The sequence below is a fragment of the Eurosta solidaginis genome, chromosome 3 (genome assembly GCF_040869045.1).
Source record: "Eurosta solidaginis isolate ZX-2024a chromosome 3, ASM4086904v1, whole genome shotgun sequence".
Lineage (NCBI taxonomy): Eukaryota > Metazoa > Arthropoda > Insecta > Diptera > Tephritidae > Eurosta > Eurosta solidaginis.
In genome coordinates, this window is record NC_090321.1 from 107,106,389 (window position 1) to 107,178,477 (window position 72,089).

Below are 72,089 nucleotides of genomic sequence, written 5' to 3' on the forward strand. Positions count from 1 at the left end.
GACTAATGAAGACACATATTTGATTGCAAGCCGATTGGTTACTTCTGACCAGGTTCCTGACGAAGCAAATTACTTATTTTGGTCAAATGATGAATCTGCCAACTTTAATGCCCGTAAACTCAGTCAAATTCCTTCTACAGCAATTTTTTTGACGGCGAAAGATGTGGTTAAAGGAATAGCCGTTAGTGGTAAAAATGCAAATATCTTAGAATGGACAGACTAGCCAAAACTTCGGAAACACAGGGTCTTACGTATAGCTTAACGCTTAAAAACCACAGTCAAATATATGATGACAATGAATATAAACACAGGTGACGATTAATGGTGCAACTGGACAACATGCAGATAGATTAAAATTCATCGGTTCCATTAGCACTGTGGATAAAATTTTTCGTTTGATGGCTAGATTGAAAAATACCCATCGCAACGAACCTTCGTGGGCACCCATCGAGAAGAATGTTAGGGCCTTTCAATATATGAGAAATGAGCGTATAACAATTGCAAGAACCCAGATTCCAATTGTTCGTGCTGAGGGAATAACCATACAAAAAAGTCAGGGTGTTACTTATAATAAAGTGGTTGTTCACACCCGACCTAGAATGCCTATATCACCTTTATATGCCTGCATGCGAGCTACTAGTGCTGATGGTCTGTTTATGTTAGACAATTTCAGTCCGCCAAATCCTTTTTGTGAATCTGATCCTGTTTTTAGACGGTTGACTGATTTGGCCACAACAAAAGCTTTCAAATTATATTTCATAATGATCAGAGTCTTCGTGCCCACCTAAGTGATATAAATAATAATGCTATCCTCAGATATCCGGTGCTTTGTCGGGACATGGAGCTATCCATCTGACCACTTTGAAATTCCTGGGCTTATTTCACTAAATGCTTTACGGATAGACAGCACCGAAACGGAAAACAGAAATAAGCGAGGCGTTTTAATTTATGTGAGACCTAATATTACTTCCGCAGTCGAACTATGTAATTTGAAAACAATTTGCTCTGGTCGCAAGGTTTTAGATATCGTTGTATTCAAATGCAAAAATTATTACAAATTGAAATTTTTACAAAAAATTTGATATCTTTACAGTAAGGTAAGTGTACCTATTTACGTACTATTAAGACATACCCACGTTTAAAGTGATATCTTGGCCCAGCAAAAAGCAGTTGAAATCCATTCTTTATTTCTGCGGGTTCAGAGATCTGTTGCGGACTTTACGATGTTTATTAAAAAAAAATTTTTTTTCAACTTTACGCTTTATACGCATATTTCGACAAACGAATTTTGTTCCCAAATCAGTGCGAAAATTTGGGCCGGTTCCTAACTGCGTGCAAAAGCGTTCCTATTTCCGTTATAAATTTAAAAAAGTGGATTTGCGGTTATATTTTAAATATTTTTGGAAAAAGACAATCCATTTGGGTACAAAGTACATTCCTATGTACTTTATTTATTTATTCAAAACATAAAAACAAATTTTATCGATACAGCAAAAAAAAAAACAGAAAAATTCATTAGTTTCTAGTGTTGACTAGAGAAAAGGTAATTTAAAAAGTAAAATCATTGCTAACTACGTATTATTTAGATTACGTACTTAAGATTTCATATATGTACTTAGTAAATTAACATATTTTGAATAATTTGAACATTTTTAGAAGTTGTGTATCGTTAAAGTCATGAAAGCAAAAGTAATTAAAACTTACTTTCAGTATTCAAATCGTTTTACTATAATTATATAAAAAAATTAAAAGTTGTATATTGAAATTACAAATTATATGATAAAACTGAACATTGTACATGCAAAAATTTGTTTAAAATAAGTTATGTGAATTAATTTAAGTCGTTTATTGAAAATATTCCTCTTTTATTTTTTGGCTGAGGCGGATAAATTTTTTTTAATATTTCGTCTACTTCATAATCAAGAATATCGTCGTTTTGTGGCCAACGCCAATTAAATCCGCTCATAGACATAGTTTTTATTTTAAATTTTAAAGGATCTCCACTGATAACTTTTAAAACTTTTCCGGTAAACTTTTCTCCTTCATACTGGATAACAACAAAGTCTCCTTCATTATAGTATTTTTCAGGAAGTAAAGATTTTTCCAGATTTACTTTTTCATGTGGCTCCTTTTCTTTTGATGCTTTTTTCAGGGCTGTTTTCCGAAGTTTTTCCTTTGATTTCTTTTCTTTTGTTTCTTTCTTTAAAGCCATTTCCTGAAGTTTTCCTGTTTTTCCTCAACCAAACGTCGTTGATATTCCATATAGTCTGAAGCTATTACCACAGTTGGAGTGAGCTTCTTCTTCACTTGTTTCTTCTTCTGATCGGTTGAAGAAGGTTCAGGCCAGAAAAGAGCGTTTTTGAAGCGTGGTGGAAATTCCTCCTTTTTGGAGGTTAAGCTATCCACAAGCAAATCGTTATTAAGTGGCACGAGGTTATCAATCAACCTGTTATTGTAATTTTGATTGTCCTTTAAAGCATCATTAGCACCATTTTCAACGGCTAAATTAGAAGCGTTTATTTCTTTGTGCACATAAGATTGAGTATCCATTACGTTGCAAGTTGGAGTTGAACATCTCATAGGGACATTTTGAGTAGAATCTAAGTCAATTACTTTCCCACATAAATCAAGGAAGTCAATGCTCATGTCATCGATATAGTGAAGCCACACCCGCCCGCCAATAGAATAGTAAACCCGCTTGAAGGCGCAATCCCATTGCCTTCGGGACTCAGTTCCTTCTTCAAATTTTTCCAAAAGTAGTACAAATTTTCGTCTTTAATATCAACAGTCCATATTCCATCGCACTCATTAAATAACTTTATTTTCTCATCTTCTAATCGCTCTTCAAATAATTTCATCAGGTCACATTGATGTGGTTGTTGTTCTTCACTATTAATCACATCTTCAACATTCTCGGCAATAATGGGATTTTGCATGCCCGTTTTTTAAATTTTATGGTAAGCAACTGCATCTGTATTGAATGGATACAAATCACAAGCTCTGAAACCACTCTGTATCACATCAGTAGTAATCGACGATGTTATACATTTATCTATAGCTGGACCGAAATCTTCACGTTTCATTCGCTGTCCATTATTTGTAATTCTCCGATCTTGTACTTCCTTTTTCCAAACGCTTTTCAAACAGTGAAAAATTCCAACATCCATGGGCTGTAACAAATGCGTTGAATTTGGAAGAAGTGCAATTATGATAATGCCATGTTTCTTGCAAAATTCGCTGAGAGGTAGAGATATATGGGATACGTGCACATCCAAAAATAAAACGGCTTGACCTTTGGGCACAGGAAAAATGCTGACAGTTAAAGATCCTTGATGGATCTTCCAGTACATCTAGACAGTTATTGTCTTTCATATAAGTCTCGACTCTCTCGAACCAATTACTTATGGAAGATTCCGTTACTGAAGCTCGGGAAGCTGTTAAGCATTGAGACATTCGTTGGCTCAAGGACGAGTTTCTTTTTAAAAAACCTTTGAACCATTTTCTTCCTGGAATACCATTTGTAAAAGTGTTTGGCCGTTTGAGTTCCTTAACCAAATTTCCCACGGAGTTTGTAAGCTGATCTTTAGTTATAGGAAAGCCCAACTCCGCCAAATGATGAATCCATTTAACGATAATATTTTCTTCTTCTGTCGACAGAACTGGAAGGGGACCTGAGGTTGGCTTTTTGGTATACTTCTTCTTGATTTTGTCCAATAACGTCTGTCTGGGAATTCCATATATTTTTGATGCTTTGTAGCAGGTCATATGGCCCTTTTCCACAGCCTCAATAGCTACTGTAAACAAGTAGGTGAATATTTCGGCATATTATGATACTAGTTGCGTCCTGTTCTATTATTATATCACTAAAAATATGCGGTGCTGTGAAAAAATGTTACGAAAGAACAACCCATTAATATTTCCTAATTACTCCTATAGTATAACGTAATTAGGAACATGCACAAAATTAATGAGCCTAATTCCGGGCTATGCGTTTTCTCTTCAGCAGGTACCAAAAAGAAATTTTTTCTAAATTATTATATTGAGACAATATTTTATATGATTATAATCCGTATATATGCATACAAAAAAGGATATTTAGACAAAATTTTTAATATTTTCTTTATTAACTTTTTGTATAATTTTCCCAAATATTAGCTGTTCGACCATAACTTTCGGCTTTGTAAACTCCCGTAGTTTTGAAAAAATAGTTGCATGGAAATAGGCCATGATAATGTGTATGAAATTAGTTACTTATTATAATTTGCAAATCTTATAAAAATATACATCTTATTATAAAAAATTAACAAAACCATAAGATCTAAATGTTCCTAATTCCGTTCTAAGCACGTAAATAGGTGCACCTCAAAAAAATAATGGTCCTAATTACGTGCTATTTTAAAATTAATATTCTTAATAACTTTTTTATTATACGCGGGCTTTAATACATGAATTCATATCGAAAACACTTAAAACTTTTAATTTCTGAAGGAAATTATATATTAATACTTACCAATTAAAGGTAAAACTCTTAAGAATTTGTCACAACACTCTTAGCAGTTCCACTAACGATATACACTGACGCATGCCTTCTGTACAAAAGTTTATAGTCAACTGATAATTGAACGCAAATCTTATTTAAAAAATGTATCTTTGAGACTGACAAGTACGAATTTTCAAATGTTAACAGTTTTGATCTATTCTTAAATTTTTTTTATTAGAAAAATTGTTTCATTTCCTTATTTTTCTGCTTCAAACTTTTTTACCAAAAATAGCACGGAGTTTGGGGGCTAGCACGGGAATGGGTGCACTTACCTTATATAAGTAAATTATGTCAACATTCAACTCCAGTAATGATATGATGCAACAAAATACAAAAACAAAAAAAAAATTAAAAATGGGCGTGGCTCCGCCCTTTTTCATTTGATTTGTCTAGGATACATTTAATGCCATAAGTCGAACAAATATTTACCAATCCTTGTGAAATTTGGTAAGCGCTTAGATTCTAGGACGGTAACTGTTTTTTGGGCAAAAAGGGCGAAATCGGTTGAAGCCACGCCCAGTTGTTATAGACAGTATATCGTCTGTCCTTCCGCTCGGCCATTAACACGATAACTTGAGCAAAAATCGATATATCTTTACTAAACTCAGTCCACATAATTATCTGAACACACTTTGTATTGGTATAAAAAATGGCCGAACTCCGACTATGATCACGCCCACTTTTTCGATTTCGAAAATTACGAAAAATGAAAAAAATTCCATAATTCTATACCAAATACGAAAAAAGGGATGAAACATGGAATTTGATTGGTTTATTGACGCAAAATATAACTTTAGAAAAAAACTTTGTAAAATGGGTGTGACACCTACCATTATTAAGTAGAAGAAAACGAAAAAGTTCTGCAGGGCGAAATCGAAGCCCTTGGAATCATGGCAGGAATACTGTTCGTGGTATTACATATATAAATAAATTAGAGGTACCCGACAGATGATGTTCTAGGTCACCCTGGTCCACATTTTGGTCGAAATCTCGAAAACGCCTTCACACATACAACTACCACCACTCCCTTTTAAAATTGTTATTAATACCTTTAATTTGACACCCACATTGTACAAACACATTATAGAGTCACCCCTGGTCCACCTTTATGGCGATATATTGAAAAGGCGTCCACCTATAGAACTTAGGCCCACTCCCTTTTAAAATACTCATTATCGCCTTTCGTTTGATACTCATAATGTACAAACGCATTCTAGAGTCAACCCTGGTCCACCTTTATAACGATATCCCGAAAAGGCGTCCACCTATAGAACTAAGGCCCAGTCCCTCTTAAAATACTCATTAACACCTTTCGTTTGATACCCATATTGTATAAACGCATTCTAGAGTCATCCCTGGTCCACCTTTATGGCGATATCTCGAAAAGGCGTCCACCTATAAAACTAAGGCCCACTCCCTTTTAAAATACTCATTAACACCTTTCATTTGATACCCATATCGTACAAACAAATTCTAGAGTCACCCCTGGTCCACCTTTATATCGATGTTTCCAAAAGGCGTCCACCCATAGAACTAAGGCCCACTCCCTTTTAAAATACTCATTTACACCTTTCGTTTGATACCCATATTGTATAAACGCATTCTAGAGTCATCCCTGGTCCACCTTTATGGCGATATCTCGAAAAGGCGTCCACCTATAAAACTAAGGCCCACTCCCTTTTAAAATACTCATTAACACCTTCATTTGATACCCATATCGTACAAACAAATTCTAGAGTCACTACTGGTCCACCTTTATAACGATATTTCGAAAAGGCGTCCACCCATAGAACTAAGGTCCACTCCCTTTTAAAATACTCATTAACACCTTTCGTTTGATACCCATATTGTATAAACGCATTTTAGAGTCATCCCTGGTCCACCTCTATGGCGATATCTCGAAAAGTCGTCCACCTATAGAACTAAGGCCCACTCCCTTTTAAAATACTCATTAACATCTTTCATTTGATACCCATATCGTACAAACAAATTCTAGGGTCACCCCTGGTCCACCTTTATATCGATATTTCGAAAAGGCGTCCACCCATAGAACTAAGGCCCACTCCCTTTTAAAATATGCATTAACACCTTTCATTTGATACCCATATCGTAAACAAATTCTAAAGTCACCCCTGGTCCACCTTTATGGCGAAAGCTCGAAAAGGCGTCAACCTATAGAACTAAGGCCCACTCCCTTTTCAAATACTCATTAACACCTTTCATTTGATACCCATATCGTACAAACAAATTCTAGACTCGCCCCTGGTCCACCTTTATATCGATATTTCGAAAAGGCCTCTCCCTTTTAAAATACTCATTAACACCTTTCGTTTGATACCCATATTATATAAACGCATTCTAGAGTCATCCCTGGTCCACCTTTATGGCGATATCTCGAAAAGGCGTCCACCTATAAAACTAAGGCCCACTCCCTTTTAAAATACTCATTAACACCTTTCATTTGATACCCATATCGTACAAACAAATTCTAGAGTCACCCCTGGTCCACCTTTATGGCGATATCTCGAAAAGGCGTCCACCCATAGAACTAAGGTCCACTCCCTTTTAAAATACTCATTACCACCTTTCATTTGATACCCATATCGTACAAACAATTTCTAGAGTCACCCCTGGTCCACCTTTATGGCAATATCTCGAAAAGGCCTCCACCCATAGAACTAAGACCCACTCCCTTTTAAAACACTCATTAACACCTTTCGTTTGACACCCATATTGTACAAACACATTCTAGAGTCACCCCTGGTCCACCTTTATAACGATATCCCGAAAAGGCGTCCACCTATAGAGCTAAGGCCCACTCCCTTTTAAAATACTCATTAACACCTTTCATTTGATACCCATGTCGCACAAACAAATTCTACAGTCACCCGTGGTCCACCTTTATGGCGATATCTCGAAAATGCGTCCACCTATAGAACTAAGGCCCACGCCCTTTTAAAATATTCATTAACACCTTTCATTTGATACCCATATCGTACAAACAACACATTCCAGGGTTACCCTAGGTTCAGTTTCCTCTCCATAGCTCTCAACTGAGTATGTAATGTTCGGTTACACCCGAACTTAGCCTTCCTTACTTGTTTTTTGTATCACTTAATTGAATAATATGAATATATATTATAAAATATTATTTTTATAAATAATTCGACATATATTTACCTCATTTTGGCTAGTTTATTTTGTCAAATATTACTTCCTACTACGTAGCAAAAACAATTTTGTTTACCACGTTCAATGAGTCACATGTGACCATAAGAAATCATTTAAATTTTCGAATCACAATCACGGTAAATTTATATATATAAATTTCAAAAGCGTGTATTATTTTTTGTTTAATTGAAGTTAGAAGTATATACATACAAGAATCGAAGATAATGAGAAATGGGAATCAGAAAAAAATTTCGAAATTTTCTTTCATTTTCCTAAAGTTTAGGTCTTTTGATATACGCTCACATAGAATTCACAAATATATAACGACACGTTCATACCAAGAAAGCGTCTTTAATTTGTATAAAAAAAATTAGTCACAGGTGACCCATGAACTTATTTCAATACGCTGTTGTGAGTCACATATGACTCATTGGACAGGGAAGTTGTTAATCTAGAAAACCCATGTTTCTCGCATGGTCAATTGCCAGTTCCCGTGTTGGAAAACCATCTGCTGTGTTTCTTTACGCCCCAGGTAATAATAAAAAAAAAAATATCGTGTACCATAAAGTACTACAATGAAAATGAAACTTAATTTAGAATAAGTAAAAATAAAATAAAATATAATAAGTGTTTAGGCCACCAGCCTAAATATTCGCTACCACCCTAATGCACATTCTTGGCAATTTTATTATTTACCGGTAACGGCCAACCCCTGCCGAGCGCTAACTTCAAAGGGGAAAAACTCGACGAAAGTTAGCTATCGGCAGGTGGTGCGGACCTTTTTCGTTTTTTAAACTTTCTTTTTCTATTTGGAACGTCTAAGAGTCAGCAGCGAGCCCCAGGTGAGTAAGATAAAAACCAACCATTTTATACAGTGCGAGTGTCAGTGAATTAAGATATGCAAATAATTATTCTCATTTGTTTTGTGCGAATAACTATTTAAACTTTGATTTGCCAAGTGCAAATTTTTTATATTTTCACAATCCAGTGCAAATAACTATTGAAACTTTGAATTGCCAAGTGCAAACCTTTTATATTTTCACAATCTAGTGCAAATAACTATTTTAAACCTTGAATTGCCAAGTGCCATTTTTGTATATTTTCACAATTTGCAATTGCAACAATTTTGCAATATATCTGGTTGTTTGCATTACCATTTATTCCGGGCACGAATGTGTCATTAAACATTTTTTATAATAGTGAATCTCCACTTGGTGTGTAAAATAATTCCTCTATTTATAATAGACATAGCAACAAATTTATATTGTTGATGAACTGAATAAATATTGTTAGTTACTCGGTATTAATTCTTCTCCTTTTTTATTTCTTTATTTGCGTGCGATCGCGCCCTACGACACGGGTGCCACATTCCCCCCGCAACATTTGGTCCTTACGCGCCGAGAAAATCAAAAATTTGAAGACAACATAGGTGATTTACCCCAGAATCAGCGCAGCGGAATAATTGGAAATTATTAGCCAAGCAAGAAAAATTATTTATAAAAGTGTTAAATTGGAAAAAGTAATCAGCGAAACAAAACTAACTAGCACAACATTTGGCATCTCGCTATCACACAGCACACATACTGCCATAAAATCATCACATTATACAGGCGATTCATCACCTCTAAATCATCACATCAACAGTAGCATACATCATACAGTCCATCATCACATCATACAATCCATTATATCATACAGTCCATTAGCTTCATCACACAACATCACAATCAAATCAATATAATATATCGCATCCATTAGAATCACATCACGTCAGCGCACAACATCAAACAGTCCACTAATCAACATCACATACAGTCTATTAGCATCGGCATCACATCGAAAACACAAGGTACGTGGTTGCTTGGTATTGCACATATTTTTTTTAAATTTAATTTACGTGTTTTACGTAAAAGTGCGCTGTGTGATAGTTACAAAAAGAGGCAAAGCAAGTGAAATTGCTAGATTTCGTGTTTTTAAGCACACAATCGCCTTTTGACGATCGGGTAATTCCCCCCACCAGTGGTAAGGGTTACTCGACACCGCTCAAGGCAGACAGTCAGTGAATTTTTTTAGTTTTTTTTCACGTTCATCACTGCACTGTATTGTACCCCTCGTCGTCACAGGCGTTGTCAAAACTTCCTAGTCAGGAACCATATTTTCACTTGGTTGATAGCCTTAGCTTGTCTATCACAGAATTCACTTTAGTAATCAGTTTACGAGCTGAAATATTACCAAAAGCCAAAAAAGTATCACTACGTTGGGTGGCTAGTGGCTTGATCACACAATTTATACTGAGTCTTATATTATATAGCTGTATTTTTATCGCTTTTTTCTTAATAAATACTTTAAATTGTATGTTTTCCACGTCAAGTTGAATATACAAAAATTATTTCTTTTGTTGGGAAAGATACCCTGGTTGGCTACTCGGCGATACTCATCAACGTTCACATAACACCTTTTTGTATACACATTAAATCCTCGTCAGGATTTCTATTTGTGTTTCACTTTCACTTGTATGCACATTAAATCCTCAAGGGGATTTCTATCTGTGGTTCAAATTTCTAGAATTACACACATTAAATTCACAGGATTTCGATTTGTGACATATCCACATTGGGATTACATCTGCGTTTTTTAAAACCTTTTTTTTAGACACGCTAAGTTATCAAAATATTTCTATCTGTGTCCAACACACCCTTTAGACACATTAAATATTTGCAGACGAATTCTCTTCTCTGCATTGCACATCACTGTAGACACATTAAATCCTCGTCAGGATTTCTATCTGTGTTTGCTGTCACTTTGTACACACTAGAACCTTTCAGGATTTCTACCTGTGCTGCATATCACTATATTTATATCACTATAGACACTAAATCCTCGTCAGGATTTCTATCTGTGTTTATTTCCATATCACTGTATACACATTAAATCCTCGTCAGGATTTCTATCTGTGGCTTACACAATCCTCGTGAGGATCTCTATAAGTGGTTCATATCACTGGCCACATTACATTCACGGCAAAATTTACATTTGATTAAATTTTTTTGCTTATCACTATTCACATAAGATTGCTATCTGCGTTAACACATTAAATCAGACCAGAATTCGTGCGTTCTTAAAGCTTTTACTTATACAGCGCAATCACAGCAGGATTGATAGCTGGACTACGTTAAAAAAAAAAAAAAAAAAACGAAAACACTCTTATAATTTTTTTTGTGGTTGCATTTACACCAAAGCCACTAAGCCGTTTACCTCCGAGCTCGACACCTTCAAAGAAACAAAATATTCAAATTAATAAAATCGATGGAGACTTATATTAGATTGGCTGATTCCATAGTAGAGTTTGAACAAGACTTCAACTTCACCCCGGCCGAATCCCGGAACAAGCACACCCTTGCACTACTGCAAGAGGAGCTAAGGGCACTATGGAAGAAGACCAAGTCCACATATGAAAGTCTTCTCAGCAATTCTGAACTGTCCAAAGACGAGCTCAGCTCATTAAGAAAGAAGAATAAAAGTTGCTTTGCATGCTACCTGCAATGCATGTCTGCTGTGGCGGATGAAGCCGAAGCCATCACTCCACAGCCGGCCAAGGATGAAGCAAAGGATGAAGATTCTTCGCGCCGGGGACATAAAATGCGGTTGCCGCCTTGTGACACCGATGTATTTAAAGGCGACTACCTTTCCTGGCCAGCCTTTAGAGATATGTTCACGGCGATATACATCCACAATACTGATCTGAAAGATGTCGAGAAATTATATTATCTAAAACAAAAAACTCAAGGGGATGCAAAAGAAATAGTGGGCAGGTGCTCATTAACAAACGAGGGTTTTGCAACCGCCTGGAAGAATCTAAGCGACAGGTACGAAAATATACGTATCCTCGTCAACACACAATTAAAACTTTTATTTAATCTGACGGCAGTCGAGCAGGAGTGTGGAACATCAATTAAAAAATTGCAACGTGAGATCAACAATTGCATTTCTGCGCTACAATGTCATAATATTGACATCACAAATTGGGACGCAATCATAACTTACTTATGCTCCACAAAACTCCCTAAATCTACATTGGCTCTTTGGGAACAGACCGTAGAACGGAAGACAGATATCCCGAAATGGGAGGATATGGACAAATTCCTGTCCAATCGCTTCCAGACATTGGAGACGGTTTCCGATCTTAGGGGTAATAAAACAACAAAAACACCCAAAAGTCAGAGTTCGAATTCTAGGGAAAATTCTACGAAACTTGGGGTTTACCAAGCAAGCGTACCAAAGTCGGCATGTAAGATGTGCAACAGTACGGAGCACAAATTACGAAATTGCCAAAAATTCCGTAGGTTGTCCACGTCAGGAAAAATCGAATTTATCAAAAACAATAGTTATTGTCTGAATTGTCTGTCGGGTGGACACACCGTGACACGATGCACTAGCCAATTCAATTGCAGCACGTGCCACGCAAGGCACAACACCTTGCTCCATCTTCCGACAGCACAACCAAAGACAACTCCTCAAAGGTGGACTCAAAACGCCACCGACAATTCACCTTCAACCTCATAGCAGGCTAGGGCAAGGATGGAGTTTGAAAAAAGACAAGATAATACTAATAACGTCTCTTCGTGTCATGCTAACACCACTAAAGGGGTGTTATTAGGAACAGCGCGGGTTCATATAATCTACAACGGGGTGAAATTTTCCGCCAGAGCGCTGATAGACTCTGGGTCCGAATGCTCTTTCATAACTGAAAGACTAAAGAAGCGAATAAACCTTCCGTCCAAACGTTTGCATGTGCAGGTGTCAGGAATAAATAATACACCATCTGCACAGGTAAAGGAATCATGCTCAATTAACTTAGGTTCGCTTACAGACCCCTTAGTAAGCATCCATACAGTGGCCCTAGTCCTGTCTCAATTAACAGGGGACCTTCCGACTTGCCAAGTGAGCGCAATGACTCGGCAAGCATTCCCTGATCTGATTCTGGCGGATAAGAGGTTCTTCATTAATGAACCAGTCGACCTCATACTTGGAGGCGATATTTATCCCCAAATCATACTAAACGGTATACGGAAGAACGTCCTAAATACGCTTCTCGCCCAAGAAACCGTCTTCGGTTGGATTTTAACCGGTCGTGCAGATGCACCTCACCCAACCAATACGCGGGTATCCTTTTTCAATGAAATTAGCCTAGACAAACAGTTAGCCGCTTTCTGGGAACTTGAAAACGTACCTACAAAAAAGGCCCTGACCGAAGATAATGCCTATTGCGAGGCACTATATAAAAACACAACGGAAAGGAATTCAGATGGAAGATATACTGTCGCCCTTCCATTCAAACAAAGCTTCCCAAAAACCGTCTGTTTGGGCCCATCTCTCAAGAGCGTCTGCTCTCAGTTCTATCGGAACGAGACGCGCCTAGCCAAGACCCCGGCCCTACAGATGGAATACAATAGGGTACTGACAGAATATGTCACGTTAGGGCACATGACTAAGGTGCACACCATAATCAACTGATTGCTATTTCTTACCGCATCATGCGGTGATCAAAGAAGAAAGCACAACGACTAAAGTAAGGGTCGTATTCAATGCGTCGTGCCCGACATCCAATGGCATAAGCCTGAACGATGTTCTGCACACCGGCCCAGTACTTCAATCCGACTTAACAATACTGCTCCTCCGATGGAGATTCTACAAGTACGTCTTCAATAGCGGCATTGAAAAGATGTACAGACAAATTTGGGTAAAGGAAAATCAAACCCAATACCAAAGAATAGTTTTTCGACTCAAAGCAGAGGACCCTGTCAGCGTGTTTGAGCTCAACACGGTAACCTTTGGGGTAAACTGTGCCCCCTATCTAGCGATCAGAACCCTACATCAACTTGCTGATGACGTCGAGGCGTCTCTGCCAACCGCAGCGCACATCTTGCGAAACATTATGTACGTTGATGACGTCCTTGCAGGGGGACATAGCATCGAGGCAGCAATCGCGGCCCGCGATGAAATCACAGCTGCATTAAAGTCAGCAGGATTCCCTCTGAGAAAGTGGACATCTAACTGCAGTAGGATACTACAGGGCATACCCAAACCTCACAGGCTTACGGAAGACTTTCTGGAATTCGAGGACGCGAGCATGGTAAAAACCCTAGGCTTACGTTGGAACACGCATTCCGACTATTTCTATTTCACAGCGAAACCAATCGAAAACCAGGACATCTTAACAAAAAGGGCGATCCTATCTGCCATCGCCAAACTGTTCGACCCTTTAGGCTGGCTTGCTCCAGTTATCATCGTAGCTAAGATATTAATGCAGAACATTTGGCTGGAAGGGACGGATTGGGATGAACCGGTATCCACAATCACTCTACATCGGTGCCAAACCTTTATGCAGGAGTACCCCGCCATTAACCGGATTCGTATACCTCGGTGGGTGCACTTCACCCCAACCAACGATATAGAGATTCACGGCTTCTGTGACGCGTCCGAAAAAGCCTACGCGGCTACGGTTTACGTGCGAGCTAAGATCAACGACAGGACATACGTTAGTCTACTCATGGCAAAAACGAGGGTGGCACCAGTAAAAACAATTTCATTACCACGATTGGAGTTATGCGGTGCCGTCTTGCTGGCAGAAACTTTGGAAGCTGTGATGGAGAACCTGAACTTAGGCACGTTCAACATGCACCTATGGACAGACTCGACAATCGTCCTAGCATGGATTCGAAAACCCCGTGTTCCTGGTCAACATTTGTAGCTCACAGGGTGACAAAAATCGTGGAGAAGGTAGGAACGAAAGCATGGCATCATGTCGAGTCCGCATCAAATCCAGCGGATTTAGCCATCAGAGGACTTCCAGCCACGGACCTAGTCGACAACTGTTTGTGGTGGCAGGGACCCTCTTGGCTGCAAGAAGGCAAAGCGAGATGGCCATCTCAAGGCGAACAGGAGTACCACACAGACATCGAAGAAAAACGAGTACAAGTGCATGTAGCAACGAACATCAACCATAGCGAGGATATTCCTGATCGGTTTTCCGATCTATCAAGAGCGTTGCGGGTAATCTCCTACGTTATAAGATTCGCCAATAGAACCCATCCAAAATTAAAACGTCCTTTAAAGCAGAGTCGCACCAGATTTCGCCTGGCGAAATCAAGGCTACGACTAGCCGCCTCATCAGGATATCCCAAACCAACCACTATGCCGAAGAAATAAGCTCTCTGAGAACTAGGAAACCCATCGCGACCAAAAGCGAGATTCTCTCTCTAGACCCCTTTATCGACGAAGATAATGTCCTTCGGGTGGGGGGTCGTCTCAACGCATCCAGAGACGTTCCCGTCGACGAACGTCAGCCGATAATCCTCCCTTACGCCTGCCGACTCCCCCGTCTCCTAGTCCAGTTTGTCCACACCATTTCCATACATGGTGGAAACCAACTAATGCTGCGGCTCCTACGCACGCAGTATTGGATACCTCGGGTCAAAAACATGATCCGATCCATCATCCACAACTGCAAGGCCTGTACGCTATTCCGCAAACGTTCCCCAACGCAACTCATGGGAACCCTCCCTACGGAACGCACTACCTTTAGCAGGGCATTTACCAACACCGGGGAGGATTTCGCAGGACCGTTTGACATCAAGTCTTACAGCGGACGAGGATGCCGCATGTCAAAGGGTTACGTCTGCCTATTCGTCTGTTTTGCAACTAAGGCGATCCACTTAGAGGCGACTAGCGACCTCAGCACCGCCGCGTTTCTAGCAGCGTTTAGTCGGTTTGTCGCCAGACGAGGATGCCCGAAAAACCTCTACTACGACAACGGGACGAACTTTGTCGGTGCGTCGAGGGCTCTCCGCTCGGAGTTCAAGGCATTCCTCGTTGATGCGCGCGACCAAACCCTCTCGAAGTACGCCCACCAAACCCTGACATGGCATTTCATACCAGCCGCTGCTCCTCACATGGGCGGGCTGTGGGAAGCGGGAGTCAAGAGTTTCAAAACTCATTTCAAAAAGATCGCATCGGATCATAAATTTACTCTAGAGGAGTTTAGCACCCTCCTGTGCAGGATTGAATCCTGTCTCAACTCCCGACCCCTAAGCCCGTCTTCAAATGACCCGTCCAACCTGGAGCCACTTACCCCCGGGCACTTCCTAGTCGGGGGCCACCTACTAGCGCCACCCGAGATTGACGTCAGCGAGAATCGCGCTTCGCTCGTCAATCGATGGGAAAAACTTAAGGCGTTGCATCAAACCTTCTGCAAGCGGTGGAAAACGGAGTATCTCACCGAACTGCAGAAGCGCGTTAAGTGGAAGCATCCACAATCGAATCTCAAACAGGGGGACTTAGTCGTCATTAAAGAGGACAATCTGCCCCCCAACGAATGGAGACTAGGTCGGATAGCCAACCTCCATTATGGCCCCGATAACCGAGTTCGAGTCGTCGAACTTGATACGGCAAGGGGACAAACCACCAGACCAATCACGAAATTGGTCCTACTGCCAACCTCCAGTGAGGGTGAGGGAGACTTGTGACTCCCAACCGCTCTAACAAACCCCGTAACCCAGCTCTCGTTCACCCCGAACGAGGCCAACAAATCCCCTAACCCAGCTCTCGTTCACCACGAACGAGGCCAACAGAACCCTACCGCAGATCAGCTATCTGCCACAGAATACCAGTGAATCAATAATCATGATTTTGTTTAAAACATCTACATACCAATTCTAAATATTCTCGCGGAATTTTGTTCTTACGGATTTTTTATTCCCGCGGAAAAATTCCTCCAATTTTTTTTTTCTCCTAGGGAGAAGAAAAATTGGGGAATAGGAATTTCGAATTTTCGAAGTCAGCTGTTTTGTCAATTGAAATTTCATTGCACATTTCTTATTTTGTTTAAAAAATTGTAAGGTTTATTATTGTTGCTAATTTGTTTGGAATTAAGAAGTAAGGTGTAAACAATGCACATTATTGCATTTCATGTGGTATTCACTGAAATGAGTAATGAATTGGTGCCACAGCAATATCAACAGAGGAGCATAAGAAGAAGACGGCGGGATAACACAAATCCGCCGGAGTTGCCTGCTTTCATTCTGCAAAGCAATTTTCTGGCGGCCGCGTCGAGTTGAGTTCGCCTTTCGCCATATGCCAAAATCTCACTAAGCCTTCTTAAAAAATCCTTGCGCAATTTCTGGATGGCTACATCAAATATTCAAAGAGCTCTTCCGTTGCTTATGATATACTTTTCGACTTAAAATAAAGAATATTGTGGTTGTTGTTGCTGTTGTATTAACAGTGAGAATATTGTGGTACAATGTAAATACGTATTTTAGCACAAATTTGTACAATTAAGTGTTCTTTCTTAAAAGAACTAGTTTCCCTTAACTATTTTTGATGCATTCCCTTTAATTTAACTAGGGAAAAAACTCCTATGAAATGGCAAAGAAATCTCCCTCTCCCTCACATTCATAATACCTACTTTTCTCCCATAACCGGTTTCCTCTCTTTCGAACATTGTTCAGAATAGGAGGGAAGGGAGAAGTGGAAAAACTCACAAGGAATTTTTATTTAAAATACGAGGAATGGGAGAAGGGAAAAAACTCGCACGGAATTTTCGTTTAGAATTGGGCTGCTAATATTTTATTACCGTAAGGGAATATAGTTTAACATCATACCTTTTAAATCCGTTTGCGTATCAATCTCCGTTATGTTGTGCGCAGGTTCTGCATGTTCCTGTGGTTTGGCTGTAGTAGCATGTGAGGCAGTTGTTTTGTTCAACGTTGTTCCACCTTTTAAATTAACTGATTTGAAATTAAGGTGATTTTAGCTATCGTCACTACCTACTTACCAGCTAAGGAATTCAGTAACACGCCTGTGATAGTTCATCTCATCGTGACAACAAATATTTACAGATTTACCACATCTCTTCATTTGGTACGTCAGTAAACGCAATATGTCCTCAGCTTTGAAATTGTTTAACCCTAATACTAATTTCACACAAACGGCTTATTGAAGAATAAAGGCAATTTTCTACATTAAGACGCATTAAAATTCGAATCTATTATTATTTCATTAGTAGCTAATCGAATGCCTAATGAAGTCAAAAGCACAATGCAACTCTGTTGGCAGCGTTCCGCTTCCGTTTCGTTTCTTAGTTTTCAAAGCAAATGTCATTGTCTGCATGGCGGAACGATACAAGGTGGCCGCATCGAACAGCTGATTATAACCTTTTTTATTTGATTTGATACATCAACTACCGGCGCAGTACGATTTTGACATTTGTCCATCGAATTTACAAGTACATGGAATTTTTTTTGTTTGTAGGTATGTCACCATGCTCCCACCTTGTATCGTTCCGCCATGATTGTCTGTCTCATCCTTCATACTAATCGAGCAGTTACTTCTGTGTGAAAGCAAAAAATTTACGATTTCATTAGCAGGTGAAATGAGATCATTAAGTTTCTGTGTGAAAACAGTATAAGAGTAATTGAATTCAATTGCTCAAATTCATTGCGATCTATTTGCATTTTCCCTTAAGTTGCTTCTTCTCCACCAACTCACGTCAGTCTCATTTTCCGCTTCTGTCAGGTCTTCATCTTCCCTAGCTTGCCATGCGTAGCTGAGAAGATGGTCCAAGGCTTCTTGACAAGTTTCAGGTCTAATAAATATAATATTTGTTATAGAATCTAAACATTCATTACCGTGCGCAATTGTGCGGTTGAATACTTCAGCGAACCATGCTTTCCCAATATGCGGTGGAGGATTTCTCGTCCAAATCGCGCACAATGTCACTTAATGTAGCACGTTCGATTGTCCCTTCCAAGGTTTTCGTTTTAATTGCTAGCATATTCGATTGCGCAGCCACATCGGCTGTGGATTTGCGTGCACATGTCCACCTCTACCCAACACATAAATACATAGAATTTAATTTATAAATTTTTAATTACTGAAGGCTTTGCTTCAGCGGCATTCGGCACTGGTGGACATAGCTCTCGACAAACTTCATATTTATCAAAATCACGTAAATTAGACTTATATGTAGCATCGGCATTAGCAAATAAGACCCTCATTACTTTGCGCAACCTTTGCTGCGTTTTAGGCAAAAGCTTGGTATCTTCAGCACCCACCAATTCCCTGGCGATTAGTGACTGCTGCAGCCGTCGTACAAGCTCAGTGGAGAATAAGTCATTAACCTACCGGAAATGCACTTTAGCAAACGGCTTGACATGCCTGTGGCAATATACTAACACCGGCTCGATTTCATCGGGTGGATATTCCAGCCACTTCAGGAATATATAATCAGAATCAAAAGATATTTGTACTGTACTTAGAGCAGGTATTCCGAAAACCAATTCTAAATGATATGGACGGACACGTTGAATACCTGGTATGTAATGTATTATATTTGGTTTTAAACTGTATTCCGCACCATTTTTAGTTTGCACACTCAATTTCAACGGATGCATATAGGAAGGTACAAACCACGGTATATTTTCTTGCAGAATGATAGGCAATGTCGAATACTGGGTATTTGTAATTTGTGTTACTATTTGACCTCGTTCCTGTCCATGCCCAAGTATGTAACGATGCGCATAAAGTGGACGAAGTTGTGCTAATAATACTGTTGACTTGATTTTCTCTCGGCTTATCCAAGCGATATTAAATAGTCTATCAGTATCAACTAAATTTTGTATATCGTATACGTTGTGAATTGATTTACTACCACCACGCAAAGAGGAATATTATATGCTGGTGCTGGTGTTAAATCCTAAGGTTGATCATCGAGATGATCCAAACTGCAATACCCATTCAAACCTTGTCCAAACAGACGTCGTAGCGAAAAATCACCATTTGAGCCAAGTCGTTTTCGACCATAGACTAAATTTGCCGTTTCAGTAAACTCTAAAATGCAATCGCTATTATAACTTTTACACATTGTACGCATTTTTATACCCAACGAGTGGTAATTTGTATTGTGAACATAGCCTGAATTCATTAAGGACGCGAATCCTAGTTTGCTATTGCATGGCAACATTTTTTTTCCATGGTGTTAAATCTTCTGTGCAAACGATTTCTCGAGGCAAGCTGGCATAACGTTATAAATTGTGGTATTTTTTCTTTACTACCAGTTACAAATTGTGGGCGAAACTAAATTTGGGCTCCACACTATTTGTTTTGTCAATAAAATTTAAGGAGGCGCATAGTAGTCCGGAGAAGGTGCTTGCAAGTTTCATCCACTGATCATCGACTATGGTTGATGTCAGTTTTTTCCCGCAAACCATGCTCTTACCGCTGCGCCCGGTGCTGAGTCCACTATTGGATATCCTAAAGTTTCATATCGCCAAAGTACGTGAGTCAAGCCGATATGTAACTCTTTAACCTCGCATAAGAGCAAGGTTTCTGCAATGGGACGTGGTATGATTTGTGTGTAATGAAAATTATCTTTATCGCCATAATGCCAATGGGTTGTAAACGGAAAATACATATTAACATGTCCATTTGGCAGGGGCAGAATACAAAGTTCTTCATGAACTTGCACAGCTTCAATAGACCAGATCAAAAGGATGATCAGATGAATATTTTCGAATATTCGTAGCCTTCAAAATCGTCCTTAGAAATTGACACAGACAAATTAATGCCAATAAAACAAATCCGTATCAGAAAGCGGAAGCTGTTCCGCTTAATACGCTTTAAGAAGCTATTACCAGCTGATGTCTAGAGGTGAGGTTGTGCTGATAATACTGTACGCTTAATCCAAATTTATGCCGAACACCTTCTACAATCCGGCGATCCCAATGGTAACAATCTGAAACGAAAAGAAAAAAAACTTGGAAAAAATCCACGTTTCTTGGAAATTCATTCTAAAATGTGTGTATACTCACTGCCATGAATGAATGACATTGTGAATGAACAAAACAAGGTTGCCACTCGATGAAATTTTCTTTTGTATTTTCTTACGCCGTAAACACATTGCGCGCGATCCAAAGAGTATCACAACTCCGATCCGCGGGATCCAACAAACTCGAGTGTTAGTAACCGAACAAAAATCAACTAACGAAAACCCTGAAGATACAGCCTGGTTTCACTGAAAACACACGCGCCAGGTTGTATTTCGATAGTTTTTTGTGACATTCGGCCGTCCTTTTTTCTTCTTTCTTTCTTTTTGAGAAAAGTTTGTAGTTTGCATAAAAACACAATCAAAATCAGCCTGCTTGAAAAAAAAAAGGGGGTGAACCACTCGAGACCGAAATAATTTTCGCGGTTTATCTGTGCAAAATTAAAATGTAAAACATAAACAAAAACATGGCACACTCCATGGTGGTCTCGCTTTCATGACAGAAATTGTTTTTTTGTGTATTGAAGTTCCGACAAACTTTCGTCAGTCCCTTTTAGCTTGAAATCCCAGCAGGAATCAAGTAGTGTCATCTATGCGTTCGATACTACAAACAAGGGAGAAATTAAACTTTTTAGAACAAACTATAAATTTAATGTCGCGTCAGGACTCAGTCGCGAGCTGTCCCTAAATATTTTCACGACATGACCATTATGTATCATTACACTGCAATGGGCAGCACCGCACAGCTGTCTCATTCCAACGATTGGAAGAATAAACTACTGACAGCTCTACAAATTGCCAAACTCGTTAGTGTAGGCTATTCCCGCAGAGTTGTGTTGAAATCAACAAACACACCACAATTTGTGATTCTCACACAACATGGCCCAAATCAACACAAAGAATGTTCCCAGACAGCGAGTAAAGGCCTCTTTACATCTGTCGCACATTTTATATGCACGACGTCATTTGACTAGTCATTTTACAGTCATTCATAGGTTATGCTCATAGTCACATTTGCATGGGCATGGGTAAGTTTTGTGACCAAATTTTTGTAGGGCAATTACAAGGAGCCGTGACAACACACGGGTTTACCGTGAGATACCGTCTATTATCGCGTATCGCCTGCCTTAGGCAACCACCAAAAAATATAGTTTGCCCTAAGTCAAAACTATTTTCAAAACGAAAGATACTTTTAAGCGTATCTCCATAAAATTATATTTAATATAACAGTGGTTTCAACCACTACAAATACATCATTACATCGACAGAATAACTTAATCAGATTATTCATCCCACATAAACCCTTAACACGAGTACGCCAACCACAAGCTCGACCAATTAAGCGTCTACTCTCCGCCCCTACGCCACCCAACCCCCCTTAAAATGCAAACCAAATAATAACAAGTTCCCGTTCCAGAATGACGGGTTTCTCGGTCAAACGCAACAAGACGGAGCAACGGATTGACTCCTTCACCGTCTCCTGCCGGTTGTGCCAGAAGAACCACGGCATACGACTATGCCCGCTGTACAGGGGAATGTAGGCAGAAGAACGCCTCCGGGCCGTCCTTATACACCGGCACTGCCCCAATTGCCTATCGCCGTTCCATCGGTTAGAGATATGCCCTAGCAACGTCCGTTGCCACCGCTGCCGTGAACCACACCACACCACGCTTCACATGGAGGACGAGCAAGCACGGCCACGCCCAATCCCATGCGAAGAGCGCGACAACGACGAAAGCGACGAGGTGCCATCGATCAACATCACCGAGGACACACGATCATGGGCCCAACAGGTAGAAGAGGAGGAGAAGGAGATGGAAGAGTTCACGAGAAGTGCAGCCGCCTTAGCCATCGCCCCAACGGCCAGTGGAGAAGCACGATCCTTCCGACCGCTGCTTCAGCATGAGAAGCAGAAAAATAATCAGCGACACATGGAACACGGGGATGGCGCGGAGACGCGTCCTTTCCGCCCATCGCACCGCAATGCCAGTGGGCGCCGGGGCGGCGCGGAGCCGCGTCCGTTCCGCTCGACCCGACTCTCTACTGGCAGAGCGGCCCCGTATCAACCATGCAAGAAGGGTACCACCACCACTATCGTTCCACATCAGGCGCACCCCGCCGGCTTCAGGACAGGGCGCTTACGGGAAACCCACGACGCGATGACGATCACCCGAGCATTTATTGCTATTGTCCTACAGCGATCATACGAATAGAGGCAGGGGGGCGCCTCCATCTGGTGCGCGCACTCATTGATCCCTGCGCGCCGACGTCCGTGATAGACGCGCACCTGGCCAACGACCTCCAACTCGAACGGCTTAATACGGCCAGAACTACGAAGTGCACACTAGTGTTGCGCGGGAAATACGGGGTAACGAATCGAGTCACGACTCAGGCAACGGTGGTAGCACGGCATACGCGTCTCAACCCAACCGCGACGATTGACTCCTCGGTCGCCGCACCCTTCCGGTTTATGAGACTCGCAGACCCGACGTTCTATCGATCTGCGCCGGTTCTCTTAACACTCGGGGCCGACGTGTACGCCACCATTATGGTTAGTGGCACAGCCCCAGCAACGGTCAATGGGCTCCTCACGCAGCCGACGATCTTCGGACTGGTCGTTTCAGGAGCGTTCCAGCCATAACGGTCTGGCAGCGTTCTTACGCGTCTACAGCGACATCCAGTCTTTATATAATACATAATACAAATTACATCCAATTAACCAGGTGCATCAAAACCAAGCAACCCCACGTACATGCATACTAACCTTTCCCTTTTTTATTCACAGAGGCTGCATTAATGGTGACCGGGAGTTCACAGGAGACCACATTGGAATTTTAATTTATTTTAATTTATTTCATTTATTTAAGTTATCACGCCTTGGGACGGTTGCTGGCGTACTCATCCGTTTTTTTTTTGCTCTTTCGAGTTGCTCGCCGCAAGGGGGCCGGCGTGTTTAGGCCACCAGCCTAAATATTCGCTACCACCCTAATGCACATTCTTGGCAATTTTATTATTTACCGGTAACGACCCACCCCTGCCGAGCGCTAACTTCAAAGGGGAAAAACTCGACGAAAGTTAGCTATCGGCAGGTGGTGTCGACCTTTTTCGTTTTTTAAACTTTCTTTTTCTATTTGGAACGTCTAAGAGTCAGCAGCGAGCCCCAGGTGAGTAAGATAAAAACCAATCATTTTATATAGTGCGAGTGTCAGTTAATTAAGATTTGCAAATAATTATTCTCATTTGTTTTGTGCGAATAACTATTTAAACTTTGATTTGCCAAGTGCAAATTTTTTATATTTTCACAATCCAGTGCAAATAACTATTGAAACTTTGAATTGCCAAGTGCAAACCTTTTATATTTTCACAATCTAGTGCAAATAACTATTTTAAACCTTGAATTGCCAAGTGCCATTTTTGTATATTTTCACAATTTGCAATTGCAACAATTTTGCAATATATCTGGTTGTTTGCATTACCATTTATTCCGGCACGAATGTGTCATTAAACATTTTTTATAATAGTGAATCTCCACTTGGTGTGTAAAATAATTCCTCTATTTATAATAGACAGCAAAAAATTTATATTGTTGATGAACTGAATAAATATTGTTAGTTACTCGGTATTAATTCTTCTCCTTTTTTATTTCTTTATTTGCGTGCGATCGCGCCCTACGACACGGGTGCCACATTCCCCCCGCAACAATAAATACATATCATAATAGGAAATCTGAAATTGTAACTTTAGTGTGACTATTAAAGGAATTTAAATTGTTCACATAATATATTTCTTGACTTATTAACGTTCTCTTTTCTTTTTTTTTTCTTATTAGCTGACCCAGTGTCCCGAATACCAGATAAGGTATTAAAAAAAATTTAAGAATCGACTGTTAGGCGGGATGAAGTTCGACGGATCAGCTAGTACATATATATATACATATTTGGAATAAATTAAAGCAAAGTAAAATTGCCAAATGAATATTTACATTACGAAATCTCTTTTTTTACCAAATATTTGTAAGATTTTTATTTTTATCACACCTCGTATGATACACAATGCAATAGACATCAGCTGGTCGAAGTAGATAAGGGTTGCCATTAGTCGTACTTTTTATAGTGACAAATTCATCATTATTATAATTCCTCCTATAATGCCAATAGAATAACAAACATAGGGCCAAAAATAAAAGTGCTTAGATTTAATGTTATTCGAATATGGCACTCGAATATTTTTTCTCTACACATGGCAATAATGAGTTTTTCGGTTAATACTGCGCATGCGTTTGATCGGAATTCAGAACTGGTCGACTTCATTTCGATCAGCATCGATTTGTTTGCCTAATAGATTTCTTGATAGAAATTTTTAAAGAAAGATTTATTATGCCAATTTAACTCTAATTTAAACAAAAAAATCACATAACTCTTCCAAATAAAATGTAGAATTAAAAAAAAAGGCAAATATAGCAACATTTGTGTTTAATCTGCCAATTAATTTTCATTCCGACTGCTCAGAGGCAATACTTTTCAAACCGATAATTTTTGGTCGGAATCGAAATTGAGAACACCAATCGATTTCGATTCCGAAAAATTTATGGGAATCGGAATTCAGAACAGGGCTGAATAATTATTCAAACGCGTTCTTTGTTAAGTTATGATTTTAGAAAAAGAGAAAAAAAGATCTTTGTGAATTAACTAAAAATTCACGACAAAGAAAAATATTGTTAAATAAAATATCTAAAAACACTTAAAATGTATCTGCGTACTTTTCAGATCACGAAGGCAGCCGAAGGCCGCGACACATCTTGGAATCACGCAAACATATTTGGCGGAAAAAGAAGGAAACACGAAAAACAACAACTAACAGCAACAACACACAGTCACACATCAACTAAAAACGGAAGGATTGATTCTGCTTGGCCAACAACACTAACCACAAGGGATATATTGGCCATAAGCGTCCACACTGATTCGCGCCAGAATCGACCAACACCAACACACACAAACACGCACACATAACACAGCCAGAAAACTTCATACAAAGCTACATTCGAGCCCTGAACATACAACCGAAACCACGCAAACCCGTACATTTTTTTCACAAAACAACAAGAGGTAACATAAAAAACTTTTACACTCACAACACAACAAAGTTTGGCAACAGTTTGCATCAGCTTTATTAGCAAAATTTTTTTTTGCCACGTAATATCGATCGTCGCCAACTTGTTGCTAAACATTTAGTGGCGCAACCACCCACGCAGCTATCAGCATAATTAGAGCACAGAACCATCAGCCACACTCATCAACATTTATTCACTGCACAGAAACTCACCACACCACTAATACTATCACCGAAAGAATCTGAGAGCGAGAGAAGTTAAGCGCGACTCACTGGGAGGGGGCTCGCCAACTTGAATATTTTTTTTTACTCACCAATACTTAAATTTATATTTATTATATTAGGCCGTATCTAAGAATTAGAATATAAAGTACAGTTCATCATTAAATCTTCTTCGGTACTCGCCATCGCCAACGCGTAAAGGTCCATAAATCTTTCGAAGAACTTTTCTCTCGAACACTCCCAAAGCCGCTTCATCTGCTGTTGTCGTGGTCCATACTTCTGCCCCATATAGCAGAACGGGTACGATAAGTGACTTGTAGAGTATGATTTTCGTTCGCCGAGAGAGGACTTTACTTTTCAATTGCCTTCCTAGTCCAAAGTAGCATTTATTTGCAAGATTGATTCTTCGCTGGATTTCAGTGCTGATGTTGTTGCTAGTGTTGATGCTTGTTCGCAAATAAATGAAGTCTTTTACTATTTCGAAATTATGGCGGCCAACCGTAGCGTGGTTGCCAAGGCGCGTATGCGCTGACTCTTAGCTCGATGACAGCAGGTACTTCGTTTTGTCCTAATTCACCATCAAATATAATTAGAATAAGTATTAACAGGTAGAAATAATAATTGAATTTAATTCATTTAATAATACTGCATAGAAAGAATAAGTTTTCGAGATAGGTATATAGGTTTTCAATATATTTTTAAGGAAATAGTTGATATCAATAAATTGTAACTTGAAAACAAAAGTTTTGCATAATTAGTATTTAGTTCGCATGCATGGGCTGAAATTTTGATTTTTGGTAAGACATAGGTAAATCATGTCTGGCTAAAAGCTTCAAGTTGTTGGTGCAGGTGTTGCCCTTGTGGTAACTGATGGTAAGTTGGAGTAATTGAGTAAGTAATAGAAGGGACGTGAAGACTTAGAGACGGATATTAGTCAGGTTAAAGGGAACTCTACTCGGGAAGCGGAACCATAGTAGTGTTTGAAGGCTGGCCACATCTTGTTAACAGGAGAGGTGGGACGGCTCCACCTGACTCGGACAGGTTTTCTCCCGCTTTACTATATTTATTTTCTTACTTGGTTTAAATTCTTTCCCCAGGTATGAACCTAAATTTTGCTATGCAAATGTTGGGAAAGGTGAAATGACAAGAACAGCGCATCAAAGCTGACGAGCCTCAGCCGGGCTACTACCATGCCACTCCTCCTCTCCCGTACCAGGCAGTTACATAACACTTATGGCTTACGTAGATGACGTTGTAATTGTAATAAGTGGAAATTGCCTTCCAACAATTAGCTTTTTGATGGATCGGGGGCTCTGGACATATATTACTGGGCATCTAATGTCGGATTGACCTCTTACGGGGATAAGATGGATATAGTCTTGTTAACTAAGAGGAACAATGTCCCAAATTGGAGAAACCTTGTACAAAATATCTGCGAATAATTCTAGACAGTAAGTTGTCGTGGAATCTCACCTTGGAGGAGAGAGTGAAGAAGGCCTCGACGGCACTTTAGGCATGTAAAAGAATGCTGGGTGTACGTGAAGTATTTACAACGATTGTAAAGCCTATCCTATACTATGGAGCCCTTGTTTGGTGGACAGCCACACAACAAATAATCTACCTGAATAAATTAGGGGGGGGGGGGGGGGGGGGGGGTTATCCAGGTTTCCAAAGCTTAGAATTACGGGACTGTACGCCATTTCTGTATGCCATTCTGCACACTCCACCTGTAGACCTGGTGGCAAAGAACATAGCGTCTGCAACTGCTATGAGGCTTAGTGTCTCGGGGCAGCGGAGACCATAAGGTCATAGTAGTGAAGCGTCATCAATCTAATTGTTACTTTCGTGCCGAACAGACGTGTTGTATCTCGCTCTCTGTTTTATTCTTTTCGTCAAGTTTTTATTTATTTATTTTTCCTTTTACGATATCTGGTGTAATGGATAAATATTTTGCCAAGTGTGACAAGCATTTTTCGCGTTCGGATACCCTTATTGTGCCTTGTGGTGGCTTTTGCAAGAATGTCTACCATCGTTCTTGCTGTGAAGGCAACTGCTGCTATTCAACTCAGTTCTGGTAATGATTGGACTGCTGTAACAAAACCGCACTCGCAGCTCTTATCACAGCGCCTGTTTCTGAATCGGTTGCTTTAGAACCTGGTGCTCCTAGGGAGGTGACTGCTGTTCTGTCAATTAATTTTCATTCCGACTGCTCAGAGGCAATACTTTTCAAACCGATAATTTTTGGCCGGAATCGAAATTGAGAACACCAATCGATTTCGATTCCGAAAAAATTTATCGGAATCGGAATTCAGAACAGGGCTGAATAATTATTCAAACGCGTTCTGTGTTAAGTTATGATTTTAGTAAAAGAGAAAAAAATGATCTTTGCGAATTAATTAAAAATTCACGACAAAGAAAAATATTGTTAAATAAAATATTTAAAAATACTTAAAATGTATCTTCGTACCTTTCACGGAGGCAGCCGAAGGCCGCGACATATCTTGGAATCAGCGTTGCCATATTTTTTTTCCAAGTCGTCAGACGCCGCCGAAAAAATCGTGAAAAGTCGTCATATCTATGGCAACAACCAATAACAAGCAAAGTTGAGTTAGGACGAAGTTATTACCAGGGGACGTACGATTGTATTCGCCGGAAACCAAAATGAGATCGCCGGATTTCATTCAACAATATTAACTTTAAAAGCGCTTTTCTGAAAATTGTCTTTGATTGTTATTTTTTGTTGCCACACCAAAACATATAAAATCGGTTTTAATTCATTTCGTTTTATTTTATAAATAACAAAAACGTCTTGAAAGATAAATTTTGTATTACATACAAAAGGTACTTGTTTTCAGTCATTTTAACAATTATTTTGCTTTTGTTTTCTTTGAGCTCGAAACGAACCTCGCATAAACTCCTATATCATTTTAGTTTCTTAGTTATACATTTTCGCGTTCATTTTTTTAGCATATTTATTTGCGGTTTATTATTATGACAGGCAAAGTTATTCAATTTTAAATAATCTTGGGCTAGCAATATTCCTTTTAATGTATCGGTTTCCAGACGGTTTCGGATTGTTGTTTTGTTTTAATTTATTTTAGAAAAAATTCGCTCTACATTCGCTGAATAGTGTGGCAAGCACATTAGATCTGCAACGAATGCACATAAATTATTAAAAGCGTATGTAGAGTCAGCATTTTGATAGTAGAAATAGTTTTCCAAAAAACTTCTGGAGGAACCTTAGAAATGGCCTCAAAATATGTCTTAAATTCTAAAAACTTTAGTTCCCTATACTCGCTATCAATATCCTGCATAATTTTCCGATCGATTCTGTGCTAAAAATTTTGCAAGACCATATGCAAAGAATCAATTTTTTTTCCAGTAACTTCTTTGTGATCCATGAAACCTAAGTTTTGTAGAACATAAAAAAAAAAATAAATGTAAGGCGCGATAACCTCCGAAGAGATCTAAGGCCGAGCTTCTCTTCCAATTTGCGTCGTGCTCCTATTGATTTTCCCTACAAATCGGCCGGACGGGACCTACATGTTTTATGCCGACTCCGAACGGCATCTGCAATGCAAATGAGTTTTCACTGAGAGCTTTTCATGGAAGAAATACACCCGGAGCGCTTCCCAAACACTGCCGAGGGGCGACACCGCTTGGAAAAATTTTCTTCTAATTGAAAAACCTTATTTCTAAAATTTTGATGTTGCTTTGCCTGGGGTGTGAACCCAGGGCATACGGTGTGGTAGGGCTACCATCACACCACGGTGGCCGCCAGTTTTGTAGAACAACATTGTTAAAATCAAAACGCTTTGTAATTTGATCACACAGTTCAATATAAAAAATAATACAATCTTGTCTAAATTTGGCTTCTTCGTGCTCGGAAATGTTAGAGGCGATATGCTTATCCATCGATTAAACTCCTATATAAATCTGATCACTTTGCAATATATTTGAAATGTTTTTATAATCTATAATTTTTATGTTGTCTAATGTAATACATTCCGGCTTTACAAAATTATACAATATACTTAAATAAAGTTTTTTATTATACACAGTTGAGCAGGGCTCACAGAGTATATTAACTTTGATTGCATAACGGTTGGTTGTACAGGTATAAAGGAATCGAGATAGATATAAACTTCCATATATCAAAATCATCAGTATCGAAAAAAAATTCGATTGAGCCATGTCCGTCCGTCCGTCCGTCTGCCCGTTAACACGATAACTTGAGTAAATTTTGAGATATCTTCATGAAATTTGGTACGTAGGTTCCTGGGCACTCATCTCAGACCGCTATTTAAAATGAATGATATCGGACAATAACCACGCCCACTTTTTCGATATCGAAAATTTCGAAAAATCGAAAAAGTTCGATAATTCATTACCAAATACGCGTTAAGCGATGAAACTTGGTAGGCGAGTTGAGCTTATGGCGCAAAATAGAAAACTAGTAAAATTTTGGACAATGGGCGTGGCACCGCCCACTTTTAAATGAAGGTAATTTAGAAGTTTTGCAAGCTGTAATTTGGCAGTCGTTGAAGATATCATGATGAAATTTGGCAGGAACGTTACCATTATTACTTTATTTCTGCTTAATAAAATTTAGCAAAATCGGAGAACGACCACGCCCACTTTTTAAAATTTTTTTTTTTTTTAAATTCAAATTTTAAAAGAAAAATTAATATCTTTACAGCATATAAGTAAATTATGCCAACATTCAACTCAAGTAATGATATGGTGCAACAAAATACAAAAATAAAAGAAAATTTCAAAATGGGCGTGGCTCCGCCCTTTTTCATTTAATTTGTCTAGGATGCTTTTAATGCCATAAGTCGAACAAAAATTAACCAATCCTTGTGAAATTTGGTAGAAGCTTAGCTCCTAGGACGATAACTGTTTTCTGTGAAAAAGGGTGAAATCGGTTGAAGCCACGCCCAGTTTTTATACACAGTCGACCCTCTGTCCTTCCGCTCGGCCGTTAACACGATAACTTGAGCAAAAATCGATATATCTTTACTAAACTCAGTTCACGTACTTACCTGAACTCACTTTGTATTGGTGTAAAAAATGGCCGAAATCCGACTATGACCACGCCCACTTTTTCGATATCGAAAATTACGAAAAATGAAAAAAGGAATGAAACATGGTAATTGTATTGGTCTATTGACACAAAATATAACTTTAGAAAAAAACTTGGTAAAATGGGTGTGACACCTACCATATTAAATAGAAGAAAATGAAAAAGTTTTGCAGGGCGAAATCAAAAGCCCTTTGAATCTTGGAAGGAATACTGTACGTGGTATTACATATATAAATAAATTAGCGGTACCCGACAGATGATGTTCTGGATCACCCTGGTCCACATTTTGGTAGATATTTCGAAAACGCCTTCACATATACAACTAAGGGCCACTCCCTTTTTAAACCCTCACTAATACCTTTAATTTGATACCCATATCGTACAAACACATTCTAGAGTCACCACTGGTCCACCTTCATGTCGATATCTCGAAAAGGCGTCCACCTATAGAACTAAGGCCCACGCCTTTTTAAAATACTTATTAACACCTTTCATTTGATACCCATATCGTACAAAAAAATTCTAGAGTCACCCCTGGCCCACCTTTATGGCGATATCTCGAAAAGGCATCCACCTATAGTACTAAGGCCCACTCCCTTTTAAAATACTCATCAACACCTTTCGTTTGATACCCATATAGTATAAACAAATTCTAGAGTCACCCCTGGTACACCTTTATGTCGATATCTCGAAAAGACGTCCACCTATAGAACTAAGGCCCACGCCCTTTTAAAATACTCATTAACACCTTTCATTTGATACCCATATCGTACAAACAAATTCTAGAGTCACCCCATGTCCACCTTTATGGCGATATCTCGAAAAGGCGTCCAACTATAGAACTGAGGCCCACACCCTTTTAAAATACTCATTAACACCTTTCATTTGATACCCATATCGTACACAAAAATTCTAGAGTCACCCCTGGCCCACCTTTATGGCGATATCTCGAAAGGGCATCCACCTATAGAACTAAGGCCCACTCCCTTTTAAAATACTCATTAACACCATTCATTTGATACCCATATCGTACAAACAAATTCTAGAGTCACCCCTGGTCTACCTTTATGGAGATATCTCGAAAAGGCGTCCACCTATAGAACTAAGACCCACGCCCTTTTAAAATACTCATTAACACCTTTCATTTGATACCCATATCGTACAAACAAATTCTAGTGTCACCCCTGGTCCACCTTTATGGCGATATCTCGAAAATGCGTCCACCTATAGAACTAAGGCCCACACCCTTTTAAAATACTCATTAGCACCTTTCATTTGATACTCATATTGTACAAACGCATTCTAGAGTCACCCCTGCTCCACGTTTATGGCGATATCCCGAAAAGGCGTCCACCCATAGAACAAAGGCACACTCCCTTTTAAAACACTTATTACACTTTTCGTTTGACACCCATATTGTACAAACGCATTCTAGAGTCAACCGATATATATATAAATATTTTTATTGACTCATAAAGTTCTAATACTCTGTAAACTACTGCCTCTAAGGATAGCTAACGAGTTTGACTTGGATGTAGCATCTTTTTTCGCTGCAATTCCAATAGCGCAATTATATTTTTCAATTGAGTAGGTACTTATCTGAGAACTGTTGGAAACGTAACTATACACATTGCGGATCAATGTTTCTATACTGCTGGGTAGCTTTAAGCAGGCATACGAAGATCAAAGCGACAAAGTACATTTAAAAGTATTTAAGTTAGGAATTTCTTTTCCAAAAATTCGGGCGACCGAATTCTTCGGGCCGGTCATGTTATTGGCTCCGTCTGCAGCAAATGCTAGCGTATTTTTAGTATAAGGTATACAATGTTCAATAAAGCTTGTATCTCAATTTTAATTATATGTAATTTCCTGGTGTTTGAATATTTAAAATAAATCCTACATAGAAGGCAGGCTTAAATCGTCATTTTTCATTACAAAATCGTCCAAGCGTCATTCTAGTTGAAAATCGTCAAAATGACGACGGCGTCGTCAATATGTCAACGCTCCTTGGAATCACGCAAACATATTTGGCGGAAACAGAAGGAAACATGAAAAACAACAATCAACAGCAACAACACACAGTCATACATCAACTAAAAACGGAAGGATTAATTCTGCTTGGCCAACAACACTAACCAAGAGGGATATATTGGCCATAAGCGTCCACACGGATTCGCGCCAGAATCGACCAACACCAACGCACACAAACACGTACACATAACACAGCCAGAAAACTTCATACAAAGCTACATTCGAGCCCAGAACATACAACGGAAACCACGCAAGACCGTACATTTTTTTCACAAAACAACAGGAGGTAATATAAAAAACGCTTCCCAAGGCCGTCGGTTCTATGTACCGGAGCGACTCGGGATTTTTCCCGACCAAGGACTGCCATTTCAGTGTAACCCCATTTAACTTGTTGTATCCCTCCCACAAATTGTCATACCCCCAGCAGCTCCTTGCTGCGGGACTGGTCCATATTCTCTTGCTCCGTGAAGGTATCGAACCCAATCCGGGTCCGTCTCCTGACCCCGGTCCTGAAAAATGATTTTGCTGTACCTACCGGAAAAGAATCTTTTTAGGACGGTCATACTCTTGTCAGTGTGTCTCGTGTAAGGGATGGTTGCTTCGGACAGGTTGTTCTGGGCTAGACCCCAAAACCAGACGTCCACGTAACTTCTATAGATCTTTTCTGGCTCCTTGCTGTTCACGTCCTAGGACGTCCCGTAGTCTGCGCCTTAGCGCCCCCCGCTACCTTCCAGCAGCCCCCCTGCTCAGCAAGCCACAACAAGTACCCGCTGTTGCTCGCGCCCCACGGCGCCACGAACTCACACGGCTGCTCCCACTCATACCTACCATCTCCGTAGTAGAGTCTGGAGCAATGCCAAGCATCAGCCCCTGCCCCCGTCTTCTTCTCCCCTCTTTTCCGGCAGCAATTGTATAGGTCAGGGAAACAAACTCTTAGTCCCTACCTCCCTTTGCACCGTTTGCCAGCACAGAATATATACGTTTGCGGCATCCGCCCAATGCAGCTCCTGCCATGGACGGTGCCACTTTCCTAGATGTTCTGGTCTCCGCGACGGCAACCCCCCGACGGGTTTCATTGCGCCATGCTGCCAGGCCGCATACCCAAATACACCGGGTACCCCAATGCCTACCCAAGGACGTCTAGTCCCAGGGCCTCAACAGCAATCGCGTTCTGGCCTTCTACAAACCAGGCGTAGTCACCCGTCACTTACTCCCAGAGTGTCGACGTCTCTCCCTATGCACTTCAGAATTCTGCAGTTAAACTGTAATGGATTAACTGGGAAGATCACGGAGATAGTCGACTTCATGAAGCGGCTCAACATCCGCATTGCTGCGATTCAAGAGACTAAACTCACAGCAAGATCTGCATTGCAGACCTGTTCTGGGTATAATGTCCACAGAAAAGATCGCGAGAGCGGAAATGGAGGCGGCCTCGCGTTTATCATACACCACACTGTGCAATATCATATATTTGATCACGATATCGACCGCAGGGACAGTGTCTTAGAACGTCAAGGATTATCTGTCCGGTCGGGCGATGCAAATCTAGAAATCATCAACATCTACATCCCTCCTGTCACCTGTTGCCCCAGTGGATACCGCCCTGATATCAGCGGCATACTCACTGGAAACAATCGCATTATCTTAGGCGATTTCAATGCCCATCACGATCTATGGCATTCAAGCTTGCGGGTGGAAAGTAGGGGTGAGATGTTAGCGAATCAAATAGAAGACACGACGTTCTGCACTATAAACGGAGACGCCCCCAAACGTATGGTAGGAAGCTGTCACAGTTCGCCGGATATTTCAATCGTGAGCGCAGTACTCGTAAACTGCGTCAATTGGCAGCCGATGGTAACATTGGCATCCGACCACCTGCCTATACTTACTTCGTTCGATCGTCCCGCCGACTTCATCGTCGCAGAAAAACGCACTTTCATTAACTTTAAAAAAGGAAAGTGGGACGAATACAAATCCTATACAGACAACCGTTTTGCTGCCCTCCCTATCCCAACTGACGCCCGCCAAGGGGAGCGTGCTTTCCGCAAGGTCATTGAATCCGCCTCGGCTCGTTTCATTCCCGCCGATAGAATTCCGGAAATTCGGGCCCACTTCCCGGCAGAGGCCGCAAGTTTAGCGGGCGAGCGTGACCTTATAAGACAGCTCGATCCCGGCGACTCCCAAATAAGGGACATAAACCAACGCATCAGATTGCTTGTGGATGAATACAAGCGGGCGAAATGGGAGGAGCACCTAAACGGTTGTAAACTCTCTGCCGGTGTAGGTAAACTTTAGTCCACTCTAAAGTCCCTATCGAATCCGTCTAGGCACAATGACAAAGTTTCCATCGCCTTTAGCGACAAAGTGCTGTCGGATGCGAAAAAATGCGCTAGCGCTTTCTGCCAACAATACATAATGCATTCTACAGTCGACAAAATTAGACGGAGGGCCAACAGACGCGCACGTAAACATAAGTTCAGCGCGTCACCAATTACCATCACCGCCAAAGAGGTTGAGGATGCCATCGGTCATGCTAAACCATCCAAAGCAGTAGGCCCATGCTTAAAAGCCTAGGGAAAGAGGGTTTCAAATATTTAGCACATGTCTTCAACCTGTCTCTTTCCACCTTTGTCATACCCGAATAATGAAAAATGGCCAAGGTGGTCCCGCTACTAAAGCCTGGGAAACCAGCTAACATAGGAGAGTCATATCGCCCGATATCCCTCCTATCGCCAGTCGCCAAGACGCTTGAAGCCATTTTGCTCCCCCACATTTGCAGCTATCCTGTCATCAGCATGGCTTTAGAAAACTCCATAGCACCACCAACGCGCTAAATGCCATTAGCACTCAGATAAATTGTGGTCTAAATCAGAAGCCTCACCATAGAACAGTACTCGTAGCGCTAGACCTATCAAAAGCTTTTGATACGGTCAACCATCGCACGTTACTGCAAGACTTGGAAGGGTATACCCTTTCGTCATGTCTTAAAAGGTGGACCGCAAATTATCTGGGTGGTCGGCAGGCATCGGTGCAATTCAGAAACGAAATATCAAAGCCAAGAATAATTAAACAAGGGGTGCTTCAGGGTGGTGTCCTTTCCCAACTTTTGTTTAATTTTTACATATCAAAACTACCTTCGCCACCAGAAAGAGTTACTATCGTTTCTTACGCCGATGACTGCACAATAATAGCTACAGGCCCGGACCCAAAGATCGATGAGCTTTGCAACAGAATAAACGGCTACCTCCCTGATCTCTCCAGTTTTTTCGCCTCGCGAAACCTGGCATTATCACAGACCAAATCATCCGCGACCCTATTTACAACTTGGACGTCCCAAATGTCGACCAGTTTGAACATCCACGTCGATGGCACTACGCTACCGACTGTCCTACACCCCAAAATCTTGGATGTGACGTTTGATCAGGATCTACATTTTGGTGAACACGCAGCCGCAATTGTTCCGAAATCCAGAGCTGTAATAAAATCCTCAAATCCCTTGCTGGCAGTACTTGGGGAAAAGACAAAGGAACGCTCATTACCACATACGAAGCAATTGGCCAGCCGTTTGCGTGTTACGCGTCCCCTATATGGTCACCAAGCCTAATAACTACCCACTGGAAGAAACTACAGGCCTGCCAAAATACTGCGCTCAGAACCGCCACGGGCTGTCTTCTTATGTGCCCAGAACACCATCTACATAATGAGGCGAGAATACTCCCCATCAAGGAGAGAAATGAGATGATAACCAAACAGTTCCTGTTGAATACCCAGAAACCTGGGCATCCCAATAGACATCTGATTGATGAGCCAGCACCGCCTAGGGACTTAAGGAGTCATCCCCGTAAGCATTTTGAGGAAATACGGCACCTGAGAACTCAGCCGTATGAAGCAAAGAAACACTAGCAGGTCCTTGGTGAACTCCACAAACAGGCGTCAGAACTTTATGCCGGGAATTTCCCGGTGAATCCAGTACTCGGGGAACAGTACCCAAAACTTGCGGAAGAGGAACCCATACTCCCCAGGGAAACGCTCTGGCTCTAATTCGTTCTGGATACTGTAAAAAGTTAAACTCTTACATATAGAATCAACCCCGATATACAAATCTATGCCCCGCTTGCAATGTGTCCCCACATGACACCAACCATCTCTTTAATTGTAATGTGGAACCAACGCCTCTAACACCCCTTTCATTATGGTCCTCCCCTGTCGAAACGGCAAGTTTCCTTGGACTACCGTTAGAGGATATTGATGACAATTTGTGGTCGGTCGCAGCTATTAGGTGGGGCGAAACATTGCTACAACAACAACAACAACAGGTAACATAAAACACTTTTATACTCACAACACAACAAAGTTTGGCAACAGTTTGCATCAGCTGCATTAGCAACATTTTTTTTTGCCACGTAATATCGATCGTCGCCAACTTGTTGCTAAACATTTAGTGGCGCATCCACCCACGCAGCTAGCAGCATAGTTAGAGCACAGCATCATCAGCCACACTCATCAACATTTATTCGCTGCCCAGAAACCCACCACTCAACTAATTCTATCACGGAAATAATCTGAGAGCGAGAGAAGTTAAGTGCTACTCACTGGGAGGGGGCTCGCCAACTTGAATATTTTTTACTCACTGTTGAGGCGGTTTGCTTTACGCAGTGGACTGTATGCGGGTAGCGGCTTACCAAATTCCAAAGAATAAATAATGCTTGACACACTTGATGTACATTTAATGGGACTACTTAATATTTATTTAGTTGGAGCAAAGAATATTTGTGGCGGTAGTTGCACGGAAAAATAGTAAGTAAGCAAAAAGTATAATAACGAACAAAGATATAAGCAAATGTCAAACATATGATTTCGTGCTTGCGCATTAACCTCTGTAGAAACTAAATTATAACATTATAGATATGCAATTATGAACTCAACATACCGCCACCCTTCAACTATGGATGAAATATGATAAGTTCAAAATTAATCGTATCTTAGTTTACAAAGAGCATTAGAAATTCAATTAAACTAATAAACAGCGAATTGCAAATTCATCATCTCGGCTTCCCTTGAGCGTGTCATCGTGGGTATCCTATTTGCTTGGTTCTTCCTTGAAAGATAAAGTTATTATTAGTTTAAATATTTTTTACCAGTAGCTTTCAAATGCGAAATACATATAATATGAACTGATGTGAAAACCAGTCTGTGAGCAGGTGTAATGTATAACAAGTAAGGAAGGCTAAGTTCGGGTGTAACCGAACATAACATACTCAGTTGAGAGCTATGGAGACAAAATAAGGAAAATCAATCTGGGGTAACCCTGGAATGTGGTTGTATAACATGTGTATCAAATGAAAGGTATTAAAGAGTATTTTAAGAGAGAGAAGGTCATAGTTCTATGGATGAACGCCATTTAGGGATATCGCCATAAAGGTGGACCAGGGCTGACTCTAGAATTTGTTTGTACGATATGGGTATCAAATGAAAGGTGTTACTGAGCATTTTAAGAGGGAGTGGGCCTTAGGTCTATCGGTGGACGCCTTTTCGAGATGTCCCCATTAAGGTGGACCAGGGGTGATTCTATAATGTGTTTGTACGATATGGGTATCAAATGAAAGGTGGTAATGAGTATTTTAAAAGGGAATGGGCTTTAGTTCTATAGGTGAATGCCTTTTCGAGAAATCGCCATAAAGGTGGACCAGGGGTGACTCTAGAATATGTTTGTACGATATGGGAATCAAATGAAAGCTGTTAATGAGTATTTTGAAAAGGAATGATCCTTAGTTCCATAGGTGGACGCCGTTTCGAGATATCGCCATAAAGGTGGACCAGGGGTGTCTCTAGAATGTGTTTGTACGATATGGGAATCAAATGAAAGGTGTTACTGAGCATTTTAAGAGGGAGTGGGTAGTAGGTCTATAGGTGGACGCCTTTTCGAGATATCGCCATTAGGGTGGGCCAGGGGTGACTCTAGAATGTTTGTACGATATGGGTATCAAACGAAAGGTGTTACTGAGCATTTTAAGAGGGAGTGGGCATGAGGTCTATAGGTGGACGCCTTTTCGAGATATCGTCATTAGGGTGGGCCAGGGGTGACTCTAGAATGTGTTTGTACGATATGTGCATCAAACAAAAGGTGTTACTGAGCATTTTAAGAGGGAGTGGGCATTAGGTCTATAGGTGGACCCCTTTCGAGATATCGCCATTAGGGTGGGCCACGGGTGACTCTAGAATGTTTGTACGATATGGGTATCAAACGAAAGGTGTTACTGAGCATTTTAAGAGGGAGTGGGCATTAGGTCTATAGGTGGGCGCATTTTCGAGATATCGCCATTAGGGTGGGCCAGGGGTGACTCTAGAATGTGCTTGTACGATATGGGTATCAAATGAAAGGTGGTAAGGAGTATTTTAAAAGGGAGTAATCCTTAGTTCTATAGGTGGACGCCTTTTCGAGATATCGCCATAAAGGTGGACCAAGGGTGACTCTAGAATGTTTGTACGATATGGGTATCAAACGAAAGGTGTTACTGAGCATTTTAAGAGGGAGTGGGCATTAGGTCTATAGGTGGACGCCTTTTCGAGATATCGCCATTAGGGTGGGCCAGGGTGACTCTAGAATGTGTTTGTACGATATGGGTATCAAATGAAAGTTGGTAATGAGTATTTTAAAAGGGAGTAATCCTTAGTTCTATAGGTGGACGCCTTTTCGAGATATCGCCATAAAGGTGGACCAAGGGTGACTCTAGAATGTTTGTACGGTATGGGTATCAAACGAAAGGTGTTACTGAGCATTTTAAGAGGGAGTGGGCATTAGGTCTATAGGTGGACGCCTTTTCGAGATATCGCCATTAGGGTGGGCCAGGGTGACTCTAGAATGTGTTTGTACGATATGGTATCAAATGAAAGGTGGTAATGAGTATTTTAAAAGGGAGTAATCCTTAGTTCTATAGGTGGACGCCTTTTCGAGATATCGCCATTAGGGTGGGCCAGGTGTGACTCTAGAATGTTTGTACAATATGGGTATCAAACGAAAGGTGTTACTGAGCATTTTAAGAGGGAGTGGGCATTAGGTCTATAGGTTGACGCCTTTTCGAGATATCGCCATTAGGGTGGGACAGGGGTGACTCTAGAATGTTTGTACGATATGGGTATCAAACGAAAGGTGTTACTGAGTATTTTAAGAGGGAGTGGACATTAGGTCTATAGGTGGACGCCTTTTCGAGATATCGCCATTAGGGTGGGCAAGGGGTGACTCTAGAATGTTTGTACGATATGGGTATCAAACGAAAGGTGTTACTGAGCATTTTAAGAGGGAGTGGACATTAGGTATATAGGTGGACGCCTTTTCGAGATATCGCCATTAGGGTGGGCCAGGGTGACTCTAGAATGTGTTTGTACGATATGGGTATCAAATGAAAGGTGGTAATGAGTATTTTAAAAGGGAGTAATCCTTAGTTCTATAGGTGGACGCCTTTTCGAAATATCGCCATTAGGGTGGGCCAGGTGTGACTCTAGAATGGTTGTACGATATGGGTATCAAACGAAAGGTGTTACTGAGCATTTTAAGAGGGAGTGGGCATTAGGTCTATAGGTGGACACCTTTTCGAGATATCGCCATTAGGGTGGGCCAGGGGTGACACTAGAATGTTTGTACGATATGGGTATCAAACGAAAGGTGTTACTGAGCATTTTAAGAGGGAGTGGACACTAGGTCTATAGGTGGACGCCTTTTCGAGATATCGCCATTAGGGTGGGCCAGGGGTGACTCTAGAATGTTTGTACGATATGTGCAGCGACTGTAGATTTTTCGCTCGTGTCCTTTCTAGGCTACCAAACAACGTCCATCCAAAGACCGCTTTCTGTGCCATTGGTGTGCCGTGTGGACCCTTGCGAAGCTCCTCGCAGATCAATTCATCCATACAATCCATCCCAATTAACACGTCGATGCGGCCAGGCTTCATATATTGAGGATCAGCTAAGAAGATATCTTGAATGTGTGACCAACTAGTGATATTAATTGGATGTGTTGGCAGCTCAGATGTAATTTTGGGTAAAATTAAAGCGTTGATAGCATAACATTCATTGGAATAATGAAAAGCCAGGGATAAAGCAGTTTCGCCCCTGCAGCGACCACTTTGAGCTGAACCGATACCAATTACCGTTACGTTCGAAGATATGCGTGGTAACCTCAAGCGTTGTACGCATGACTCTGTAACAAAGGATGCGTGCGATCCGGTATCAAACAAAAGACGAGCGGTTTGCCAACAATCTGCGCTATCCCGAACTCTAACTAGAGCGGAAGCTAAGAGGACTGTTTTCGGCGGAGTAGGTAGCGGATGAGAACTCATGCAAGACGAAACACAAGGAGCAACAGTATTCTTAGCTATTTCTGCGTTGAGAAACTCGCGTACATGAGTGTTGATAAGAGCGGTATTTGCGGCGGTACGGTTAGCTTCGGGCGAACCTAGACCATTATGAAGCAGAGTGCGGTGACGTTGATGGCATACGCGACATGTGGACGAGCTATTACAATGCTATTACATGGATGCAGTTTGTGCATGATTTAGTATCTTTGATGAACTTGGATTTAGCTGATGAGTCAAAATTCCGAAACGTTTCGCAAGCGTAAATTTTGTGTGAAGCGTTGCAATACGTACAACGCGCGTGATGTGGCTTTGATAGCGTGTGGAGCAACTTTGTTGCTTTGCAGACAGTTTTTGGATTGGCTGCCGACGATTGAGTTGCTGGTGTGATGAGCATCGATAAAGAGCGACACCTCACTTCTAGAAATGTCGTAAGCTGCTCGAAAGTAGGAAGCTCATCGCTGATGAGCGACAACTCCCATTGGTTGCGCGTCTCAAACGCGAGTTTGCTTACAACTTCGTAAACTAACCAATCTTCCCAAAAGTCTTTAGGACGCCCTAATGCCTTGAGTCCTCGTATATGCTGTTGAAACGCGTTGAGAACGCTCTTGATGGAGTCGGCGGTGTCGTTTGTAGCTTTGTGAATCTGTGATATTGCCCTGAGATGTGCGTCGACCATAACTCGCATTAATTTATAACGCGACTTAAGAAGTTCCCACGCCTCTGTATAATTTGCATCGCTTATCTTAAAGCCACTGACTACACTAAGAGCATCCCCCTTTAAGCAGGTACGTAGATAATGAAGTTTTTAGCGCCCGACAAGGAAGCGTTAACGTCCACCAACGAGGTAAAAGCATCATAAAAAGCGACCCATTCTGTGGAATCGCCCGCGAAAGTTGGGAGATCCATTTTTGGCAAACCAATCGATGCTGATACATGAGCATTTTCTGGTGCATGTGTAGGTTGATTTGGTGAGCTAACGCGGAATTTCTGAACTCTTCTAAAGTTTGCCAAGGCTGTAGCATAATAAGTATCTGCCTGTATGCGTACTTCTTCTTCTACCGCGACATTTTCAACTCCACAAGACTTTTCAACTTCATCTTGCTCTGAATTGAAGCGCACCCATTGTTCGTTAAGGATCACCAAATAACTTTCGACATTATCATCGTTGCTCTTTACCATGTACCTTTTAATTGTATTAAGTGCAGAGCCACGGGGTTTCACATGTGTCGACATGTTGCAGGTTATTTTTTCAAGGTTACGCAAGGGCGAGTTAGTTTAAAAATTGTAAGTATGTATGTATGAAAATTACAGTGTAGAATTAAAACATGTAACAATAGTTTTATTGGTTGCAATAAATTCGTAGAATTATAAGAAACAAATATGTTTTAATACATACGGTTTGTTGTTGTTGTAGTTGTAATATGCGATACCAGTAGCGTAGCTAGTTAGCGAAATATTCTGGCAATTACGTTGAAAATGCGGTTTCTCAAATTTGCAGGTTATGGTTGCTATGATTTCTTCAGATTTGGAAGTAAATGCGGACAATGCGGTGCTTCAAATATGAAGGTTATGGTTGCGATGTATTTTCTTCAGCTTTTGAAGCAAATGCAATATAATGCGGTGCGAGATATCCGGCGCGGAGGGATCAAAAAATGTTGAAGCGGTTTGCTTAACGCAGTGGACTGTATTCGGGTAGCGGCTTACCAAATTCCAAAGAATAAATAACGCTGGACACACTTGATGTACATTTAATGGTACTACTTAATATTTATTTAGTTTTTGATTATCTAGTTAAAGCATAGAATATTTGTGGCGGTAGTTGCACGGAAAAATAGTAAGTAAGCAAAAAGTATGACAACGAACAAAGATATAAGCAAATGTCAAACATATGATTTCGTGCTTGCGCATTAACCCCTGTAGGAACTAAATTATAACATTAAAAAAAAAAAAATAAATGTAAGGCGCGATAACCTCCGAAGAGATCTAAGGCCGAGCTTCTCTTCCAATTTGCGTCGTGCTCCTCTTGATTTTCCCTACAAATTGGCCGGACGGGACCTACATGTTTTATGCCGACTCCGAACGGCATCTGCAAAGCAGATGAGTTTTCACTGAGAGCTTTTCATGGCAGAAATACACCCGGAGTGCTTGCCAAACACTGCCGAGGGGCGACCCCGCTTAGAAAAATTTTCTTCTAATTGAAAAATCTTATTTATAAAATTTTGATGTTGCTTTGCCCGGGAGTTGAACCCAGGGCATACGGTGTGATAGGCGGAGCACGCTACCCATCACACCACGGTGGCCGCATTATAGATATGCAATTATGAACTCAACACTCACCACTACTTAAATTTAAAAATTAGAATATAAAATATGCGAAAGAAAGGAAAAGTTGATTGTATATAATTAGAATAAGTACTAACAGGTAGAAATAATAATGGAATTCAATTCATATAATAATAATGCATAGAAAGAAAAAGTTTTCGGGATAGGTATATAGGTTTTCAATATATTTTGAGGGAAATAGTTGATATCAATAAATTGTAATTTGAAAACGAAAGTTTTGCATAATTAGTATTTTGATTTTTGGTAAGACATAGGTAAATCATGTATGGCTAAAAGCTTCAAGTTGTTGGTGCAGGTCTTGCCCTTGTGGTAACTGATGGTAAGTTGGAGTAATTGAGTGAATAATGGAAGGGATGTAAAGACTTAGAGACGGACATTAGTCAGGATAAAGGGAATTCTACTCGGGAAGCGGAGCCATAGTAGAGTTCGAAGGATGGCCACATCTTGTGAACAGGAGGGGTGGGGCGGCTCCACCTAACTCGGACAGGTTTTCTCCCGCTTTACTATATTTCTTTTCTTCCTTTGTTTAAATTCTTTCCCCAGGTATGAACCTAAATTTTGCTATGCAACTGTTGGGAAAGGCGAAGTGACAAGAACAGCGCCTCAAAGCTGACGAGCCTCAGCCGGGCTACTACGATGCTACTCCTCCTCTCCCGTACCCGGCAGTTACATAACACTTATGGCTCACGCAGATGACGTTGCAATTGTTATAAGTGGAAATTGCCTTCCAACAATTGGCTTTTTGATGGATCGGGCGCTTCTGGACATATATTACTGGGCATCTAATGTCGGGTTGACCGCTAACGGGGATAAGATGGATATAGTCTTGTTTACTAAGAGGAACAATGTCCCAAATTGGAGAAACCTTGCACAAAATATCTGGGAATAATTCTAGACAGTAAGTTGTCGTGGAATCTCAACTTGGAGGAGAGAGTGAAGAAGGCCTCGATGGCACTTAATGCATGTAAAAGAATGCTGGGTGTACGTGAAGTCCATCGCCTCTCCCTCCCCCTGGGTATTTACAACGATTGCAAAGCCTATCCTATACTATGGAGCACTTGTTTGGTGGACAGCCACACAACAAATAATCTACCTGAATAAATTAGGGGGGGTTATCCAGGTTTCCAAAGCTTAGAATTACGGGACTGAACGCCATTTCTGTATGCCATTCTGCACACTCCACCTGTAGACCTGGTGGAAAAGAACATAGCGTCTGCAACTGCTATGAGGCTTAGTGTCTCGGGGCAGCGGAGACCATAAGGTCATAGTAGTGAAGCGTCATCAATCTAATTGTTACTTTCGTGCCGAACAGACGTGTTGTATCTCGCTCTCTGTTTTATTCTTTTCGTCAAGTTTTTATTTATTTATTTTTCCTTTTACGATATCTGGTGTAATGGATAAATATTTTGCCAAGTGTGACAAGCATTTTTCGCGTTCGGATACCCTTATTGTGCCTTGTGGTGGCTTTTGCAAGAATGTTCACCATCGTTCTTGCTGTGAAGGCAACTGCTGCTATTCAACTCAATTCTGGTAATGATTGAACTGCTGTAACAACAACCGCACTGGCAGCCCTTATCACAGCGCCTGTTTATGAATCGGTTGCTTTAGAACCTGGTGCTCCTAGGGAGGTGACTGCTGTAACCCCCCAGAACGTTAGGGGGTTGAATACCAAGCTAACGGAAATTTTTCTACTGAGTCATGAGAGTTCTTATGACGTACTCGTTTTTACTGAGACTTGGCTAAAATCATTCAAACGTTACAAACTTTCTGGATCAATTACTGCCTATGCCGCCTACTCAATTTTACGTCACAAATATAACACATTGAACAGAATTTGTTACAAGAACTATATCAGTAGGATTAAAAGCCAAATTTTTGACAATCCTAAGCCGCTTTACAGCTTCGTTATTTCAAAAAGGAAGATAAAAGGGCTTCCTTCTACAATGAAGCTAAATTATCAGATTCCCAACGACAGCTTTGAAATTGCTAATTTTTTTGCGGATTTCTTCTTCTTACTCAAACACCTATGATTACCCGGCATCGAATTATCCTTTCAGATTGTCTCCTCTGGATTCCCAGGCAGTCCCATATATATGTACTGATGATGTTTTAACTCATCTGGAAAATCTAAAAATATCTTACTCTAGTAGTCCGGATCAAATTCCGTCGGTAGTGCTGAAATCTTGTGATCGATACTTATATCGACCTCTAGACTGTTTGTTTAATGCGTCCCTGAAGAAAGGGGTATTCCCCAAGAAGTGGAAAGAATCATTCATTATACCACTGCACAAAAATGGAAGCAGAACGTGTGTTATAAATTATAGAGGATTAGCCAAACTCATTGCTTTTAGAGTATCTTCATTAATTGACTTTTCACAACATGGCTTTTGCAAGGGTAAGTCGACTGTGTCCAACTTTCTTGAGTTTACAACCTTTGTATCCAACAGTTTTAACACTAATTGTGAAGTTGATATTATTTATACTGATTTTAGTAAGGCCTTCGACAAATGTTTCTCATTCCATATTTTATTGAAATTTGATCGGGTAGGATTTCCTCCATTGTTCCTCTCTTGGGTTTCTTCTTATGCGAAGGAAAGAAAACAAATAGTTATATTTAATAATTGTTGGTCTCGGTTCATAAACGTAACTTCTGGTGTTCCTCAAGGCAGCCACCTTGGTCCGACTTTGTTCCTGTTGTTAATTAATGACCTTCCTAGTGTTTTGAAGCGCCGCAAGCCGTTGATGTACGCTGATGATGTCAAACTTATAATGCCTATCCGCTCACCCGTGAATAGAGCATGTCTTCAGGCTGATCTGAATAGTCTAGTTGACTGGTGTAATGTAAACGCCATGTCACTAAACCTACCTAAATGTAAGTTCATGTGTTTTACAAGGAATTCCTTCCAATCTCATGATTATGTTATTGGCGAATATGTAATCAAGCAAGCCACTAATTTTATTGATTTAGGCGTTACAATGGACCCAAAACTGAATTTTAAACTCCATATTGAATCTTGCGTGAATAACGCTAAAGGTACTTTGGCTTTCGTTAAACGTTGGTCTAAAGAATTCAATGACCCATAAGTTACAAAATCTCTTTTTATATCATTGGTCAGGCCTACCTTGGAATACGCTTAAATAATTTGGAATCCGCGTTATCAGATTCATTCTGACAAGCTGGAATCGGTCCAGAAACAATTTTTGCTTTTCGCTTTAAAACACTTACAATGGGATCCTTCTAAAAATCTTCCCCCCAATTGCAGCCGGTTAAAACTAATACAGTGGCCCATATTGCAGAGCCGCAGGGAGATGCTTGGTGTCTTATTTATTGTTAAATTAATAAGATGGTCGATAAATAGTCCATTTTTGCTTGGTGAAATTAAGTTTAACGTTCCTATTAGGCCATCTAAATATTTTCAATAAATTTTTGATGCTACATGCAGGTCGAGCTATGAAATACATGAACCACTTCGCTGTTTATGTCGTGATTTTAATAAACTCTGTAAAAATTTAGACGTTTGCGACTCATTTGTTGGTACAAAAAAATACATTTTAACTACATTAAATTTGTTATTCGAAATGAAGCAAAGAATGTTAAACCGTGATAATACTGTTCAACCCTCTTTTCAAATATAAAGTACCAGTTTTGAAAATTGTTTGCAAAATTGCCTTGTGATCATTATTTTTATATATATGTAATCAAATTTATTCTATATAAATTCTATTCTGTATAAATTTTATCTACTATTAATTTGCTCTATTGTCAATTTCATAAATTATTATTTAATAGCTCCTTCATGAGTACATTTTAACATATTTGCAACATTTTAACTTTTGCTTACTTCTAAGTTTTCAATTGAAATTGTCAAGCGTTTAATTAATACTGTTTAAATATTATTTTAAAATGGATGACTGCTTATGTTGTTTATATCGTGTATTACATCTGTGAATTAAGTGTCTGTATATTTGGTCTGTTTTTTTTAATTTGTAGACTGATAAATAAATAAATAAATAAATTACAGGACGGACTACATAATTCCTTATCTGCGCTTGGCGGAGGAGCCGATCCTCGTGTATACCGATGGCTCCTAAGTAGCGGAAGGAGAAGAATCTGTGATATACTGTGCTGATCCGGAAGTAAACAGATTCTGCAAAGCGCGGGGCTGTAAAATTTCGAAGATCATGTGTAGGTCTTTTGTAACCTTGGACAAACATTAACAGGAGAATACTGGAGGCTCATGACGTTTATTCTGACTGGACACTGCCTTCTGGCATTTATGTATGGCTTGGTCAGTGATATCAGGTGTAGGAAATAGAGGTTTAAGCCGATCACTTTATCGGCGACGGCGGCGTTATTACTTTAGAAGCTGGATTTAACAAAAAATATATATTTACAAAAAGGTTTTGTTTGTACGTATTTAAGGAAATCAACGTAATGATCATATCGGGAAGATCCGCGGGTTTTGCCTCAAAGTGTCGCGAATCGTTCAAAAAATTTTAATAATAGCTCTTTACGGAGGCATTGTCCTTCGCTCACTTACTCCAGGGAGGCTACATCTGCCGAAAAAAGTTTAAGCACTTAACTTGGTCACACATTTGTAAGTATGTTTCGTACAAAGCGTAGTTTCACAGAAGGAGATGTTCTGGGCCAACTCCTATTACTCGTTTTAGACACGAATTCTTTAAATCATTTGTGGCTTCTTGCTGGTCACGCACAGAAGGGACTTACGGTTGCTATTAATAGTCTTTTAATACTCATAACTCTCGTATCACAGTTTTAGCGCGTCGCACAGCGTTGGTGGCTTATTGTTGATCGCCCCAAAGGGCGCCTCTAGTTTTTTCGGCTGTTTTAAGAGCTACAACCGCACTGCGTTACCCGTCTTCACGCACTAAACACACCCGTAAGTGCAAGTCGCATCGCTGTCAGCTGTTGCTGAACAGCAATGCCAATTGCACTCAGCAGGGCCAATTGCATTCAGCGATGTAAAATGATGACCGCTGAGCGTGGGTAAAAACGAACCCGAGCGAATTCGTTTTTACACATTGAAGTGACCGGTCGTGGCTAAAAGTTAAAGAACAAAAAAAAAAAACTAAGTAAATTTAAATTGAAACCAAAGAGTGTTTTATTATATGTTAAAAAGACTAAAAGCAAAAGTTGTGAATGTAACAATTAAATTGAAAGACTAAGGACATTCAAGTAAAATTATAATTAGAGATTAACATAACCTAAGTAGAAGTGAAAGTGTGGAAAGAGGAATTGTTTAAATAAACATGTTTTGAAAGAAAACTTGACTAATATACTTATTTGAAAAAAACAAAAGAAACTTAAGGAACTGTGTGTGCAGGTGTGCATTTAGGGCTGCACACGCTAGTGCGATTATTCAATACCCACAAAATGGTTGGCGATAAAAAGTCAACCTTATATGGCGACCGTGAGCCGAAGGCCTGCATATATGGCGCGTGGTCAAAAGGAGGCAAAACCTCCCAACAGGCGTGGGTGTACCACTAATTAAAGTGGGAAACCAAAATTTTTTTCTTAATAAAATCAAAAAAACATACAAAAAATTACAAAATCGGAAGAAAATGAAATATTAATAAATTACAACAAATACACATATACACAAAATTGTTATAAAAACAAAAGCTACAAGCAAAGTTTAAAATCGAAAAGTACAAAAATTTAAAAAATCTACAAAAAATAATAAAATCAAATAAAAAAAAAATCCAAAAAAAAACCTAACAATGCAAAAACTTTACAAAGAAAAAAATTTAAAAACTCTAGAAACTACACAGCAAAAAATGTTCTTTCAAAAACTATAAAAATTTCAAAAAAAAAAACAAAATTTAGGCAAACCCTACGAAAAAAAAAAATTTTTTTAAACATTCAAAAACACATACAAAAAAAATTTAAAAACTTTACAAAAAAAATATAAAAATTTTACAAAAAAAAAATGCTGAAAAAGCAAATCAATTCGAAATTTTTCTACAAAAAAATTAGACATTCTTCAAATTTTCTACGTAAGTACATATTGGTGACAATGTCGTTTAATTGGCAATAGTTACAGTGCAGCTACGGAAACTACGAATATAATAAAAACAAACTAATATTGAAATTTTAATTTAACTTATGCAGATATAATACTACGTAAAATAAAAAGAGACGGACAATTTTTTTAAAATTAATACGGAGATAATAAAAATACAACATTAACAAAAGCAGAGATAATTTATATAATTAACAAATACGGAAATAGTACCAAAAGTAAAAACTAAAACTACTTAACACGCAACGGAGGTAATATTAAAAGACAAACATAAAACTTTTGTCAAATTTTGAATAAATTAAAACGGCATTAATACGCTCGTGTAGCACTGTACCTCCAAATCGTAGAGGCATAACGGTCCTAAAAAAATATGTGTACCATAACCAAGAATTGTACATAACGGTCATAGGCAGTGTTCCCAGGTGATGACAAAACAAGAAGCTAGACTGGCAAAAAAAAAGGTTAGAAAAAGCTAAATTTAGAAAAAAAGAAGCTAAAAAACGGCCAGAATTTTTTTGGTTAATTCATTAAATTTTTTTTATATTTTAGTTTACACATTTGTAAATAAAAACTTATAAACATAACTTAAACATAACTTCTTGTTTCAAAACATATCAGGTATATACATAAAAAAAATATTACAAACTAATTATTTATATAAAATATTCCCCGTCTGGAGAATCAGAAGAGCTTAACTCTGCGTATAAAGTTTGGCTATTTACCATAAATATGAGATCATCGGTAATTTCGAAATCCTTACAACATTTAGATAAGCGTTTTAACGAGCATCTAATATTAAGCAGCGCATTAAGCATTTTAATTTTTAGTTTGTTCCTTAATTTAGTTTTCAGAATTTTCATGCCACTAAAAATTCTTTCAACCTCCGCGTTACTGAGTGGTAATACTAAAAAACTAAATATGATTTCGACAAGTTTTAAAAAAGGAAGTTCGTTTAATGCATTTTTATGTTCTCGGACTTCCGACCAAAATTCCATGGTGGAGTGTACATTTTTCCATTGTATTGTTATAAGTTTTCGCCACTGCAGCTCTATTAATGCTATTTGACTTGAAGAATAACTATACTTCTCTTTTTCAAAGTAAGAAAATGCATCTGGCTTTGAAACTTTCAACGAATTTTCAGCAGAAAAAGAATTAATCTTTTGTAGAGAACTCATATTATTAGGTATTAGGTGTTCACAGGAACTATTGAAATTATTTTATTTTAGAAATTATTAAAAATACATTCGTAGTAAAAAAGGCTAGAAAAAAGTCATGAAGCTAAACCCAAAATTTCGAGGCTAAAGGCAAAAAAAAAGGCAAAATCTAGCCTCGAAAAGGCTAACCTAGCAACACTGGTCATAGGCAAGCTACGCCATCAATATTTACAGCTACATACATAACGCTGAAAACCAGCAGCAAATATCAGCAGCAGAACGCCAGCAGAGAAGGCAATTAGCAAAACAATATAAAATGACTACATACTGGCAGCGGACAACAGCAGCAGCAGAAAAATTTGCAGTACGGGTATGGCGCACAGTGTGCAGAAAACAAACGTAGATTATTAAAATTCTCTTTCAACTTGTTCTTTAAAAAGATTGTAGTTTTGAATTTTCATATTATCCCATCACTTTACTATATGATAATTAACTTCTCCTATAAATAAACATCACCTATGTAATTCCTATTATTATTTTAAAACAAAATTTATTATTATTATTATTAAAACATTACAAAAAAATACAAACAAAAAAAAAATGAGAAAAGCACAACACAAATACATTTATAAAAATTTTCAATGAATTTTTTAAATAATATGGGTCACAGTTAGACAAAACCAAACCTAAAATTTTCCAATTAATGCATCTAATCAAATAAAATAAGTTTTTCTACTTTTTCACATTCAGTATATTTCAACTGTCTTAATCACAACTTCATAAATATATAAAAATTTAATCTCGTTGTTTCTAATCCAAAATTCCAATCATTGTAAACTTCCACAAAAACATAACTTTGTAACATTTTCATTATAAAAACTTTTTTTGGTTTTTGCCCAACTACCCCATATACGTACTTACGTTTCAAGTGTAACAATTTATTTTGCCAACCTTTCATGGCAACACAAATATGAGATTTTGATTTTTTTTTTTGGAAATACGGTGCGTCCGTAAACAAACATACATAATTTTTTTTCCATAAAGCGGTGGTTCCGTAATTAACCAAAAAGATTTTTTTTGCGTAAACGGCGGTTCCGTAAACAACCAATGAAATTTTTTTTTTAATCCCGGTGCGTCCGAGGATATTCGTATTACAAATTTGGAAAGATGCGGTGAGCCCGTATCTATAAAAATAAAACCATACAATTTTAATAAAAACGGTGCGTCCGTAATAACACAAACACATTGAGATCTTTTTAATAAAGCGGTGCGTCCGTTGTCAACAGTCAAGTCCTTTTACTAAAATAAAATATTTTCCGTTGAAATCAAATTAAATTAAATTACTTCAATATACATTCAATTTACCATTAAGTATTTAGTATTTCATTAAATTGCCGGATAATTCTTTCAATTTCACATCGACATTCAATTCAATTTCAATTTCTGTTAAATTTTTGTAAGCAATTTCTACAAATTCGACTTTAATCAGTTTAAATATTTCTTCCTTGCTTCTTACTACATATGTATGTTTTTTAGAAACAAAAAAGAAGTTCCCAGAATTTCAGAGCAAGACTCAGATTCCGAAAATTCAGAGTCTAATTCCAAAAATTCAGTTTCCATTTCCAAAAATTTTAATTCCGAAAGTTCCGATTCCGAAAATCTTGACTTTAAAAGCCTAGTTTCCGAAGGCTCAACCACATATTCGCCCAGTACAATCAAAAACCTTGTTGTTAGACTTTCCTTGTCCGGAGAATTTCACGGATTTGAGGAATTGCCAGAAACACATATTTCAAATCCTCCTAATTCCGATACAAATATGGCAACTCCTGGGGAAAAAAGATCGTTTATCAGCATGTGTGCTGGTATTATGTGTGAAAATTATAGCGGTGAGCCCCTAGGTCTTGAATTTTTCATTAATAAAATTGAGTTAATCGAAGAATATGTCGACGAAAATTTAACTGGCACTTGTAATTCATATATTAAATCCAAACTCGATGGTAAAGCTCGAGAAGCAATACCAACTCAAATACTCTCAGTTAATGATATAAAAATAGCACTACGTAACCGTATAAAACCCGACAACTCCAAAGTTGTCCGGAAAAATTGCGGCTTTGCACGTTAATAATAATAATTACACCGATTTTGCAAAACGCGTCGAAGAATTGTCTGATTCTTTAGAGCGTTCGCTCATTACCGAAGGGATTACTCAGGCCAAAGCCCATGAAATGGCCATCGAGCAAACATTTAACGTTTGCCGATTGAACGCAAAAACCAGTTTAGTCAAATCAATCCTCGCTTCAGCCAATTTTTCTGATTCCAAGGACATAGTAGCTAAACTGATTGTAGAGCAATCATATGAAATAAAAGAACGCCAAGTTTTAGCATTTAGGGCGCGGAACAATAACAATTTCAGAAATTTTCAAAGTAATAACCGAGGTCGAAACTTCCAACATCAAAGTCGTAACTTTAACAATTATAGACAAAATAGACCATCTTCTAGTAACAGCAACTATGGCAACAACTTCAATCGCGGCAATCAAAGGCAAAATTTCCGTTCCGGCGGCGGAAATCGGCATCAGTCTAACAATAATAATAATAGCAACAATAGTCGTACTAGCAATAATAACGGTTCTAACACTTCCAATAATAGAGGTAGAAATGCAAGCGTCCGGGCTTTAAACAGGGAAGCCTCTCAGGAGCGAACACTGAGGGAGGACGAGACAAATTACTAACTGATCCAGCTCACAGTTTTTCTTCTAAAAATGTTTATTGCCTTAACTTAAATTATTCCGATTTTATATAAATAAATATTACTGGTTCTAACAAATTTTGCACATTTCTAGTCGATACACAAGCCGACATTTCGTTAATTAAAATTTCTTCTCTTAATAAAAATTTGTCAATTAATAACAATGACACAATTAATATTACTGGATTAACTACAGATACAGTTTCTATATTAGGTACTTTTACAACTAACTTACACTTTTCAAATTTTTATATCAAACATACGTTGCACGTGGTCGACAATGATTTCAACATTCCATCAGATGGAATACTTGGTAAGGATTTCCTAAAAACAAATAAATGCGATATCAGCTATGCAACAAAGTGTATTTCCTTCTGGATAGGCAATGAAAAGATCGCACTTCCCATCCTTCACGGAATGGAAAGCGATACATTTGTTATACCACCTCGTTGCGAAGTTTATAGATGTTTCGCATGGAGAAAGACTCAGAACCACTTTTCGTGGATTCTCAAGAGATTTCTGACGGTGTTTTCACAGCGAAATGTATAGTTGATACTAGTAATCCGATCATTAAAGTAATAAACACCACAAATAGCGTAAAATACGTAAATAACCGCAACATTCAAACAGAAAAACTTTCTAATTATCACGTTTATAAAATCAATAACCCAGTAAAACAAGATAGTCGTATCAAAGAACTTAAAAGCATTTTAGAAAAACAAATACCTAATTATGCTGAAAATAAGCTTATTAACTTATGTTCACAATATTCCGATATTTTTTCGCTAGACAATGATAAAATGACAATAAACAATTTTTATGAACAAAAACTAAGACTAAACGTTACGACGCCAGTATACATTAAAAATTGCCGCCTACCGTATTCTCAACGCGAAGAAATCAATAAACAGGTTTATAAATTATTGGAAAACGATCTGATCGAAAATAGCAGTCCCTTGATTTTGGTACCGTAAAAAGACCTAAATGGCCAAAAATCGTATAGAATGTGCGTTGACTTTAGGGCTGTAAATAAAAAGTTAATTGCTGATAAATTTCCTTTGGCACGTGTAGACAATATTTTGGATAACCTTGGCCGTGCAAAATTCTTTTCTACTTTAGATCTTTTTTCGGGTTTTCACCAAATTCCACTTCACAAAGATTCAAGAGACGTAACATCTTTTAGTACTGACCGCGGAGCTTTTCGATGGAAGGTGTTACCATTTGGTCTAAACTTGGCTCCAAATTCATTTTCAAGAATGATGTAAATTGCATTTTCTGGTATTTCACCCAACCAAGCCTTTATGTATGTACACGATATAATAGTAATTGGATGTAGCGAAGCACATCATCTCAATAATCTAAAAAAAGTTTTCGAGACCTTTAGGAAGTTCAACTTGCGACTTAACCCAAAAAAATGTAATTTTCTTCGACCTGAAGTAACTTTCTTAGGGCATAAATGCTCAGGAAATGGGTTGCTACCAGACGATTGAAAAATTGAAGCAGTAAAAAGGTATCCTAAGCCACGCGATAAAGACGCTATCCGAAGATTCGTGGCATTTGCAAAATAGGAGATTTATTCCAAATTTCCCTTCTTTAGCAGCTCCATTGAATCGTTTGAGTAGAAAAAAGGTTGAATTTAATTGGGATACGGCATGTGAGTTAGCTTTCGATAAACTAAGAAAAAGTCTGATTTCTCCAAAACTATTACAATATCCAGATTTCACCAAAGAATTTTTAATTACGGTTGATGCTTCAAAGTTAGGTTGTGGTGCGATACTGAGTCAAAATCATAATAGTAACGACTTGCCAATTTGTTTTGCTTCAAAAGCCTTTAGCAAATCGAAACAAAATAAAGCAATAATAGAATTAGAACTTTTGGCAGTATATTTTGCAATAAAGCAATTTCGTGCATATATTTATGGCACTCACTTCAAAGTTAAATCAGATCATCGTCCACTAGTTTATCTATTTAATATGAAAGATCCGTCGTCGAAACTTTCCAGAATCCGTTTGGAATTGTCCGAATATAATAAAGGAAAGAATATATTAAAGGAAAATCTAACGTAGGTGCAGACGAATTATCGCGAATTTCAATTCAAGAACTTAAAAATTCCAATAATCAAATTTTAGCGATACAGACGAGGTCTATGACGAAACGTCACGAACAACTACAACAATCGGCTGAAGACATAAACGAAGAAAATGTCAAATTACAGGTATTCGACAAATTGTCATATAATTTTTCCAAGAAAATCCATAGAATAAAAAGCCAAATTTGTCATGACAACGATAATGATAAAATCAATTTAAAAATATATGCGCATTTAAAACATAAAAAACTTCAGTTACTTAATATTGTGTGTACTAACAAAATAATGCAATTAGATGAATTACTTTTGAAGCTTGAAAAAGAAGCTGGTAAACACAGTATTAAGCAAGCAGAATGGCAAAAAGATGATCAAATATTTAAATATTTTTCTATTTCAAATTTTAAAAGTACAGGGAATTCAATTTTAAAAAATTTACAAATACTATTAATAGAACCGTCGAAACAGTTACGGACAACGACAAAAAACTTAAACTAATGGAAGTTTACTACAATGACCCGATATCAGGTGGTCACTGCGGAAATAAAAAGCTTTACGCAAAAATACGTACAAAATATTATTGGAAAGGTATGACCCGTGATATTGCCACATACGTCAAAAATTGTAAAAAGTGCCTTTTGAATAAAGTCAAGCCAAAAACCAAAGAAAACTTGGTGCTTACACCAACACCCTGCAAACCTTTCGATGTCGTAGTTATAGATACAATAGGACCTTTGCCTGAGTCGAATAATGGGAATAGGTTCGCAGTTACCATTATGTGCGACTTAAGCAAATACCTAGTTACAATATCAATCCTTGATAAGACAGCAAAAACAATTGCAACAGCCATTTTTGAAGGCTTCATCCTTATTTATGGCAGAATTAAATCAATTAAAACCGATTTAGGAACCGAATATAAAAATGAAAATTTCTCTGAATTAACTAAACTCCTAAAAATCGAACATAATTTTTCTCCAGCTTACCATCATGAAGCCCTAGGTTCAATTGAAAGAAACCATCGGGTGTTTAATGAATATTTACGAGCTTTTTTAGATAACTTCCCCGAATGGGACGTTTATTTGAAATATTTTACATTTTTGCATAATACAACGCCTAGTACAGCTTCTGATAATGGATTTACTCCATACGAATTAGTATTCGGTAGAAATGTTACCTTACCAAATGATGTTCAAAAGGAACAAATCGATCCAATTTACAATGTTGAAAATTATGCAAAAGAAGTAAAATATATACTACAAAAAACACATAAAATAGCAAAAGATTTAATTAATAAACATAAAATTAAAAATAAGGATCTATATGATAAGAAGGCGCGTCCGTTAGCTATTAATATAAACGATAAGGTAGTAGTACAAAAAGAACCTATAAATAAACACGAAAGTATTTACCAAGGATATATAGTCACAAAAATTGATGGAGTTAATGTCACGGTTTTAGATGAAATGAATAAAAAGGAACCCGAATCAATAAGTTAAACTAAACTTTTCTTCATACAAATTTACAAACTAACTTGTAACTAATTTTAAATTTTCATTAATCTGTTATTGAAGCATGAAATCTCAAATTAAAATTTATATTAATATACAAAAACAAAAATTTCAATTGGCATGTAAATAAAACCAAATATTAATATGCACGCACTATTTGTAATAAATATATATAATACATTAATTTAATGCAATAGAAATTAGAAAACAATTTACACATAAGTAATTGAAATCATATTATAATATGAAAAAAATTTCATAGGTAAAAAGAAAAAAATTGTTCTGATTGAACGAATGGAAAAAAGTGAAGGAACACCCTAATATCATCACTTGTCATATTCTTCTTTTTCTAAGGAAGGGTGGTATAACCGTACTGCGTTATCCGCCTTTACGCACTAAACACACCCCTGAGTGCAATTGGCATTGCTGTTCAGCAACAGCTGACAGCGATGCCACTTGCACTCAGCAGGGCCAATTGCATTCAGCGATGTAAAATGATGGCCCGAGCGAATTCGTTTTTACACATTGAAGTGACCGGTCGTGGCTAAAAGTTAAAGAACAAAAAAAACTAAGTAAATTTAAATTGAAACCAAAGAGTGTTTTATTATATGTTAAAAAGACTAAAAGCAAAAGTTGTGAATGTAACAATTAAATTGAAAGTCTAAGGACATTCAAGTAATATTATAATTAGAGATTAACATAACCTAAGTAGAACTGAAAGTGTGGAAAGAGGAATTGTTTAAATAAACTGTGTTTGAAAGAAAACTTGACCAATATACTTATTTGAAAAAAACATAAGAAACATAAGGAACTTTGTGTGCAGGTGTGCATTTAGGGCTGTACACCCGCTAGTGCGATTATCCAATACCCACAAAATGGTTGGCGATAAAAAGTCAACTTTAAAGAGCTATAATTCCCGATGTGCAAACAGTAGCAATCCTGTACACCACCAGTCGCTACCACGCCTCCTGACCCTCACACCATATGCCAGCACAGAAGCTATTGGACCGCGACTTCGAACTCATACCTTCGTCGACGTCACTTTCCTTGAAGCTCTAGGTGTAACCCCGAAGACTTTCTAACGGAGTTTTTTTGTCGCGCTAAGCTGCCGAGCACTACCAGAGAAACACCTTGAAACGTTAGGGAGTAACTATTCGACCAAGATGCCGCCCTCGAAATTATAAGCAGTCCAAGTGGATATTATTGCGTAGCTCATGGGTGAAAATAGTGTAATCCTACATAATATAAAAATTTACAGGGACCCTGGATATATTTTTGTAAATGTAGACCAAAATTTGCAGACGTTTGTGTTCGAAACATTGATTTCAATAGCCTTCGTCAAATCAAAACGTTTTTTACAATGAAAGTTGAAAGATGTTAAGGTTATATGCTCAGAGCAAACTGCTGTTTTCCGGCCATTTGACACAAGAATTCATTATGAATATCCGCGTAGCTTCAGTTTTCAGATTAGTTCGACTGTCCACTACGTTAGAGTAGCTGTCATTTGTTCGACTTTCTTGGGAAAGTGTTGTTGCGAAGGACAAAGCTTCACCTGGTAAATATATGTACCTACGTCTTCACATATGTAACAGAAGCCGTACCGTGTAGGTGATATTTAAACTTGGCTGATCGGCTAGAATCAATATGATTCACTCCAAGGGACTAGTTGGCCGTCAACTTTAGAAATGTCAAACCAGGAGATTTGGGTGTTGAAAGATGAAGTGTGAAAATCAAAATTAACATTTCAGAAGCTATTTTAAAATTTCGTAAATAAACAACAGATGTTTGAATATAAGGCCAAGTGATTTTTCAAAGCCTTCTCATATGTACACATGTTTTCAACTTAGGTATGAGGTGAGAATCATTTCAGAGGAGTGTTTAAACCCCTGGAATTTACCAAAGAATTTTGCATCACTGATTTCGCTTATTATTTTAGCCAATCGGAATATAGAATTTTCGAAAGAAACGGCACTTTTTTCGGGTCTTGCTTTTTTAACAACTTAAGAACAATTTCGACTTAGTTATATTATTTGAATTCATTGTTCTTATAATTTTTTTTTTTAAATTATGCAAAGTGGGCATTTAAATTTTTTATATAACTTTCCTTTTAGAGTTTTGTTTTAATAACTTGGTGAATTGGGTCATGCAAAATCCGGATTAAGCTGGCATTGAAAGCGCCTGCTTTTTTAAATCACTTTTTAACGGGTAGAAAGAGTTAAATTTCGCAATTGGATTCTTATAACTGGCAGCGATGCGCATCCGATGATCCCCTTTCGACCACATCGGTCCAATTTTCGACGTGAACAATAAATAAAAATAAAAGCTAAAAGCAGCAAATGGCTTATGTGCTTAAAAGCTTATAAAATTTGCCAAGAGGACGGAGTTATTTATAACATAAGTCCTGGATTTTGATAGGGTTTTTCTATTTGGTACGACCACCTGACGGAAAAGGCGGGCTCAACGGTTCAGTATTATATACGGGGAAAGGATCGTCCGCCGCAGCACCGTCGCTTACTGTGGTAAGGCCTTCAATACTTCCCGAGGCGGCTCGGTATCGGGAAGGCTCCGATCGAATACATCCGAATTTATCTCCTGGCTGCAAATCTTCCAATAGGCATGGTCCGCATCTAACTCAACACAAAAATTATAAAAAAACAAAAAGTCGACCATGGAAAAATACTGGTACACTCCACAGTTACATGCCGAAAATAGATTGCTAATTTTCAACCATCACTAAAACTTTAATCAACTTTTTAAGAAAGAGTGGGCATGGTCGTTACCGAATTTTCCTTAGATCTATATATAATTCCAAGAACCATAATTCTGCAAATTGCAAGGTGGTACTAACGGCTTCTGATTTACCGCTTGAAAACTTCTAAATTTTGTTCTACTAAATGTGGGTGGTGGCACACCTATTTTTCCGAAATATAACAAAATTTTTAATACGATTTTTGTTTTAAATCAATCCCTATACTGAATTTCATTAGTATTAGTCGATTTTTATTCGATTCATGGCATTGATTAATAGTGTTATAGAATTAATACCTAAAAAAGGGTGGGGTCCACGCCCCCTTTACCAAAATTTTAAAATTTTCTTGCTTTGCTACACTATACCATTACTGAGATAAAATATCAGTTTAATCTATATATACTTTTGTTGCCATTAGACTTTGAACACAAAAAATTATTTAAATAGACGTAGCCGCCAACCGATTTTGTTAATTTTGAAAAAGTGTGTACATATATAATAGGAAGGACAACCACAATACCAAATTTCAACATGATATTATGACTTTCTTTTGGTTTGTGAAACTTTAAAAGTCTCTTCTTTTCAGTGCATTCGGTGACACGCCCATTTTCCAAGTTCTTAAAAAATTTCAATATTCTATTATAAATTCAAACCACTTATCACGTATCACCAGTATATATATTATTGAAACGTCCTAAATCTAATATGATGTCTACAACGGCTTTTAATTTACGGCCTGAAAAACCTTTAAGTTTTCATCTTTTAAATGTGGGCGGTGCAACGACCATTTTATACAATTTTATGATTTTTCTATTTTGGGTCATCGAATACGTCATACGTATCAGCTTTCATTACTTAATCGGCCTTTGGTATTAAATTATAGCATTTTTTCCATTTTTCGAAACTTTCGATATCGAAAATGGGAGTTATGGTTCGCTTTTTCCCATTTTCAATACATATGCATTCTGGGCCAAGATAAGCCAGTATACAAGATTTCGTAAATATATCTCAATTTTAACTCAAGTTATAACTGATGGACGGACACTGATCAATCAAAATCTTTTTCGATTCTGATAATTTTGATATGAGGAATTATATAACTATCTCGATTACGTTACCATACCAAAGTTATAATAATCACGTGCACCAGTGTGAAAATATTTTACTAAAAAACACGTAACACTAATTTGAACCTATTGGTGGTTGTTTTTTCCCGGAGAGCTAGAGTCTTGAAATTTGGAACACACATCGGAGACCGATGACAATTTAACATGAGGCGAAAAAACTTTGCTAAGTGGTCCAGGGATTTAATTTCTAAAAACCGTCCGTATTTGCAAATTTTGCTTTCCAGTTTTAGGGAACTTCCTGATAATCCGGTGACCTGAACCTTTGAACATAAATAAAAAAAAGTAAGGAAGGCTAAGTTCGGGTGTAACCGAACATTACATAGTCAGCTGAGAGCTTTGTTTGTATGACATGTGTATCAAACGAAAGGTGTTAATGATTATTTAAAACGTAGTGGGCCTTAGTTCTTTAGGTGGACGCCTTTTCGAGATATCGCAATAAGGGTGGACCAGGGGTGACTCTAGAATGTGTTTGTACGATATGGGTATCAAATTAAAAGTATTAATGAGGTTTTTAAAAGGGAGTAGCCCTTAGTTGTAATTGCGAGAGCGTTTTCGAGATATCGACCAAAATGTGGACCAGGGTGACCCAGAACATCTTCTGTCGGGTACCGCTCATTTATTTATATATGTCATACCACGAACAGTATTCCTGCTAAGATTCCAAGGGCTTTTGATTTCGCCCTGCAGAACTTTTTTATTTTCTTCTACTTAATATGCTAGGTGTCACACCCATTTTACAAAATTTTTTCTAAAGTTATATTTTGCGTCAATAAACCAATCCAATTACTATGTTTCATCTCTTTTTTCATATTTGGTACAGAATTGTGGAATTTTTTTCATTTTTCGTAATTTTCGATATCGGAAAAGTGGCCGTGGTCACCAAGATAAAGTGACTTCAGATAAGTACGTGAACTAAGTTTAGTTAAGATATATCGTTTTTTGCGCAAGTTATCGTGTTAACGGCAGATCGGAAGGACAGACGGTCGACTGTGTATAAAAACTGGGCGTGAGTTCAACCGATTTCGCCCGTTTTCATAGAAAACAGTTATCGTCATAGAATCTATGTCCCTACTTAATTTCACAAGGATTGGTAAATTTTTGTTCGACTTATGGCATTAAAAGTATTCCAGACGAATTAAATGTAAAAGGGGGGGAGTTACGCTCATTTTGAAATTTTCTTTTATCTCTGTATTTTGTTGCACCATATCATTACTGGAGTCGAATGTTGACATAATTTACTTTTATACTGTAAAGATGTTAAATTTTTTGTTAAAATCTGACTTTAAAAAAATTTTTTTTAGAAGTGGGCGTGTTCGTCATCCGATTTCACTAATTTTTATTTAGCACACATATAGTAATAGGATTAACGTGCTTACCAAATTTCATCACGATATCTTCAACGATGGCAAATTACAGCTTGCAAAACTTTTAAATTACCTTCTTTTAAAAGTGGGCGATGCCACGCCCATTGTTACAAATTTTCTAGTTTTCTATTTTGCGTCATAAGGTCAATGCACCTACCAAGTTTCATCGCTTTATCCGTCTTTGGTAATGAATTATCGTACTTTTTCGTTTTTTCGAAATTTTCGATATCGAAAAAGTGGGCGTGGTTGTAGTCCGATTTCGTTCATTTTAAATAGCGAGCTGAGATAAGCGCCCAGGAACCTACATACCAAATTTCATCAAGATACCTCAAAATTTACTCAAGTTATCGTGTTTACAGACGGACGGACGGACATGGCTAAATTAATTTCTTTTTTCACTCAGATCATTTTGATATACAGAAGTCTATATCTATCTCGATTAGTTTATGCCGTTACGGATTACCGTTATGCGAACAAAGTTAATATACTCTGTGAGCTATGCTCAGCTGTGTATAATAAATGTAAGGCGCGATAAACTCTGAAGAGATTTAAGGCCGAGCTTCTCTTCCAATTTGCGTCGTGCTCCTCTTGCTTTTCCCTACAAATTGGCCGGACGGGACCTACTTGTTTTATGCCGACTCCGAAGGGTTTTCACTGAGAGCTTTTCATGGCAGAAATACACTCGGAGCGCTTGCCAGACACTTCTGAGTGGCGACCCCGCTTAGAAAAATTTTCTTCTAATTGAAAAACCTTATTTCTAAAAATTTGATGTTGCTTTGCCCGAGGTATGAACCCAGGGCATACGGTGTGGTAGGCGGAGCACGCTACCATCACACCACAGTGGGTTTTATTGCGTTGTAATATTTAGGATAAAAATGTTTTCTATATGGGACAAAGAGTGCGATATTTAGAGATATTTAAAAACATGTGGAATCTTGCAACCACTATTTGAGTAACTTTCCGTAGCGCTAGCTTCTTGAAACTAGGGACATACTTCAGAGCCCCATGGCAATGCAACATGGTCGAAAAAATTAAGCTAGGTGATCCAGTTATCGAGTAAATTCAAAAAATGTTCCGGGCTAGGAAGAAAGTCCATTTACAACATGTGGAATCTTAAGACCTGAAACATTGAATGAAGCTTTAAGCTCGGTTGGGTTGTAATTTTTAGGATAAGAGTTTTCGAGATGTGGCAGGAATCGAGATATTTAGAAAGTCCAGGCACAACATGTGGAATCCTGCGACCGCTCCCATGACAATGCAATATGAGGGAAACAAGCTTTCATAAGGTGGTCCAGGGACCGTCAAAATTAAAAAAAAATTATCCGATCTTGGAAACTTTGCTTGTGAATTTTAAGGAACTTCCCAATAACCCAGAGATCGGGTATCAAAACAACATCAGGGCTCGTCAAATTAAAAAAAAATCGTCAGATTTTGGAAATTTTGATTACTAGTTTTGGGAAACTTCCCGCTAACCTAGAGACCTGAAACTTTGAACAAAACTTTGGGCTTTATTGGGTTGTAATATTTAGTATAAAGGATTTCCAAATGGGACAGGTATTGCGATATTTAGAGGTATTAAAAAATAAATTTACAACTGTGGAATCTTGCGATTGATTTTTAAGTAATCACTTATTGAGCTAGAAACGCGAAACCTCACAAATAGTTGAGGTCACCTTGACAAAAAGAAAATAACAAGTAAGGACGGGACTGTCTTGCTGAAGACTTCATACCTTTCATACCTGTGCCGAAGACTTCATACCTTTCACGAATGGGGCTGAACAATAATCAGTGAACAGATGTACATACCCAAACGATTTTAAGATAAATATAAAAAAATGGCAAAAACCCCCCTTATCTGAAGGATCGGTTGTATGGGATATATATTATATATAGCTCCCATCGAAAGGATTTTTACAGGAAATCTTCTATGATATATTAGAATAAATATCACCAAGTTTCACGTTTTTATATTGGAAATTAAGGGAGAAATGGCTAAAAATCTTTCTATCTGCACGATCGGTTGTATGGGATATATATTATATATGTAGCTCCGATCGAAATGATTTTTTCATGAAATCTTTTATGATATATTAAAATAAATATCACCAAGTCTAACGTTTTGATATTGGAAATTAAGGGAGAAATGGCCAAAAATCTTTCTATCTGAACGATCGGTTGTATGGGATATATACTATATATAGCTCCGATCAAAGTGGTTTTTTCAGGATATCTTTAGTGACATATTAGAATATATATCACCGAGTTTCACGTTTATACTTTCTAAATTGCGGCAGGAATTACCAAAATCGTCTTATCTGAACGATCGGTTGTATGGGAGATATACGGTATAGTGGTCCGATCCTACCGGATCCGACAAATGTCTAATATAATACAAAAATACATCCTTGTGCCAAATTTCATTGAGATATCTCAAAATTTGAGGGACTAATTTGCTTTCAAACAAACAGACGGACGGACGGATGAACAGACGGACATGGCTATATCAACTCAGTTCGTCGCCCTGGTCAATTCGGTATACTTAATGGTGAGTCTATCTTCCATATTTCTCAACGTTACAAACATGGGACCAAAGTTAATATACCATTTCATGTTCATGAAAGTTATAAAAAGAAGATAAGTAATTTTTAAATACTTCTTTCACATAAGTGGACCAGAAAAAATGAAAATTGTCTCTATAAACAAAGACATAATATTTTTGAACTTTAATATTAAAATTTTAACATAACCACTGTAAAATTTTATGAGGAACAAAAATGTAAAGGTGGAGTGCAATAAATAGGCTTCCGGTATAATTTTTACCTAAGTTCGGCAATATACGATCCATTTTTGTTTCAAATAAAAATTTGTACAGTGGTTATGTTAAAATTATCAAAGTTCAACAACATTATGTCTTTGTTTAAAAAGACAGTTTTCGTTTCTACTGATCCATTTATATAAAGAAAGTACTTAAACATTTTGTATCTTCTTTTTATTTTTTACCAAAGCTGTCCCACTTGCAAAAGAATATCCCATATACTTATGCCTACGAATTTCTTATAAATATAAAATATTCTTGTTTTTACTTTGTTATTGTGATAGGGTATGTCTGATACTATAAGCAGGCCCGACGAGATGGGAGGACGAAGGGGGGGGGGATTCCCCATGGGCCCGGGGTTTCTGAGGGGGCCCGCGATTTAGATGTACTCAAACATTTTTTTTTAATTCAGGAGAGTCTTTAGTTGTTCCATGTGCAAATTTTAAGCCGAATTTCAAAAGCAACGAATATTGAACGAACAGTGAGGAGACAATAAAAAAAATGTATGTTTACATCAATCATTCAATCAATCAATCATTTATTAGGCATTTTCCTTATATCTATGTATGCACATATTAAAATAACATCGTAAAAGCAAACAATTTTATCTTATATATATGGGATATATGTACGAGTAGATATAGGAAAAGTTAAGACATTTTTATGACAATTCAGCATAGTGACAAATGTCAATTATAGCAAATATAAAAAATACAGTGGGGTGGACTGTTAAATAAAGTGATTAAATTATAAATAGTTGTTTAATTTAATTATAGTATATAAAAAGATTCAGCTAAAATTCCAACAAACCCATGGGTAAATGAAAGGAAAAGCAATTAAAATTATGAAGTATTTGTTTTTATAAACGGCTTATGTAGCTGGCTGAAGCAAAACTTCGATTTCATTGTGTGCGAGGCCTAAGAGGAAGGACTTAACTTTTTCTGTAAATTGCCGAAGATTCCGTAAAGTACGTATTTCGGTGGGAAGTAGATTAAAGAGTTTTCGTGAAACAATTGTGAAAAACTTGCTTGAATGTGTGGTTCTGGTCGACGGTACAACGACTCTAGTTTGTGAGTTTGTCCTCAGGTTATATGTTTCCGACCTCACACTTTGCAGGTAGCCACATCTAATGAAAAAAAAATTTAAAACTTTGAAATAATACAGGTCCTTGACTGGAAGAATCCCTAGACTTCTAAAAAGTTCTCTCGATGGATGCAGCCGATTAACATTAGATATTTTTCGAACAGCATACTTTTGCAATACTAGTAAGGGCTGGGTTTTGTTAAGGCTGGCGCCACCCCAACAGCTGATTACGTATTTTAATTTAGAATGAAAGACCGCATAATAAACTATTTTGAGAAGATTGTTGGAAACGGAAGTTCTTAGATGATAAAGACAAAGCAAAGAGGATTGAAGATATTTTTTTAGACGGGATATATGGTTACCCCAGCTCATATTCGTATCAACCGTTACACCCAGATACTGAAATTCATCAACATAGTCTATCGTGAAGCAGTCCTTACTACAGGCCACAAGCGAGGCGAAGGTACCGGATTGAAAATATTGGCAAATATTGTCATGTAAAGCAAATCGCAGAATGAAAAACAATACTTACATCCGGTAGTTTTTTTTAAATTTAGACTAAAACTTATGAGTTTGGTCTTACTGCTAGCGACGAGCTTATGTTTTGCAAACCAAGTTCTCAGTAGATGTACATCATGGGTTATACTACTTATCAAATCAAGGGTGTTAGGAGAATTATAGGCCATCGCAAGATCATCTGCGAATGCAGTGACTTTCCCCAAGAAGGGTATATCAAAAATTGAATTAACATAAATTAAAAACAATTAAGGAAGGCTAAGTTCGGGTGTAACCAAACATTACATACTCAGTTGAGAGCTGTGGAGACAAAGTAAGGGAAAATCACCATGTTGTAAACAGAACCTAGGGTAACCCTGGAATGTGTTTGTATGACATGTGTATCAAATGGAAGGTATTAAAGAGTATTTTAAGAGGAAGTGGCCATAGTTCTATAGATGGACGCCATTAAGGGATATCGCCATAAAGGTGGACCAGGCCTGACTCTAGAATTTGTTTGTACAATATGGGTATCAAATGAAATGTGTTAGTAATAATTTTAAAAGGGAGTGGGCCTAAGTTCTATAGGTGGACGCCTTTTCGGAATATCGTTATAAAAGTGGACCAGGGTTGACTCTAGAATTGGTTTGTACGATATGGGTATCAAACGAAAGGTGTTACTAAGTGTTTTAAAAGGGAGTGGGCCTTAGTTCTATGGGTGGACGCCTTTTCGGGATATCGCCATAAACGTGTACCAGGGGTTACTCTAGAATTTATTTTGTACGATATGGGTATCAAATGAAAGGTATTAATGAGTATTTTAAAAGGGCGTGGGCCTAAGTTCTATAGATGGACGCCTTTTCGAGATATCGCCATAAAGATGGACCACGGGTGACTCTAGAATTGGTTTGTACGATATGAGTATCAAGTGAAAGGTGTTAATGAGTATTTTAAGAGGGCGTGGGCCTTAGTTCTATTTGCGGACGCCTTTTCGAGATATCGCCATAAAGGTGGACCAGAGGTGAAGGTGGGGTCTAGAATTTGTTTGTACTATATGGGTATCAAATGAAAGGTGTTAATGAGTATTTTAAAAGGGAGTGGGCCTTAGTTCTATAGGTGGACGCCTTTTCGGAATATCGTTATAAAAGTGGACCAGGGTTGACTCTAGAATGCGCTTGTACAATATGGGTATCAAACGAAAGGTGTTAATAAGTGTTTTAAAAGGGAGTGGGCCTTAGTTCTATGGGTGGACGCCTTTTCGGGATATCGCCATAAACGTGGACCAGGGGTGACTCTAGAATTTATTTTGTACGATATGGGTATCAAATGAAAGGTATTAATGAGTATTTTAAAAGGGCGTGGGCCTAAGTTCTATAGATGGACGCCTTTTCGAGATATCGCCATAAAGATGGACCACAGGTGACTCTAGAATTGGTTTGTACGATATGAGTATCAAGTGAAAGGTGTTAATGAGTATTTTAAAAGGGAGTGGGCCTTAGTTCTATAGGTGGATGCCTTTTCGAGATATCGCCATAGAGGTGGGCCAGGGGTGACTGTAGAATTTTTTTGTACGATATGCGTATCAAATGAAAGGTGTTAGTGAGTATTTTAAAAGCGAGTGGGCCTTAGTTCTATATGTGGACGCCTTTTCGAGATATCGCCATAAGCGTGGACCAAGGGTGACTCTAGAATGTGTTTGTACGATATAGGTATCAAATTAAAGGTATTAATGACGGTTTTAAAAGGGAGTGGGCCATAGTTCTATAGGTGGACGCCTTTTCGGAATATCGTTATAAAAGTGGACCAGGGTTGACTCTAGAATGCGCTTGTACAATATGGGTATCAAACGAAAGGTGTTAATAAGTGTTTTAAAAGGGAGTGGGCCTTAGTTCTATGGGTGGACTCCTTTTCGGGATATCGCCATAAACGTGGACCAGGGTCGACTCTAGAATGCGTTTGTACAATATGGGTATCAAATGAAATGTGTTAATGAGTATTTTAAAAGGACGTGGGCCTTAGTTCTATAGGTGGACGCCCTTTCGAGATATCGCCATAAAGGTGGACCAGGGGTGACTCTAGAATTTGTTTGTACGATATGGGTATCAAATGAATGGTGTTAATGAGTATTTTAGAAGGGAGTGGGCCTTAGTTCTATAGGTGGATGCCTTTTCGAGATATCGCCATAGAGGTGGGCCAGGGGTGACTCTAGAATTTTTTTGTACGATATGCGTATCAAATGAAAGGTGTTAGTGAGTATTTTAAAAGCGAGTGGGCCTTAGTTCTATATGTGGACGCCTTTTCGAGATATCGCCATAAGCGTGGACCAAGGGTGACTCTAGAATGTGTTTGTACGATATGGGTATCAAATTAAAGGTATTAATGACGGTTTTAAAAGGGAGTGGCCCTTACCTGTATATGTGAAGGCGTTTTCGAGATATCGACCAAAATGTGGACCAGCTAATTTATTTATATATGTAATACCACGAACAGTATTCCTTCCAAGATTCCAAGGGCTTTTGATTTCGCCCTGCAAAACTTTTTCATTTTCTTCTACTTAATATGGTAGGTGTCACACCCATTTTACCAAGTTTTTTCTAAAGTTATATTTTGCGTCAATAGACCAATACAATTACCATGTTTCATCCCTTTTTTCGTAGTTGGTATATAATTGTGGAATTTTTTACTTTTTTCGTAATTTTCGATATCGAAAAAGTTTGAGATTGTCTTTTATTTTTGTATTTTGTTGCACCATATCATTACTGGAGTTGAATGTTGACATAATTTACTTACATACGGTAAAGATATTAACTTTTCTTTTAAAATTTGAATTAAAAAAAATTTTTTTTTAAAAAGTGGGCGTGGTCGTTCTCCGATTTTTCTAGTTTTTATTAAGCAGACATATAGTAATAAGGGTAACGTTCCTGCCAAATTTCATCATGATATCTTCAACGGCTGCCAAATTACAGCTTGCAAAACTTCTAAATTACCTTCTATTAAAAGTGGGCGGTGCCACGCCCATTGTCCAAAATTTTAATAGTTTTCTATTCTGCGTCATAAGCTCAACTCACCTACCAAGTTTCATCGCTTAATCCGTATCTGGTAATGAATTATCGCACTTTTTCGATTTTTCGAAATTTTCGATATCGAAAAAGTGGGCGTGGTTATAGTCCGATATCGTTCATTTTAAATAGCGATCTGAGATGAGTGCCCAGGAACCTACATACCAAATTTCATCAAGATACCTCAAAATTTACTCAAGTTATCGTGTTAACGGACAGACGGACGGACGGACGGACATATGGAAGTCTATATCTATCTCGATTCCTTTATACCTGTACAACCAACCGTTGTCCAATCAAAGTTAATATACTCTGTGAGCTCTGCTCAACTGAGTATAATAAGATGGGACCGAGCACGGAGCCTTGCGGAACCCTCTCGTGATTGGATTAGTTTTCCCCAGCTTTCCGCAAACTCTGACGCATTGTACTCTTTCAAAAGGGAAGATTGAAACCACTTATGTACAAATCCTCGAAAGCCGGCATCATATAATTTATTTATTAAAATAGCATGATCTACCGTGTCAAAAGCTTTGGTTATGTCTACGAAGAGACCAGCGCAATTTTTTTTATTGTCCAACTCTTGATAAATAAACCAGCAGAATTCTAGGAGACCATCTTCAGTAGAGCGGTTTGCTCTAAAACCAAACTGCATTGGACTAAACAAGCTTCTTCTTTCTAGAAACTTCATAATTCGATTTTTAAGATCTTTTTGAAAGACTTTAGATATAGAGGATAGAAGTGAAATAGGCCTATAATTATTTCTATCTTCCCTGTTACCATTTTTAAACACGGGTATAATAATTGCACACCTCAAGGCATCGGGGAAAATTCCTGTAAAAACACTAGTATTAAATAGATGCTCTAGTACGTCCAGCAAATTAAGGGCTATGTTTTTAAGAAGTTTATTTGAAATACCATCGTATCCACTAGAGCCAGAGTTGCTTAGACTTTTTATTATTGCCAGCAGCTCAGTGCCTGTGAAGGGTTCAAACATAAAACTGCACCTAGAAATAGATGCGTCACCACTGGACATGATGCAGTTGCAGGAAGAAGTATTAAATTGACCAACAGACACAAAAAAATCATTAAAAATATCAGCAACAACAGAGGGGTCGTCAATCATATTGCCACAATTATTCAGAGCAATAACCCGTTCACTACCAGAGCTATTTCGGTTGATAATGCTATTTACAAATTCCCATTCTTTTTTAGTGTTCCCATGGCAGCTCAATAGTCTACTCCGGAAATAAGTATCTCGGTGCGATTTTATGTCTTTATTTAATTTTTTGCACAACTTTTTGTAACGATATCGAAGCGCAAGATTTCTTGGATGCTTTCTACACTTAACACCTAACTTATTTTTCAATTTAATACTTTTTAAAAGGGCAGAATGCATCCAGGGTTTAAGCTTGGTTTTGGATTTACGTCGAGCACAAGTGAAACTTGAGAATTCTATGTGACCATGCAATATATTTATAAACAGAGAGTATGCTTTTGAAATATCCTTCTCAGCGTAGACAACAACCCAATCCTCATAAAGCAGCTTTTGATTAAGCATGGAATAGTTTATCATATTCGTTTTTGTATTGCTCGTTAAATCTTTATTTTTCATATGGAACTCAAGTTTGACACCAGTCATACTGTGATCTGTAATACCTAGTTCCAAATTAATGCCAGTGCACGCACACAAGCTGCTAAGACGGCAAAAAATATGATCCAAACAAGTGCCAGAACAGTTCCTTGTCGGCTCATTTAAGTACGATGTAAAACCGTGACTGGCCAATAGTGCTAGGTAGCTTTCAGATATCGCATTCAACTGCATTATATCTATGTTCTAATCACCTAATATAACTACATCTCTCCCTTTTAAACCATTCAAAAAATCTGAGAACTCTTCCAGAAAGGCCTGACTAGTTTCAGAATGTAACCTATATACACATATTAAGGTTAAAGTTTTTTCACCATTTTTTAAGAAAACTTTCAAAATATCAGCACTTTGCACGTTGTATTTAGCAATAGTACACTCAAACGTGTTTCGCACAAAAGCTCCCACACCTCCAGCAGAATAATCGTCATTATTATTTGCAAAAAATTTATAATTAGGAATATCATAAAAGCTATTCTCATGAGAATATATCCATATCTCCGACACAACTATTATGTCTGGATAGAC

The 72,089-nt window shown here is 38.4% G+C and overlaps 1 pseudogene; it reads right to left on the reverse strand.

Moving 5' to 3' along the window:
- Positions 1 to 2,945: 2,945 nt before the first annotated feature.
- LOC137245958 (GPI transamidase component PIG-T-like) lies at positions 2,946 to 42,015 on the reverse strand (annotated as a pseudogene).
- Between the last annotated feature and the right edge of the window lie 30,074 nt (positions 42,016 to 72,089).